Below are 72089 nucleotides of genomic sequence, written 5' to 3' on the forward strand. Positions count from 1 at the left end.
TATGTTTCCATTAGGATGGTTGTTTCTCTTTATTGCTCAAGTTTCATTCTTTAAATATTGAAGGTATGCAATATATTGTCCCTGAAAGATATTCAGAAAGGTTGATGTACTTGGGCATACGTAACTACCCCTTTAAAAAAATGCCAAGATAAACATATGCTCACATAAACCAAGAGCTGACAACACACATCTCAAATTGCTATGACAAAAAGACATTCTGCCATAAATCTGAGCATTGACACAATATGAATGCAGAGGGTATATTAAGTCCATGAAACAGGCAGTTGGACACAGTCCAGCAGAAGAGCCCTTGTAGCAAAATGTTTTCCTACTTCTTCCCCGTCTGTCTCGTCCAGAGCCGAAAGAATGAGGCTGGAGTGTGTGTGCAAGTAAATCTCGTTTTATTAGAGTAATGGATACATCAAAAGCATTGCGCTTCATAGGAAACCTTATGCTAACTCACTAAAGTCCCTAACTATACTCTAGACATGCTCTGCAGCGTGTGAAGAAAGTTGACTCAATGACCCCCCCCCCTGGGAGCGGCAGGGTTATATAGGAAATGTTTTTGAACGTAATCTCTGACTCCTTCGCAATTCCTGTCTTTGCCCTGTCCGTTTCTCGCGGCGACGGGAACGAGGAGACAGGGGACGCGCATCCAACAGCTCATCTGAAGACACCTGCTCCCAAGCAACAGGCTCGAGGTCAGAGGGCAGTGCCACACTGGAATCCTCTTGGGAACTGCTTGGAAAAGGAGGAGCTGGCACGAACTCTGAAGCTTCCCCCCACAAGTCCTCTGCATCAACTGGGGGCAGTGCGCTCGGCTCCTTGGAAAGGGCGTTACTCATGGGAACTGGCTGGAGAGCAGGCTGCCCCCCTCCTGCACGACCATGCTCAGACACAACAATCCCCAACTCTGCTTCTTCTGGCTGCGGAGGCGCCTGAAACTCATGCCTCCCCCCTTCCTGTCCCTTCTGAGTTGGCTGCAGTGCAACATCATCCCCCCTTCCATCCTTTAACCCTTCCCACCCCTGAGGTCTAGGTTTCTCTGGATAAGCCTCATGGAATTCTCTCACCAAAGTCGGAGCGTGCACATTCCTCTTGGGAACTGCTTGGAAAAGGAGGAGCTGGCACTAACTCTGAAGCTTCCCCCCACAAGTCCTCTGCATCGACTGGGGGCGGTGCGCTCGGCTCCTCGGAAAGGGCATTACTCGTGGGAACGACCCTGCTCAGACACAACAATCCCCAACTCTGCTTCTTCTGGCTGCGGAGGTGCCTGAAACTCATGCCTCCCCCCTTCCTGTCCCTTCTGAGTTGGCTGCAGCGCAACACCGTCTCTAAAGACAATGGACCTAACTGCTAATGCCCAAGCTAAGTGAAGGACAGAAGGATTATACCAGTTGCTGGGATCCACAGGAGGCAAGAGTGCTGCTGCGCTCCGATCCTTCTTGCAGGCTTCCCATATGCATCTGGCTTGCCACTGTGAGATCAGGACACTGGACTGGGTGGGACATTGGACTGATCCATCAGACTATTCTTATGATTTTAACTGAAATCTGAATGCAAATAACTGAACAACTTTGACAAGCTGCCTATTATGACCTTGACTAGGCATGTAGAAGTTCAATTTAGTTGGCATTTAAAGGCAAACCTAATGAACACTTCCTGAAATATGAAGAAAATGGAAGCACAGTCAACCTATGAAATTCTCACTTCTCTCAGTTTTGCAGTGTAGTTCTCCATCCAAGTAATGTGTACAAAAATGCATATATTTGGATAAAGTGTGAATAAAAATGCATGCATTATATTAGGGGAAATTGCTTGCAAAAACATACATATTAGTCAAAATTGCCTTCAAGACTGTTCATATTAGAAGAAATTCATACTAAAATATTAATGAATTTTCATGAGAACTTAAAAACATTTGCAAACTGATATAGTAATGTGGACAACTAAACTTAAGATTGGAAAAAATGAGAAACTAAAATTGACACATGCACCCATTCCTAACCTTCACTGTCCCTTCTGTAAAGCCCCACAAGAGTCACTGTTGGCTATGGCCAATGGGAGATGTCCCTGCATGCACAAATCACAAGCCTATTCATAAAAGTATTTAAGATTATGCATAACTTGCATTTGAGCAATTAATTATATCAGTATTTATTATTTAAATTTCACATCACTCTAGTGGTTCAGAGGAATCATGCCACTGAGAGCTGAATCAGAGTATTACTATCTGTTGTTGACACATTGTGTAAGTGGAAGTAGGTGCCTAAATTCTTTATATTCTGTCACAGATCAATACATGCTGTCTGTTACAGTATTTCCTTACTTTGGCATAGTGCGTAGGGACCCTTACCTGCAAAATATTAGCTAAGTCCTGCCATTTATTTTGAATGAGAAATGCATGAGATAGTAGTTCACTCATGTGTAGGACATATGTAGAGGCTAGAGCGGGGCTGCATTTTTATTTATTTAAGCTGCTTATATACCACTTAATCACCAAAGTTTCTAAGCAGCGTATAACAAGACTACAAAAAGTGTACAGTGAATAAAATAAATTAAAATGAATAATAAAAATAGAAAGCTTTCTTGAAATGCATGCTGTAAGAGAAAGGTGTCAAGCACATGAAATTCAACAGGGAGTTGTTATGTGCCTTCAAGTCTATTATGACTTATAATGACCCTATGAATCAGCGACCTCCAAGAGCATCTGTCGTGAACCACCCTGTTCAGATCTTGTAAGTTCAGGTCTGTAGCTTCCTTTATGGAATCAATCCTTCTCTTGTTTGTCCTTCCTCTTTTTCTACTCCCTTCTGTTTTCCCAGAGCTTGGAAGTAACTAGTTACAAGTAACGAATTACTTGTAATTCATTACTTTTTTGAGTAATGACTAGGTAATTCCTTTACATTTTGATTGTAATAGAACTAGGAGTAATTTTACTACTTTTGTGGAGTAATTGTAACGTTTCCAGAATTACTTTTGGGCATTACTTGGGGAGGGGAGCAGGGGAAGTCTTCTGCTCCTCTGATTTGTGGATGAAAATCATGTGCCTCAAACTGGGCTTCTGTTGCTCTTTCCTCATGCTCTGTGGATGGGTAGGAGTCGACGAGGGAGGAGGCGGAGAGTGAGACGGGGTGTAGTGGAGAAAACAATTATTTTAAAAAATGGATAGTGGTGGTGAAGAATGGAGTGGAGGGAAAAAGGATCCAGAAGTCAAAACATGGATAATGGAGGAGAAGGAGGCAGCAGGAATGGAGATAAAGAACTGTGGAGGTGAAAGATGACGTGTGTGTGTGTGATAGAGAGAGAGAGAGAGAATACTGTGTTTGCACTTGGCACACAAAGTGGCCTCCACCACCCTGTCTGCCTACTGTGCTGCATTTGCAGTATTTTAACCTTTTTGCATCTCAGGGGAAAATGTTTGCTTGAGTGAGTGTCCCTTAGCTGGTGGCAGGGCAGGGTCTGGGAGGTGGTTAAGTGAGAGAGATTATGATGGCTGGCTCAGTGGAGGGGGGGTTGCACTTGGTTTGGCGTGCAAAGATCTGAGTACTGGCCTCTGCCTCCCTCTCTACCTCCCTTACCAGCGGAGAGACCACCATTGCTACCTTATGAATAAAAATAATTATTCTGCTACTTCTGTATGTGTTTGTTTATTTTTAATGTTGTTTTAGGCTACTGAGATGTGCAGCAGCCAAGGCCAGCACCTCGTAGGTTTTTTTAAAAAAAGTAACTGAAATGTAATTGTAGTGATTACTTTGGAGGAAAAGTAATCAGTTACTTTCAGAGCAATTGTAATTGTAACAGTAATTACTACTTTTTGGGGCCATGTAACTGTAACTGTAATTTATTACTTTTTAAAAGTAATCTTCCAAGCTCTGTGTTTTCCCAGCATTATTGTCTGTTCTAGTGAATCATGTCTTCTCATGATGTGTCCAAAGTAGGATAACTTCCGTTTCATCATTTTAGCTTCTAGTGATAGTTCTGGTTTGATTCGTTCTAACACCCAATTATTTGTCTTTTTCGTGGTCCATGGTATGCGCAAGGCTCTCCTCGAACACCACATTTCAAATGAGTTTATTTTTCTCTTATACGCTTTGCCTAGTCTCATCTGAGGAGTTCCCCAGAATTGGGCCCACTATACTGAATACATGGCATCTGGAGGATTTGAGCTGTGTATCTGAGCCATGGAGGAATCACACTCAGGCAGAAGCCCCATTCCAGGCTTATCTTCCTGCAACAACCACATGCTTCATATTCAAGTGTACAAGGACCTAGTCACCTGTAAAGGCATTGTTTGCTTAAGATGTATGCACAAATGGATGCCCTGATCCTGCAAAGCATCTATATGTGAGTAAGTGCTATCATGCTCTAGTTTCTCTGCAGACAACCACACATAACCATAACGGTTACTGCAGGAAGAAGACCTGATAACAGAGCCAGGACTAAAGGTATAGTTCAATTCTGCCATTAACACATGTTCTACACATTCAAGTAAAGATGTGAAGGCAATGTTAAATTGAAACTTGTAATCCTGAACTCAGAAATGCTTGCTTAACAACTCTCTAAGTTATCCTGGTGATACACACAACAGTCAGAGAGAATCGAGAGTTCAAAGTTTAAAACAAGAGAGAGAAAATCCAGACCCCTGTTGGACTTTTTTCTGTCTGGGGTCTCATAATTTGTTGAAATTAATTAAATTAATTAATTAATTAAAAAATCAGCCATGTTCACAGAGTGCCTGTAATCCTGTTACTGACCTTGCCCCATACTCTAACCTCATACTCTAACCTTTACCTTCTCAGAGGCACGTTACCAAATTCTTCCAAGCTACACAGGAAGTGGATTGGACCATGAAAAACCAATCCAAATTGTGTTTGCATTTTTACAAATTTGTAGGGCAATACAATATCTCAGAGAGGAGGTCAGTTCTCATGCTCCCCTTGTGCATTCACTGTAGCTGCCCAATTTCCCTGCTTTTTAAAGTTTGATAGAAATATCTGTTGGCTGTAGGTACATTCTTAAACCGTAAGGTTTTTTTGCCTATTAGTGAATATATATATATGTATATGTATGTATGTATGTATATATATGTGTGTGTGTGTGTGTGTGAGTATGTGTGTATGTATGTGTGTGTGTACATATATCAGAGCCAGGACTAAAGGTATAGTTCAATTCTGCCATTAACACATGTTCTATACATTCAAGTAAAGATGTGAAGGCAATGTTAAATTGAAACTTGTAATCCTGAACTCAGAAATGCTTGCTTAACAACTCTCTAAGTTATCCTGGTGATACACACAACAGTCAGAGAGAATCGAGAGTTCAAAGTTTAAAACAAGAGAGAGAAAATCCAGACCCCTGTTGGACTTTTTTCTGTCTGGGGTCTCATAATTTGTTGAAATTAATTAAATTAATTAATTAATTAAAAAATCAGCCATGTTCACAGAGTGCCTGTAATCCTGTTACTGACCTTGCCCCATACTCTAACCTCATACTCTAACCTTTACCTTCTCAGAGGCACGTTACCAAATTCTTCCAAGCTACACAGGAAGTGGATTGGACCATGAAAAACCAATCCAAATTGTGTTTGCATTTTTACAAATTTGTAGGGCAATACAATATCTCAGAGAGGAGGTCAGTTCTCATGCTCCCCTTGTGCATTCACTATAGCTGCCCAATTTCCCTGCTTTTTAAAGTTTGATAGAAATATCTGTTGGCTGTAGGTACATTCTTAAACCGTAAGGTTTTTTTGCCTATTAGTGAATATATATATATGTATATGTATGTATGTATGTATATATATGTGTGTGTGTGTGTGTGTGAGTATGTGTGTATGTATGTGTGTGTGTGTGTACATATATCAGAGCCAGGACTAAAGGTATAGTTCAATTCTGCCATTAACACATGTTCTATACATTCAAGTAAAGATGTGAAGGCAATGTTAAATTGAAACTTGTAATCCTGAACTCAGAAATGCTTGCTTAACAACTCTCTAAGTTATCGTGCCTCATGTTAGTGGCAAAAGTGGATAGAGCAACAGATACAACTCTTAGCCTTTGTACAGTAAGCTACATTCCTGGTGCACAGAAGTCAGAGGTTTCCACGCACACCATCCAGGCAAGCAAAGAGTGTATAGCTTAGCTCTGAGAATCAAACTTATTTGCAACACTGAAGATAAATACCAGAGAAGGATCAGTGAACTTAAAGAACACCTTCTTCGAAGAAGATATTCTCCACATATTATGAATTGCAACATCCACCGAGCCTCCATTCTGTCCAGAGAAAACCTCCTCCATCATACTGAGGTGTCAAAGAGCAGAGAGCAACAGATTCCATTTGTGGTAGATTTCCATCCAGCATCTCCTAACTATCACCGAGCAATCAAGGAGAGCTACCCATTGCTGGCAAACTCTGAACATCTTACCAGAGCCATCAGCAGGCCTCCTATTATAGCATTTCGCCAACCTCCTAATTTGCGCAGACTGTTGGTGAGAGCTGTGCTTACGGTACCGATCACCAATCCAGGGTCTCATCCTTGTCACTCCAAATGCTGTATCACCTGTGTGTACCTCAGGGAGACAGCCACTTTTACAAGCACTAGGACAGGCAGGACATGTTATATCAAACAGAACATCACCTGCAGGTCCTGCAATATAGCTTACATCATCGAGTGCAAAAGACCAGGATGTCATATCCAATACGTAGGAAAGACCACAATTGACCTACGCACACGCTTCAGGAACCACAAGTCGGCAATTTTGACAAAAAAAGTGGAGCAACCAGTTGCAAAGCATTTTAACATCGAGGGTCACAGCCTGTTGGACTTTTCCATGACAGCGAGAGAGATGCCAGCAGATCCAGCAGCATTGACCAAAAGGGAGAACTTTTGGATTTACTCTCTGGACACATTGGCACCACATGGCCTGAACCTGGAGGACAGTACCACCACTACTTAGCTTCTGCAACTGAAGCCCCTCTGAGCATTCCATCCTCAAAGCTCTATAACTGCCACCTTGGTAACAGCATTTGTATGTTGGCAGCTGATGAAGGCGGAAGCTGAAACGTTTTGTTAATACAATAAAAACCTCTGTCTGGTTAATCACAATTATGTGTATATATATGTGTGTGTGTGTGTGTGTGTGTGTGTGTGTGTTTCTTTTTCCCCTTTTTATTTATTTTTTTAAAAAAAACAGAAAAGGTTTAGGATTTTTTTAAAAAAAACCCGTTTCCCCATTTTTTTCTGGTTTTAGGGCTAAATTAATTTCGGTATTAGTCACAGACAGCTTTCAGTATTACAGTGACCTCTGCCTCTCTTTGAATTGTTTATAGGGATGTATTTCCTAAATGTGTGCCCATCATGCCACTTTGAGGAAGAAAAGGAAAGTAGAATGGGAGAGATGGTAGACATGACAGCTGAATATTGATACAATATAAGAGCTCTTCTATCAGGGCTTGGGAAACTTTTTCATCCTGAGGGCCATAGTGCCTAATGTACAATTTTCCAGGGGCCTCATGTTAGTGGCAAAAGTGGATAGAGCAACAGATACAACTCTTAGCCTTTGTACAGTAAGCTACATTCCTGGTGCACAGAAGTCAGAGGTTTCCACACACATCATCCAGGCAAGCAAAGAGTGACCAGAGTTGAGGAAATATCCCAGTCATGCAAAAGCACTCAAGGAAGGCACAGAGAAGAGCCAGGGAGAGGTGGGGCCTAGGAAGAATGTGTGTGTCCTGTGATGAGTCCTGAGGGTCAGATAGAAAAGCCTGAAGGGCCACATTCAGCCACTAGGCCTGAGGTTCCCCACCCCATCTTACACAGGTCACACAAATGGACTATGGTCTCCATTCATTGCCAGCAAACAACTGCTTGAGGAATTTTATCTTGGCAATTTCTTTTTTTTTTTCAATTAATTTTTATTCTAATTTTCAAAACCAAAATAATACAAAAAGAAAACAACACAAATCAATAACTAATACAATACAAAAAAAATACATATATCTAAAAATATTGACTTCCGATTTGTCATAGTTCAGCTATAAATCTATAATATATAACAAACCTATCTCTTAATAGATTATAAAATCACCTTCCTCCAGCGGTTATCTTAGTTGGTTTCAAATCTCATTAACATCATATCATTTTAATATTCCACAAAAAGTCAAAGAGAAGTTTCCAATCCTTGAGATATATATCAATCAATTTTTTTTCTAAATAAACATGCCAATTAATCCAGCTCATCAAATCTACTAAATCCAGTAATTTCAAAACACTATAATTCAACTATAAATCTATAATATGTAACAGACCTATCTCTTAATAGATTATAAAATTGCCTTCCTCCAACAGTTATCTTAGTTGGTTTCAAATCTCATTAACATCATATCATTTTAATCTTCCACAAAAAGTCAAAGAGAAGTTTCCAATCCTTGAGATATATGTCAATCGATTTTTTTTTCTAAATAAACATGCCAATTAATCCAACTCATCAAATCTACTAAGTCCAGTGATTTTAAATCGCTCTTCTGTCATTATCCATATTGGGTCCATCTTCCATCTTTACGCACCCAAAAATCTTGCTGTCATAGTCATATAATAAAAGTCTGATAGGAATTTCCTCCATCACAGATATTTTCTTACCATCAAATCCAAACGTATCACTGAAGTATTGTTGCAAAGCCGCATCTCTGTTCCTCTTTTCCACGTGATACACTAGTACATCTCTTGAAGGTTTTTCCATTGACACAAAACAGGGATTAATTCTGTTAACTTTCTCCATTTCAAGTTCCATCAGATCCTTCCAGTCCAAGAATTTTTTTGAACCGATAATATCTTTATCTCCAATCTCTTCAATTCCTTCAGGGACAGCGCTGAATTCCAAACTGTAATATTTGTCTCCAGGATCCATCACAGCCAGGAAATCCAAATCTTTTTTCATGTCCATAATTAAGCCAATCTCCATAGTTTGAACCTTGCCTTTAATTTCTCTTTCATCTTTTTTTTGTTTTCCAGATCTATCTTTATTCTCCTTTCTCATAGAATCCTGAGTTTCTTTCAGCTCCTGTCTCATTTCGTAAAATTCAATTCTCCACGCTTGTCTATTATTTCTCAGTTCTTGTTTTATTGAGTTAATCCCATTCATTATTTTCTGAAACATGTCTAGAGATAAAGTCCCTTCTTGTACATCCATGGTCTTCTTAATTGTCATTCTTAAAGCCAAAGGAACAAAACTCCTTCAATTTTCAATGTCCCAAACAAAGAGCAGCTTATTTCTTTAACCAGTTACAAAGGAGTTAATTTTTCCAACAAACTAACGTCACACGCTAGACAGCCCTTATCTCTTATCTGCCTGAAAGTGTAAGAACAGCTTTAGTTCACAGCGTCGAAATAGCTAGTAGCAGAGAGAATGAGCAGATTCGTCAAAAAAAAAAAGTAGATCAAAAAGTAGTCCCAGCCATAGATCAAAAAGATTTCTTATCTCCTCCAATCAGAAATCTCTCGCCCGTTGTAATCTTTAGAATGCCATTTTCCATGTCAGCTTTTTGCAATAAAAAAAAAAGATAAGCTATTTATATTTTCTTCCCCCCTAGCTCCGCGAACAAAAAAAGGAAAGTCTTACCTCACCTAGGTTATCTCAATTGCTGTTACTTTGACAAATCTCTTTAGCTGTATAGATAAGAAAATGATGAATGTAGACAGGAGGATGTTTGCCTGTTAATCCGTATAAAAAAAACGGGTCACTTATCCAGCTGAGCTAGCATAAAAATCCTCGCTCTGTTTGAGCTGCTGGAAGACAGACAATTCTGACGAATTCCAGACTCCAACAATCAAAACAAAGCTATGTGGGGAATCTCACGTTTCTTCTTTAACCGGAAGAAATTATTCCCAGTCAGAAAAGAGCCTTCTGACTGAATTTAAACTGGATGAGTTTCATCCAAGACGGGAGCCCGTCTCAGAGGCTGCACAGGCGTAGGGATCCTCCTGGGAAGTCTATCTTGGCAATTTCTAATGCAAACTCATATGACCTGCAGCTCCCAGGCTAACGCTTTTGTTGTTATGTGCCTTCAAGTCAATTTCAACTTATGGCAACCCTATGAATCAGCGATCTCCAGTAGCATCTGTCATGAACCACCCTGTTCAGATCTTGTAAGTTCAGGTCTCTGGTTTCCTTTATGGAATCAATAAAATTACTTATACCTATCCATTAGTTTTTTCATATTTCTTGCATGTTCAAAAACAGCTCAAAAATGTATCAAAATACATCTTAAAATGTGTATTTGGAGAAAAATACATTAAAATATATAGTTTGAGTGAGCATATGTTTAACAATAGGTATTTAAAATACATACATGAGCACATTTAAAAAAAAATAAACTGGAGACTGATGTGGATGTAGGATAGAACCAGCTTCTATGAGTGAAGCAACCAAAAGTGAGACACATGAGAAATAGATTGATTTGCCTATCTTTTATTGGTAATATAGCATGGAAGGGGCAGGGGAAAAGAAATGTGAATAAACTAAAGTAACTGAAAGCTGCAAACTCTATATGTGCAAAGCTCTTTACGAAACTCAGAAAGTAACAACAAGCAGAACAATTGTGAATTCTTCATAAGAACATAAGAACCATCCTTCTGGATTTAAGCCAAAGGTCCATATAGTCCAGCATTCTGTTCTCACAGTGGCCAGCTAGATGCCCGTGGGAAGCCTGGAAGCAGAACTTGAGTGAAAGAGCCCACTTCCTAGCAGCTGGTATGTACAGGCATACTGCTTCTGAATGCAACAGTTCTGCTTCAGAGGGAAAAAATAAGAGCAGATAATGCAGAATTCTAGAATAAATTCAGATAAGGAGTATTTTGGAAGTTCTCCTGTATACACCCTTCTTGGCATAATCCTTTAAATACAACCTCATTTAGGCTGACACCACTGAAACATTCATTGGTTGCTTTTCATAAGTTGATCAAATATTATGTTCCAAATTCTGTAGCATTTCTCAGCTCTTTACAGTTATATTATTTCCTTCACGTTCACAACTTTTCATTGTTCCCAAGAAAGCACTTCTTTTTCAGATTATGATGCCACATGCTTCATGGCCAAGCAGAGATTTGTATATCTCTTTCCATTGCACCATTTTTCTTGAATATCAACCCTACAATGGAAAGAAAGAAACAGTGCCAATTCATGTTGTGACAGAAGTGGCTTGCCAGGTGGGATGGGTTGTCATTGCTTGTCAGGAGACAGAGAGGGAGGGGAGAGGGAGTAGGTGGTTGGTACAGTGCAAATGCACCAGCTGAGCCAATCTGGCACCACCCAGACCTCCCCACCGCCGCACCCTTTCCCTTCTCCCTCCTGGTAAGCAACAACAACCCCCTCTACTTGGAACCTAGTGTAGCTGCTCCACTCCACTTGGCAAGCCAGTTCTGTGTTGTGACCTAAATGAAGCCCACGTTTTGTGTATTTTAGTTACACAGTAAAGCCCCAAAGTAGCTTTTATAATTGTTAACAAAAACATAAATTACTATGTGTTCAAAGGATTATTTTTTGCTTTTTCCTCAGTGTAATATTAACCTTATGGTCAAAATGCTCTATTAATTAAGAAATGGTTTCCAATAATAAAGTGCACAGAACATCCTAAACATATCATCTTCTCTCCAAAGCTCCTATTTTTATTTTAATTAATCTATGTTCTTTTTAATTGCTATTTTTCAAGTTCCATCATATTTATGTATTTCCACATGGCTGAGAAATATTTTCTCCATTAGTAATCTGTTCATTTCATCAAGTGATATTCTACTCTCTTATCTAAAGAGGTTACTTATTTCATCCTTATCATTTGACCACATCCCTTTCCCAGTGTTAGCCAATATGCAAAAAACATCAGAGTGATGTAAAGGAGAAGCAATAAAAGAAGTCTACCAGATTCCCTGTACTAGGTGGCATTTTTTTCCTGCCCAACAATTCACCTGATTACACAGACAATTTTAACTTTTAAAACGCACAAACAAAAAAAATCCTCATGTATTATGCAACATGGAGATTGATGCAGCTAGTTTGCAAAGGTGCAAACATTATCATTCATAGTCCCTCACTTCATGCGATTTAAAATTCACTGCATGGGACACATCATGTAGTCGGTCCTAGGGAAGGGGTGGGGAACCTTTGGCCTTTCAGATGTTGCTGAACTACAACTGCCATCATCCCTGGTCATTGCCCATGCTTGCTGGGGCTGATGGGAGTTGTACTTCAGGAACATCTGGAGGGCCAAAGGCTCCACACTCCTATTCAGTGGCAGCTGGTGGCTCCATGTTAGTGGGGCAGTGGAATCTGCTCCGGATTTTAATCTGAACTTTCAAGAAGCTGTCCAAACAGCTCCTTGAAAGTTCAGAGTATAACCTGGAGCAGGTTCCACTGCCCCAATGATATGGAGCCACCACCCTCCACTGCCCTTTATCTTAATGCCAAGTTACTGGAATACAATATGTTAATATACTCTTTATTTTCCATTGTTTGAGGTTCATTTCTTGGATTCCTTTACCTCCTTTTCTTTTTGTATGAATAAGGACATTGCTTTAGTCAGAGAAACCTGTTCCCATATTTTCATTTTCGTCTTTGATAGACTAGTCGTATGATATTTCAGTCTTCTTCATCCTGGTGCCCTCCAGGTGTTGTTGGACTCCAGCTCCCATTAGCCCCAGCCAACCTGGCCAATGGCGAGCAATGGTGAGAGCTGTCAATCCAAACATCTGCAGAACATCCAGTTGGAGAAGGCTGCCCTAACCTATTCCCTAAAGAGGGCAAGAAAGGGCTCCCTTCCAGGAGGGAAAAAGAGAATGCAAAAGTGAATAGCACTACCTTTTTCTGAATTTTGTTAACAACAGTTTAAGGCTGCAATCATAAAGTGGGGTGGGAGCAAAATATAAAGATGGCTCAGCTGTCTTATCCTACACCAGGAGTGGGGGAAAATTGGCCCTCCAGGTGTTGCTGAACTACAACTCCCATTAGTCCCAGAAAGCATGGCCAATAGCCAGGGATGATCACAGTTGTAGTTCAGCAACATCTGGAGGGCCAAAGATTCCTCACCCCTGCTTGGCGCTCTGGAGGGCTCAAGCTGACAGGGCAGAAGTGAAAGCAGAGGAATGATCTTGTGTTCCTCTATCATCCTTGCTTTAATTTTTAATGTGTTCACTCCCATTGCAACATTACTCTTCTCTTCCTATTCCTTTTTTCCCTTTTCTATCACATCTATTAAGCTTGCAAACTTGAAGGCACAGAATCATAGAATAGTAGAGTTGGAAGGGGAATCCAGTTTAAAGCATACTTGACAAATGGCTGTCCAGCTGCCTCTTGAATATCCCACTGCACTGTCCCACTGCAGGGACAGTGTCATTATTATTTTTTCTGCACAATACTTAAAAAAATGTTAGGTGGCATATAAGGGTTAGGTATTGATGACCTGTTTTTAAATATTCTGGGAAGGTCCTAGGACCCTCTGAACATGCCAAATGTGTTCCAGTCCTGAACTCGGAAATGCTTGCTTAACAACCTCTAATTTTTTCATGGTGATACACGAAACAGTCAGAGAGAATAAAGAGTTCAAAGTGTAAAAAGAGAGGGGGGAAAACCAGACCCCTTTTGGATTTTTTTCTGTCAGAGTTCTCATAATCTATTGAAACTAATTAAAAATCAGCCATGTTCACAGAGTACCTGTAATCCTATTACTGACCTTGCCCATACTCTGACCTTCATCTTCTGCAGTTTAAAAGTTTAAAAAATGCCTGGCTGATTTTTAATTAATTTAAGAAATTTTGGCTTGAACTCAATGATAATGTTGGGCATGCTCAGTAAGAATCAACTGTCTGTGTTCTAAAAGCCAGACTCACAGCTGCTGGGCTTACCTAATCAGGGGGCCACACCCACACCAGACCTTGATTTCACATGAGACAGTCATGACTTCCCCCAGATAATCCTGGGAAGTGTAGTTTGTGAAGGGTGCTGAGAGGAGACTCCTATTCCCCTGACAGAGCTCCAATGGCCAGAATCGTTTAACAGTCAGCCACTCTGATTGAAGGTCTGTGAGGGGAACAGGGCATCTCCTAGCAACTTTCAGCAGCCTTCACTAACTATATTTTCCAGGATTCTTTGGGAGAAGCCAAGACTGCCTAAGCTGAAATAAAGGTCTGGTGTGGATGTGGCTAGGGATAGGGATAGCATGTGCCTGCTGTAGAATAAAAAGGTAGGGGAAACCCTGAAAGAATGATACTGTTCACAATGCTTTCCTTTGGACAGGAAAGGGGCTTCCCCTCTGCCCATTGTCCACCCACCCAATATCTGTTGGCTACAGGTTCATTCTTAAACCTCAAGGTTTTTTGCCTATTAGTGAATAACTATCTATGTCATAATTTACTTCACAGGAAATGTCCCTCACATCATTCTTATAATCAAACATTTATCTGGAAAAGCTTACTTTTGTGCCTATCATGAGAATAAATCTAAGAAGTGTTCAGAAATTGGGGGACTGAATTCAAGGACTCTCGAGCAACAGCCCTGATCCTTTCCCTATCATATAGCCATAAATTCTGAAAGACCAATTGCATGTACTGAGCATAGAGGTATGCAATGTATACACAATAGAGGCTCTTTCAGAAGTGATGCTGTTTGTTCATAAAACCAGTAGGTGTGATGCTGATTCCCCCTCAAGGCCACATGCCAGGGGTGGACAGGGCCAGAGGCAAAAGCTAGCAAAGCAACAAATGCAAATGTTATCTTTTTACAGTAAATGTTATCTTCGTACACTCACATACTCTTCTGTGTCTTCCTTCCAGGAAACGGAGAAACATTATCAACATTCAAGGACACATTACAGCCAGGCAAAAACACTCAAGAAGGGTAAGAAGTACAACTGGTGAGGGGTGTGGCCTGAGGAGAAGGGATGTGGCCTGGAAGAATCCTGAAGGCCAAATAGGCTGAATGCTGCTGGGCCCAAGGTTTCCCATTCCTACTGTATCATGATTGGTGACATAGGATAAGGCCTTTTTGGTAGTGGTACCCTGACCCCCCCTCTAGGATGCACACCTTAACGTGGTGAGGGGGCTTGAGAGTGTTGAAGAAGCTGAGAGCAATGCCGTCAGGAGCCTAGACCAAGAGGCTAGGCTCCTAGCAGAGGCATCCATGGTGGAATGGTCAAAGCTGAGACACCAGACTAAGATGCATACAAACTCAGAGGAAGGCAATGGTAAACCACCTCTGAATATCTCTTACCACAAAAACCCCATGAACAGAGTATCCAAAATGCAACACGAGATAGTGCTGGAAGATGAGACCCCCAGGTCAGAAGGCACTCACCAAGCTACTGGGGAAGAACAAAGGACAAGTACGAGTAGCGCTGTGACTAATGACGCAGCTGTGTCAAAGCCGAAAGGAAGCTCAGTGGCTGATGCACACAGATGCAAAAGGAGAGTCCAGAGTTGTACAACGCACACAATAGGAACATGGAATGTGAGAAGCATGAACCAGGGAAAGTTAGAAATTGTCAAGCAAGAAATGGAACATATCAACATAACAATACGTGGCGCAAGTGAATTCAAATGGAGGAATGGGACATTTTCAATCAGGCAACTACAAAATATTTTATGCGGGAAATGAGAAATTAAGAAGAAATGAGGTTGCTTTAATAGTGAGAAGTGATATAGCAAAATTAATTAGGAGCTACAACACAAGGTCTGAGCGAGTGATATCAATGAGATTAAACAGGAAATTATTAACATAACCATCATCCAAGTCTATGCTTGAACAGCAAATGCAGAAGAAGAGGATTTGGAGAGATTTTAAGCACAAGTACCCGAAGAAATTGATCAAACACCAAAACAAGATGTGCTGATAATCATGGGAGACTGGAACGCAAAAGTAGAGAACAGAGAAGAACTAGGAATTGTGGGGAAATGGGGCTTAGGAGACAGAAATGAAGCAGGAGAAAGACTTACTGAATTCTGTGAAGCCAATGATTTGTTTCTTGCAAACACATTTTTTGAGCAACCGAAAAGATGACTGTACACATGGACATCACCAAATGGTCAATATAGGAATCAAATTGATTATATAATTGGTAGCAGAAGATGGAGAAGTTCCATACTTTCTGCAAAAACAGGACCAGGAGCAGACTGTGGTACAGATCATGAACTGGTTGTATCGAAAATCAGAATAAAGCTAAAGAAGACCAACAAAGCAATCATAATGCCAAAATACAATGTAAATAACATCCCAGAAGAATATAAAGATTAAATAAGGAACATGTTTGAGGCGTTAAACTTAGTTGACAGAGAACCAGAAGAACTATGGAATGAAGTCAGAGACGTTATCAAGGAAGAATGCAAAAAGACAATACCTCTAGTTAAAAAGAGAGAAAGATCTCAATGGATGACTGAAGAAACTCTTAAAATGATTAAAGAGAGAAGGAAAGCAAAAACAAGAGGAGATAGAAACATAGTCAGAACCTAAATGCAGCAATATAACGACTAGTATGTAGGGTCAAAGAGAACTATTGCAATAGATATTGTATAGAAATAGAAGAGGACAACAAAAAGGGAAGAACAAGAGACCTATTCCAAAAGATTAGAGAAATTAAAGGGAAATTTAAACCAAGAGTAGGGATGCTGAATAATCAACAGGGGAATACATTGATTGACCAAGATGAAATAAAAGGAAGATGGAAGCAATACACTGAAGAACTCTATAAAGGAGATGCCAGGATGACAGATTCATTCATTGAGGAACAGTATGATGAAGAACCAGACATTTTAGAATGTGAGGTGAAAGCTGCTCTTAAAATACTTGGAAGAAACAAATCACCAGGAACAGATGGCATACCAATAGAGCTGCTACAAGCTACTGAGACTGAATCTGTCCAAATTTTGACAAAAATCTGTAAAGAAATATGGAAAACTAAACAATGGCCCACAGACTGGAAGCATTCAATATCCCAATTCCAAAGAAAGGGGATCCCAGGGAATGCAGTAATTATCGAACTATTGCCTTAATATCCCATGCAAATAAAGTAATGTTCAAGATTCTACAACAAAGTCTCTTACCATATATGGAGCGAGAAATGCCAGACGTCCAAGCTGGATTTCAAAAGGGAAGAGGCACCAGAGATCATATTGCAAACATACATTGGATAATGGAACGGACCAAGAAATTTCAGAAGAAAATCACCCTGTGCTTTACAGATCACAGCAAAGCCTTTGACTGTGTAGACCATGAAATCTATGGAATGCTTTAAAAGAAATGGGGGTGCCACAACATCTGATTGTCCTGATGTGCAACCTATACTCTGCACAAGAGGCTACTGTAAGGACAGAATATGGAGAAACCGACTGGTTCTCAATTGGAAAGGGTGTGAGACGGGTTGTATTTTATCACCTTATTTGTTTAATCTGTACGCAGAAGATATCATACGGAAAGCAGGATTGGACCAAGAAGGTGTGAAAACTGGAGGAAGAAACATCAATAATTTAAGATATGCAGACGATACCATACTACTAGCAGAAACCAGTAATGATTTGAAACAAATGCTGATGAAAGTTAAAGAGGAAAGCACAAAAGCAGGACTATTGCTGAATGTCAAAAAGAGTAAAGTAATGACAACAGAAGATTTATGTAAAGTTGAGAATGAGGACATTGAACTTGTCAAGGATTATCAATACTTTGGCACAGTCATTAACCAAAATGGAGAAGAAGGCTAGGACTGGGGAGGGCAGCTATGAGAGAACTAGAAAAACAGAAGGGAGTAGAAAAAGAGAAAGGCCAAACAAGAGATGGATTGATTCCACAAAGGAAACCACAGACCTGAACTTACAAGATCTGAACAAGGTGGTTCATGACAGATGCTTTTGGAGGTCACTGATTCATAGGGTCACCATAAGTTGCAATCGACTTGAAGGCACATAACAACAACAACAACAACAACAACCCTGACTATGGAATCTCATGTCCCGACAGATGTGGTTAGGCTCTACATTTATGGGCTTCCATCAGGTCTGTAGCAGGGGGGGGAGAATGGAGGTGTTACCCCCCGAGCTGTGATTTGCATGCCTCCCAGGATTTGGGGGGGGCGAGTTATCTTCTTTTTAATTTGTGATATAACAGACAATAACAACCTTCATTTAAAAATGGTAGCTTGTTTTCAGGACAGGAGCAATGTAAGAATAGGGCCCTCTGAAAAATTTAGTGAGTAAGGTAGGGTGATTGCACTACAAAAACCTCATTTGAAAGAGCCCCCAAAAGTCTGCTTACTCAAGACATTCCCTGACTGTGGGTGGATTTTTCATTGTCATAATCACCCTATAATTTCTTAAGTGACCCTGAAAAAATAGCCTGTATAGTATCATGACTCTTGAAGAGTTAAATATTAGAACTTTGCATTATGGACTAGAGTTAGACTCCATCCCTTGAACTCTCCTTTGCTCTGCTTTTCAGTTTTAATTTGAGTTATGCTGTCTACCCAGACACCAATAAAGAAGCATGTTTGCCTGCAGTAAGAAGTAGGAGTTTATTCTGCAGTTATTATAATGAGTAGAGCAGGATCAAGCGTTTATTGCTAAAGGGTGAAAAAAAGAGAACTTAAAAGTGGTATACAAAATGGCTACCCTTTACTCTTTTAAAGCATTCACTATACCTTTACCAATATGTGCAGCTTAACATGAGGCCTTTTCAGGGTTTCTGGACAGGAAAATCAACCCAGCAACACAGAAAAAAAATCCCAATTGCTTTCCACAATTACTTTGCAATTGCTTAGTTAGTCCTTTATGTAGCAGCCAGATAAAACGTTTTCCCTTGATTGTCCAAAAGGAAGGAAAATCTAAAGGCTAGGGAAAAGATTAGAAGGAGGGATTGGAAGGATAAGTTAACAAACATGCCCTATAGTATTTTTTCCCCCTTTCTAAACATGTAGTATGGGCAGGTTTGTTTTTCAGGTGGGATCTAAAACTGAGATACCTAACGCAGCATCAAAGGTAAGCTCAGGAGCTCACTGTCTTTACCAAAGTAGTTCAGTTCATGAAGTATCAGACACAGGGACAAACCACAGGTGAAAAGGGACTGTAGTTGTGAATAGGCAAAGTCAAGCTTTTGAGTCCAGTATTCCTGGGGATCTCTCAAAAAAAGGTGAGACAATTCAACAGATTAAACTTCATTCATGTAAGTTAGCACACTCTCTGGATGTAGGAGGAATGACAGGGAAGGTCACTGCCTTTTCCTTCTCCTAGACTGGCCCTCAAATCTTCTGCAACATTGCGGGGGGGACAGATTGGCTGGCACTATGTACTTCTTCTTCCGCTCAACGCCCCACCTAGAAATGTGACTGTTGCACCTAACAAGGAAGGCTGGCTACAGGTCTAGATTCCATACTGATTAAACTCGCCAAGTCTTGGGAATTTGAAGAGTGTTATGTGTGCTGCTGAATGTTTTAATCTTTATTTCCTTCTACTTTTTTACAATAATGTTTTAAATTATTGTATTTAAATTATCTGTATTTTACTGATTTGTCTGGAAACTACCCTGGAATTTGTTTGAATGAAGGGCAGTTTAGAAGTAAAACAAAGAAATAAAAGCACACTAAATAAATAAATAGCTGCATCTTGCAGTTCTGTGAACGAATTTGTAATGTCAGCACTGACCTTTTGAGTAAAATAAAAATAAAAAGAGAGGAACTATTTAAGCAAGCAACAGCTTTGAAGCAGCTGGCTTAGCAATGTAAAAGAAACATATAAAGGACAATAGTGGAATATTAGCAGAATTGTTTCTAATTCAAATAAACTTCAGAGATTTCTGTGGAGCAACGGAATGGCTCTTTAGCAACTCTGGATGGTCTCTCTCCCAGAAAGGAAAACATAGTAAAGCAGCTTTAAGATCCCCTCCAAGACAGCGACATGGGTTGCTTGTACCCTGCCGAACTAAAGGGTGAAGATTTGAAGAATTTTGGGTTCAAAGGTTTATAGGAAGAACATTCCTTGTCACAGTTAACTACAGCAATTTACAGTACTTTAATTAGCTTTATATTTGAGCTTTGCCGCTCTGTTTTCACCCAGTGCCTGACCCAAAGAAAATCCATTTTTAATATTCTTGGTGGCCTCCTTACTGTTTCTGCCGATGTAGGACTTCTTTCCATCAATGGTAGATTGTGTCCAGCAGTGAAGGCAGAATATAGCAGTCATGACTAGTTGCCATCAATAGCCTTATCCTCCATGAATTTGTCTAATCCTCTTTATCTAGTCCTCCTCTTAGCCCATTGCTTCCTTTATTTATCCTCCTAAACCAGCCTTTCCCAACTGGTGTGCCTGCAGATGTTGTTGGATCACAACTCCCATCAGCCTCAGCCATTGGCAATGCTGGTTGAGGCTGATGGGAGTTGTGGTCCAACAACATCTGGAGGCACACTGGTTGGAAAGGCTGCCCTAAATTAACAATTGGGGAATGGTTGTAGCTCAGTGGTAGAGCATCTGCTTTGCATTGAATGGTCCCATGATCAGTCCCTGGCATCTCCAGTCAGTGTGGACAGTGCTAAGCTAGATGGACCAGTATTCTGACTCAGTATGTAATGATGTTTCATTTTATAGTAACCAAGTTGAAATGTCTCAAAAGAGAATGGGTGTTATCCAGTGCTATTCCTCATCAGAGTAGACCCACTGAAGTTAGCAGACATGACTAAATTAGGTCAATTAATTTCCGTGAGTCTACTCTGCATAAAAAAATCAGAAAATTTGGTTATATTCAATTAATATAACCAAATTTTCTGATTTTTCTTTTTCTCCCTTTCTATATTTCCCCAAAGTCTCCCATTTTGCCAACCACTAACTGGATAGAAAATTCTGAGAGGCCATTTTCACTCAGCCTGTGCTTAGGCCATTTATTCAGACTGGTCCTTCCCCTCTGCTGCATGTATATAGGCTATTATGAAATTTGGGAGACTTTCGCAGTGAATTTCAGAAAAGCAGAACAAGAAACAGGAAGAGCTACAGAAGGTCAAATCATGTCTTCTGTGAACTGTTGCTGTTAATGCTTAGGAGACTGGATCAAGAGACTCAGTCCTTGGCCATGGCTAGAACAGTGTTTTTCTTTGCTATAACTTTCTGACATTGAGGATCTTCTTTCTCCTTTTCCATGAAAACCAGTAAAGAAATATTGTCAGGAGCACAATATGGCTAAGAAGAGGAAAACTATTTAATAGTTAGCTAGTACCTTGCAAAAGCAAGTCACATTGGCTTGATTCATCACATGCCACATGCACCAGGTTGGAACAGGTTGCCCTGGCCTATTCTAAGGCTGGCTTAGAGGCTACATTCTGAGCAACAGGGCAAAAGGATACCTGATGTGTTTTGCTTTGAACAATAGCCTCACCAGTGCAGAGGCTTCAGAGTTAACCAGAACAGCACCATACAACACTCAGGTTGCAAACCCTATAAAAACAAAACTCAGATGTTTTACCAGCAGCAGTCATCCTCAGACTGAGCCTTAAATAGGAGCTGCAGCTGTATCACAGTTGCTGGCTCCACCTCAAGTGAGGGGAAACTTTCCATTTAAAGGGCCCCATCCGGCTTATTTATTTATTTATTTATTACATTTATACCCCACCTTTCTCTTCATGAAAGAAACCCAAGGCAGCTTACATATGGTCCCCAGGCCGTCTCCCATCCAGGCACTGACCAGAGCTGATCCTGCTTAGCTTCAGCAGGGAGCAGGCCTTATGCGCCTTCAGACCATAGCCTGCTTAGCAGCTGTTGCTTCTGATTGAGCATGGGAGACCGGGCTTCTACTAGGACTCCTGAGCTACAGTTCTCAAAGTCAGACAAGATTAACATGACATTTTCTGGCACCTCTTGCACAAGCATTTTTGGTCACTTTTGTGAGCAATTCCATCATATCTTCTGAGGAAGAGAAATCTGTCTCCAGGATTATTGCAAGGAGAAAGGTTTCCTTAGACAGAAGATGTGTCACCCCCTCTTTCTAATACTATGGAAGAAGTTCAGAAAGAAAAGGTTAATCTCACTCATTCCCCTCCCCCAATTTTAGAACATTCCCAATTGCCCTTCCTTGGGGCTTGTATACAATATATTGCTATCCAGAGTGAGATGCTCACCTCTAATTCAGCCAGAGCTTGGAAAAGTTACTTTTTTTGAACTACAACTCCCATCAGCCCAATCCAGTGGCCATGCTGGCTGGGGCTGATGGGAGTCATAGTTTAAAAAACTAACTTTTCCAAGCTCTGAATTCAGCAAACTTTCATCATTGTTGCACCACAAGTAAAACTCCCTTCACCCCCAGAGGTGGAACAGGTCTCTTACTTGGCTCAAGTTGCTGTGAAAGGGACAAGAGTAAGCAAGGCTGTGTGTATGTGTATTTTAATTTGGAATATATACACCTTACTCTTTCAGTGTATTTGCATTACTCCGGGCAGTTTCCATTAATTAAAAACAAAAATAATCCCATTAAAGAAATGAGGCAATATCAGAAACATGGACACAGGCTCAGTAGATAAAAACACATTGTAAAACGAGCATGTACACTACAATATAAATGCTTGCTGGAACAAGGAGGGGAAAAGCATAAGAAGAACACAGGAAGGCTCCTAGTTTGCCCATTGTAAAAATGTAAAAATGTAAAAATATAAGAGCCCTCCTGGATCAAACCAGAGGCCCATCAAGTCCAGCATCCAGTGGCCAAACAGTTTTTTTATTGAGAAAAAATACAAAGGAAAATGAAGAAAGAAATTTCTTTATGTTGTTTGTTATTATATTTATATCCCATATTTCCTCCAATGTGATTAAAATGGCGTATAAACATGGTTCTCCCCATCCCAATTTTATCCTCACAACAACCCTGTGAGGTAGGTTAGGCTAAGTGAGCTTCATGGCTGAGCAGGGATTTGAGCCCTGGTCTTTCAGGTCCCAGTCCAACTGTTACACCACACTGGGTCTCCATGATGCCCAGCGTTCTTCCTATTTGTGATTCCCAGCAGCACGGATACAGACACACACTACCTCCAACAGTGGAGGGGCAGAGTCTAAAAAGACTTTGTGGGTAAGATATTCCAATGGGTGTGGTTCACCTCGAAGACTTTCATTCTTTCAGCAATCCATTGTTCCTCAGCCACAGACAGATCTTGGAGAACAGCATCTCTAGTGGGAAAGCTGGTACAGGATGATATTTTTTCCTAGACACCTTGCAACCCTAACAGAAACTAGTGTATCAGAAGGAAGGGTTCATCTTAGCCTTCCCTCAATATGATGATTTTCTCTGTCAAAGAAAAGGGGCATGTGTGTGCTTTGGAGGGGAGGGTTGAAATCCAAACACACAACTCCCCCAATTGGAATGTGATTGCTTAGTTTGGCCCTTAGTTACTGCTGATAGTCCTTAATAAAGAAGTGAGGGCCAAACTCTGTTCCCTCCCACTTACCTCCTCTTGATTTGTAATTGTGCTTGACAGGTTTCTTAAAAAAAAATATAGAAAATAGCTTGTTAATTTCTGAGTCTATTTCCAATATTTAGAACCTGATGCACTCCTTATGACATCACTGGGAGCATGATGGGATCTGAATGACAGTCGTGGCAGCTGGTGGCTCCATGTCACTAGGGCAGTGGAATCTGCTCTGGGTTTTAGTCTGAAGTTCAGCACCTTGGACAGCTCCTTGAAAGTTTGGACTAGAACCCAGAGCTGCCCCACTGACATCCAGCCACCAGCCACCACTGCCTGGTGCCCTCATGAGCTGACCAATCCTCCCATCACTCCTTCCCTTTCCATTAGGGTAGCTAGAGGCAAAAGAGGACAGGGCTGAATAGCTGCATAGAGAAAGGGATTTCAGCAGCACAACTATTAAAGGTGCAGGAGTCCTGTCTTCTTTTGCATCTGGCCATCCTTCTTTCTACTTACCTGGGAGCAGTGGGTCATTGATACAAGAGGCCTCTCTGTGAGAATCCTTCTCTCCCTGGCATCCTAAATACTGCAACAGCAGCATCCTAGCCACCAGAGACCCTGCAAAATGTAGCTTTCAGGGCACCAAATGTCCATAGGAAAGAATTAAGGACACTGGGGAAATGATATTTCACAGGTTTCCTGGCTTCTGGGAAGTTGTCTTTGCAGAGTTCAAGTGATGGTGCCATCAAGGTAAGACTTTGGAACAGACATGCAAGGGCCCACTCACCAGAAAGAGCACGCAAGTGCAGTGATACATGTTGCTGACGAGTGGATCTTCCATAAACTGAGATCTAGAATTACTTTACTGCATCACTGAGTTCAAGGCACCAGAGATGAAAACATATTGGCTTGGATTAGGATCTGAGCCAGAGGAGGGGAAATAGCGGTCACTGGCAGTCAATTGATAGTTTTACAAAGCTATAAAGTTTGGATTATGAGCCTGGTAATCATCTGCCATAACATGGCAACTACCATCCCAGTCTTCTTCAGGCTGTTCCAGATGTACCATTTGTATAGCTGCAGGATTATTATTATTCTGCATGCTTACACATGGCATTATTATCATTCCATTGCTATTCCAGAATATTATAGTCATCAAACCACTTTTTCTACTATCACAAAAAATCCAACATTTGTTAAAGATCCAGAATCATTTTGCAATATTTTCATTGTATGGAAGATGTTTTGTGCAATTTTCTGCATTTTGTGTGGTGTTTGGGGAATGTGGTTTGAGCAACTTCTGTTTTGTGCTCCCCCGCCCACATCAGCCCCCTTTTTTGACAGGAGGTAATCCATAGCTCAGACCAAAAAGTGTGATTTTAAGTAGTCACTGCTATCTAATCCCGTAATCTCTCTCACAAACAGAATGTGTTTGTTAAATTCAAAACAAAACAAAAAAATGCAAAATGGCTATAAATACCCAATGTGCATGCTCATACCTCAGATGTTTCCTGGTTAGCGGAACAAAGGAACAGAAGGAGTGCGCCTACAGCCATAGAACTTTTTTCAGTCCAAGTGCATCCAGTTATCGACATGGATGGGGGGGGAAAAGAAATCCCTCTCCAAAAAACAGCAATGTGTGACTGGTGGAATATACAGTCCACTATAATTTCACTCCGAAAAACATCAAAACAAACAGCAGCTATAACATAATACATAATGCATCTTGAAGGATTCTTCATCACTTAACGGTAGCTTAACATAACACAATATGGGAGCAACTCTTTTGTATAATCTGTTCTGTCTTCACTTTTGTCTCACCCATTTTACTTAATTAGGACTTGTACTGTAAGTATACTTACTCCTACTCCTATTCCAGGAGTAGCCAAAGTGGTGTCCTTCAGATGGTACTGGACTCCAGCTCCCATCAGACCCAGCCAGCATGGACAATGGTCAGGGATGATGGGAGTTGCAGTCCAACAACCTTTGGAGGGCACCAAATTGGCTACCACTGTTTCAATTTCTTTTTTCAAGCCCACCTAAATAGTCATATCATGAAAGCAAGTAGTACCTTTTGAGAAACAAGTGTAAAATAATTTTATCCAAAACACACACTAGAGTTTCCTGACTAATTTTCATTTATTTTTTAAAGAAGTTCATTTCATATGGCAATGACTATAAAACGGTGTCGACACAAGATTACATTTCTTCAAGGCTTATATTTTACCTTGAGGGGGGGGGAAATCAACAATTTGATGAATGATATTGATTCCAAACCACGTTTCTTTTCCAACAGATTTTAAGAATTGAGGCTATACAAGCATCTGAAATTAATTAGCATAATAGAATGATTTTCTATTATTATTATTATTATTCCAAGACTTTTGGAGAACCAGGGGTGGGGGGTATGGAAAAGCAGTTCATATCAAAAGGCATGCAGAGCAAATCATTTAAGCCCAATATTTTTTGTGACCAATGCAGCTTTTCTGTGTTCATAGAGTAATCGGCAGATGGTTTCAGCCAGTGGCTCCAGTCCACAGAACCTTGTGCTCAGACGTGAGCTGCATGTACTGCCCAAATAAATATTCAGCAGTTGAACAATGATGATCATGTGTTTAGAATGGGTAGAGAGGTAGAAGCGATGTTCCCTCCAGGCCTTCCAAAGAGATGATTGGCGCAGTTAAGTCTAGCCATGCCAACAACCATATGTGAGGATGGGTACATGGGCTCAATCTAGGATGGATCACCATGCACATAGGTCTTAAGAACAAAAGAACATAAGAACATAAGAAGAGCCTGCTGGATCAGGCCAGTGGCCCATCTAGTCCAGCATCCTGTTCTCACAGTGGCCAACCAGGTGCCTGGGGGAAGCCCGCAAGCAGGACCCGAGTGCAAGAACACTCTCCCCTCCTGAGGCTTCCGGCAACTGGTTTTCAGAAGCATGCTGCCTCTGACTAGGGTGGCAGAGCACAGCCATCATGGCTAGTAGCCATTGATAGCCCTGTCCTCCATGAATTTGTCTAATCTTCTTTTAAAGGGATCCAAGCTGGTGGCCATTACTGCATCTTGTGGGAGCAAATTCCATAGTTTAACTATGCGCTGAGTAAAGAAATACTTCCTTTTGTCTGTCCTGAATCTTCCAACATTCAGCTTCTTTGAATGTCCACGAGTTCTAGTATTATGAGAGAGGGAGAAGAACTTTTCTCTATCCACTTTCTCAATGCCATGCATAATTTTATACACTTCTATCATGTCTCCTCTGACCCGCCTTTTCTCTAAACTAACAACCCTGAACAATTTAGTGTCATCAGCAAACTTGGCCACTTCACTGCTCACTCCTAATTCTAGGTCATTAATGAACAAGTTGAAAAGTACAGGTCCCAATACCGATCCTTGAGGGACTCCACTTTCTACAGCCCTCCATTGGGAGAACTGTCCGTTTATTCCTACTCTCTGCTTTCTGCTTCTTAACCAATTCCTTATCCACAAGAGGACCTCTCCTCTTATTCCATGACTGCTAAGCTTCCTCAGAAGCCTTTGGTGAGGTACCTTGTCAAACGCTTTTTGAAAGTCTAAGTACGCTATGTCCACTGGATCACCTCTATCTATATGCTTGTTGACACTCTCAAAGAATTCTAATAGGTTACTGAGACAGGACTTTCCCTTGCAGAAGCCATGCTGGCTCTGCTTCAGCAAGGCTTGTTCTTCTATGTGCTTAGTTAATCTAGCTTTAATAATACTTTCTACCAGTTTTCCAGGGACAGAAGTTAAGCTAACTGGCCTGTAATTTCCGGGATCCCCTCTGGATCCCTTTTTGAAGATTGGTGTTACATTTGCCACTTTCCAGTCCTCAGGCACGGAGGAGGACCCAAGGGACAAGTTACATATTTTAGTTAGCAGATCAGCAATTTCACCTTTGAGTTCTTTGAGAACTCTCGGGTGGATGCCATCCGGGCCCGGTGATTTGTCAGTTTTTATGTTGTCCATTAAGCTTAGAACTTCCTCTCTCGTTACCACTATTTGTCTCAGTTCCTCAGAATCCCTTCCTGCAAATGTTAGTTCAGGTTCAGGGATCTGCCCTATATCTTCCACTGTGAAGACAGATGCAAAGAATTCATTTAGCTTCTCTGCAATCTCCTTATCGTTCTTTAGTACACCTTTGACTCCCTTATCATCCAAGGGTCCAATTGTCTCCCTAGATGGTCTCCTGCTTTGAATGTATTTATAGAATTTTTTGTTGTTGGTTTTTATGTTCTTAGCAATGTGCTCCTCAAATTCTTTTTTAGCATCCCTTATTGTCTTCTTGCATTTCTTTTGCCAGAGTTTGTGTTCTTTTTTATTTTCTTCATTCGGACAAGACTTCCATTTTTTGAAGGAAGACTTTTTGCCTCTTAGAGCTTCCTTGACTTTGCTCGTTAACCATGCTGGCATCTTCTTGGCCCTGGCGGTACCTTTTCTGATCTGCGGTATGCACTCCAGTTGAGCTTCTAATATAGTGTTTTTAAACAACTTCCAAGCATTTTCGAGTGATGTGACCCTCTGGACTTTGTTTTTCAGCTTTCTTTTTACCAATCCCCTCATTTTTGTGAAGTTTCCTCTTTTGAAGTCAAATGTGACCGTGTTGGATTTTCTTGGCAATTGGCCAGTTACATGTATGTTTAATTTAATAGCACTGTGGTCACTGCTCCCAATCGGTTCAACAACACTTACATCTCGCACCAGGTCCCGGTCCCCACTGAGGATTAAGTCCAGGGTTGCCATCCCTCTGGTCGGTTCCATGACCAACTGGTCTAGGGAGTAGTCATTTAGAATATCTAGAAACTTTGCTTCTTTGTCATGACTGGAACACATATGCGGCCAGTCTATTTCCGGGTAGTTGAAGTCACCCATTACTACCACATTTCCTAGTTTGGATGCTTCCTCAATTTCATATCTCATCTCAAGGTCTCCCTGAGCACTTTGATCAGGGGGGTGATAGATCGTTCCCAGTATTAAGTCCCTCCTGGTCTTGTTGCTAGGTGTGGGAGTACTGTATGATGAGAATCTGAATCAGCAAGACAAACGAATGTGGGGGAGGAAAGTGATGTCTCTTCCTCATATGTTGGGCTGGGGTAGCGGTGGTATACTTTTTTAAGGCTAGTCCATCCTTCTCCCAGTATCTCTGCAACTTGTTGGAGTTACCTGTGATCACCTTCCTTTTGCAGGTATCTGTTGGTCATTCTTTATGTGGGTGGCTCAGTAGGATTGTATTGTTGGGTCCAACTTGGCTAGTGGAACCACTTTTTTCACCTGGAAAATGGAAATGGATGGCCTTGAAGTCGATTCAGACTTATGGTGACCCCACGAAGAGGGTTTTAATGTTAAGTGGTAAGAACATAACATAACATAAGAGCCTGCTGGATCAGGCCAGTGGCCCATCTAGTCCAGCATCCTGTTCTCACAGTGGCCAACCAGGTGCCTGGGGGAAGCCCGCAAGCAGGACCCGAGTGCAAGAACACTCTCCCCTCCTGAGGCTTCCGGCAACTGGTTTTCAGAAGCATGCTGCCTCTGACTAGGGTGGCAGAGCACAGCCATCATGGCTAGTAGCCATTGATAGCCCTGTCCTCCATGAATTTGTCTAATCTTCTTTTAAAGGGATCCAAGCTGGTGGCCATTACTGCATCTTGTGGGAGCAAATTCCATAGTTTAACTATGCGCTGAGTAAAGAAATACTTCCTTTTGTCTGTCCTGAATCTTCCAACATTCAGCTTCTTTGAATGTCCACGAGTTCTAGTATTATGAGAGAGGGAGAAGAACTTTTCTCTATCCACTTTCTCAATGCCATGCATAATTTTATACACTTCTATCATGTCTCCTCTGACCCGCCTTTTCTCTAAACTAACAACCCTGAACAATTTAGTGTCATCAGCAAACTTGGCCACTTCACTGCTCACTCCTAATTCTAGGTCATTAATGAACAAGTTGAAAAGTACAGGTCCCAATACCGATCCTTGAGGGACTCCACTTTCTACAGCCCTCCATTGGGAGAACTGTCCGTTTATTCCTACTCTCTGCTTTCTGCTTCTTAACCAATTCCTTATCCACAAGAGGACCTCTCCTCTTATTCCATGACTGCTAAGCTTCCTCAGAAGCCTTTGGTGAGGTACCTTGTCAAACGCTTTTTAAAAGTCTAAGTACGCTATGTCCACTGGATCACCTCTATCTATATGCTTGTTGACACTCTCAAAGAATTCTAATAGGTTACTGAGACAGGACTTTCCCTTGCAGAAGCCATGCTGGCTCTGCTTCAGCAAGGCTTGTTCTTCTATGTGCTTAGTTAATCTAGCTTTAATAATACTTTCTACCAGTTTTCCAGGGACAGAAGTTAAGCTAACTGGCCTGTAATTTCCGGGATCCCCTCTGGATCCCTTTTTGAAGATTGGCGTTACATTTGCCACTTTCCAGTCCTCAGGCACGGAGGAGGACCCAAGGGACAAGTTACATATTTTAGTTAGCAGATCAGCAATTTCACCTTTGAGTTCTTTGAGAACTCTCGGGTGGATGCCATCCGGGCCTGGTGATTTGTCAGTTTTTATGTTGTCCATTAAGCTTAGAACTTCCTCTCTCGTTACCACTATTTGTCTCAGTTCCTCAGAATCCCTTCCTGCAAATGTTAGTTCAGGTTCAGGGATCTGCCCTATATCTTCCACTGTGAAGACAGATGCAAAGAATTCATTTAGCTTCTCTGCAATCTCCTTATCGTTCTTTAGTACACCTTTGACTCCCTTATCATCCAAGGGTCCAATTGTCTCCCTAGATGGTCTCCTGCTTTGAATGTATTTATAGAATTTTTTGTTGTTGGTTTTTATGTTCTTAGCAATGTGCTCCTCAAATTCTTTTTTAGCATCCCTTATTGTCTTCTTGCATTTCTTTTGCCAGAGTTTGTGTTCTTTTTTATTTTCTTCATTTGGACAAGACTTCCATTTTTTGAAGGAAGACTTTTTGCCTCTAAGAGCTTCCTTGACTTTGCTCGTTAACCATGCTGGCATCTTCTTGGCCCTGGCGGTACCTTTTCTGATCTGCGGTATGCACTCCAGTTGAGCTTCTAATATAGTGTTTTTAAACAACTTCCAAGCATTTTCGAGTGATGTGACCCTCTGGACTTTGTTTTTCAGCTTTCTTTTTACCAATCCCCTCATTTTTGTGAAGTTTCCTCTTTTGAAGTCAAATGTGACTGTGTTGGATTTTCTTGGCAATTGGCCATTTACATGTATGTTTAATTTAATAGCACTGTGGTCACTGCTCCCAATCGGTTCAACAACACTTACATCTCGCACCAGGTCCCGGTCCCCACTGAGGATTAAGTCCAGGGTTGCCGTCCCTCTGGTCGGTTCCATGACCAACTGGTCTAGGGAATAGTCATTTAGAATATCTAGAAACTTTGCTTCTTTGTCATGAGTGGAACACATATGCGGCCAGTCTATTTCCGGGTAGTTGAAGTCACCCATTACTACCACATTTCCTAGTTTGGATGCTTCCTCAATTTCATATCTCATCTCTAGGTCTCCCTGAGCATTTTGAGCAGGGGGACGATAGTGGTATTCAGATGTGGTTTACCATTGCCTTCCCCGGAGGCTGAGAGGCAGTGACTGGCCCAAGGTCACCCAGTGAGCTTCATGGCTGTGTGGGGATTGAAACCCTGGTCTCCCAGGTCCTAGTCCAACACTCTAATCGCTACACCACACTGGCTCTCCCTATTCCATACTTTTGTGACTAAGGAGGTTATTCTGATGTGGTAGTTTAGCTTGCAGTTTGTAAGTGATATATATTTGCTGAGCTCCCTGAGGTTGAAAGGACACTAGCTCATCCTCTCTCTCTCCTTGCTGGCTGGCTTGAAAGGACATGGGAAGAATGCACCTCTTGGCCAATGCACACTTCAGCTCATTGAATACTAGTCACCAAGAATGGATCAACTCTTGGTCCCTCAGCCTGAATTTATGGAAGCAGGTTGTTGTTAGTTGCTCTTCTCACTGAAGTGACCCAAAGTGATTTACATCAAAAACAGTTAAAAACAAACGGAATCAATCAAAAACCCCTAAAAACACATAAGTACACAATAAAGGACAGGGCTACAGGTCCTGCCCCACTGAAAGAGGCCACCATTAGCTAAGGCTCCATACATCAAGGGCCAAAAGCCTCAGTAAAGAGGGTAGTCTTTGCCTGCTGCTTAAAGATAGATAAAGATGGTGCCAGGCATGCCTCTCTGGGGAGAGAATTCCACAAGCAGGGGCCACCACTGAAAAGGCCCATTCTCATGTTGCCACTCTCTATACATCCTGTGAAGGAGGGCATATGAAGAACAGCCTCAAATGATGATTTCAGGGTCTGTGTTGGTTCATATTGCTATGAAAAACACGTATCTGCTTGGTTGGACCCATGTTTTGATCCAGGGTGGTTTCACCCAGATGAAAATGAGAAGGGCACTGTCTCAAAAATCTTGAGACGTTGGAGTGTCCACACTTACTGTTGGTTATTATTTCTGTGTTGTATGGTTAATAAACTGACCCTTTACTCAAGGTATACCTCATGGCATTATTTCAGCGGGAGAGGGGGCAATTAGGCAATGAGTAACTTAGAGAGCTAGTGGATCCTTTGGTATAATGCACAGCTTTTTAGGAAGCCAAACAAGGGTGACATCTTAACATAAAAATGTTGATCCTAATGTCAACTGGATGAATGCATAGTTGGGAGAGACAGCCAGGTAGATCAGTATCTGTTAAACAATGTTAAATGAAAACAGACCCAAAATATAAATAGGCAAGCTGCCAATAAAGAAATGATAGGCTCGAAAGGGAATGCCACTGCAGAGAGAGGCAACAATTTCCAAGACATCATGCCTTGAGAAGAGAGGGAATTTCTGTGTTCAGAACTTTTGAGAAAGTAATCTAAAGTGAAAAGGGTCATTTTTCTTTGTGTGTGGAAAAATATTACAGGAAGATCCGTCTGGTGTAATCCATCTGATCGTTCGTATCTTGCGCAGCATCTGAAGCATGGCTCCACCTACCTGAGCATGAATCACTCAAAGCCATATCCTTTAAATCACATCTGGCAATCATTTCAAGGCAAAGAACATTCTGCAAGTAGCAGGTCTCCTTTATCACTTTATATGGCAGATATTTTCCCCCCTTTGTACATTCCCCGGACTCAGGTGCCTGTAGTGTTCCCTGATAGCTAAAAGCTGGATGATCAGAACAATCCAAACGAAAGGAAACCAGCAGAATTTATGCTTTGGTAAATTATTCCAGTGTAATGTACCCCTGTTTCAGACTCTGTTCATGAGTGGGGCTACTGTCAGTTGAGCCAGCCTGAGCCTGGCAGAAGGATAACAAGCTTTTAAAATAGAGTTTGACTTGCATCACCCCCCTTTTTTTTGCCAGTGTAACTTCTGCTGGGTTGCTAGCTCATGGAACTGAGCTGAACACAGTTTGGAATAGGTATAAGGCTCCTGCTCCACTCCTGTCACTCCCTCAGAATGCCCCCTTTTGGGGACTTACCCCAGCTTCGGTTCAGCCAGCGTGGTAGACTTATGTAATCATATTTTCAGCTTAGCCAGGATGACAGACCTCAGCTAGAGAACCACCTATTCCAACCTCCATTAATCCCAGTGGATCTTGGGTTCGGAATCCTCCGTAACTGGTTTTTGTAGTCTCTGTCCTTCATTAAGGCCAACCAGACTTCGAGGTTCCCCATGCCCCTTATTGTTGCAATGTGGCCAATGGTAGCATGTGTGTGTGTGTGGAGGGTTTTCTTTGTCTTTCAAGTAAAACATTTCTCCAGAACTCTTCCAAGCATTTTCGAGTGATGTGACCCTCTGGACTTTGTTTTTCAGCTTTCTTTTTACCAATCCCCTCATTTTTGTGAAGTTTCCTCTTTTGAAGTCAAATGTGACCGTGTTGGATTTTCTTGGCAATTGGCCATTTACATGTATGTTTAATTTAATAGCACTATGGTCACTGCTCCCAATCGGTTCAACAACACTTACATCTCGCACCAGGTCCCGATCCCCACTGAGGATTAAGTCCAGGGTTGCCGTCCCTCTGGTCGGTTCCATGACCAACTGGTCTAGGGCATAGTCATTTAGAATATCTAGAAACTTTGCTTCTTTGTCATGACTGGAACACATATGCGGCCAGTCTGTGTCTGGGTAGTTGAAGTCACCCATTACTACCACATTTCCTAGTTTGGATGCTTCCTCAATTTCATATCTCATCTCAAGGTCTCCCTGAGTATTTTGATCAGGGGGACGATAGAGCGTTCCCAGTATTAAATCCCTCCTGGGGCATGGTATCACCACCTACAACGATTCTATGGAGGAGTCCGCCTCTTTGGGGGTTTCGAGCTTGCTGGATTCAATGCCTTCTTTCACGTATAGAGTGACTCCGTCACCAATACATCCTTCCCTGTGCTTCCGATATAGTTTATATCCAGGGATAACCGTATCCCACTGGTTTTCTCCATTCCACCAGGTCTCCGTTATGCTCACTATATCAATGCTCTTCTCTAAGACCAAGCACTCCAGTTCTCCCATCTTGGTTCGGAGGCTCCTAGCATTAGCGTACAGGCACTTGTAAGCAGTGTCTCTCTTCAAGTGTCTTTGGCACTTGTGGGTTGGCCTGTGGTAATTTTGCTCTTCTGAATTTATATCCTGTGCCCCTGCTCTCACAATGCCTACTTCTAGGCCTACCCCTTTTAAAATTTCATCATTCCTTTGGTCTTTATCCCAGGGGGGAGGTTTATTCTGAAGTGGACCTTCCTCGGTTCCTGTCGGGTTTCCCCCCTCAGTCAGATTAAAAGCTGCTCTGCCACCTTTTTAATTTTAAGTGCCAGCAGTCTGGTTCCATTCTGGTTCAAGTGGAGCCCATCCCTTTTGTACAGTCCTGGCTTGTCCCAAAATGTTCCCCAGTGCCTAACAGATCCAAACCCTTCCACCCAACACCATCGTCTCATCCACGCATTGAGACTGCAAAGCTGTGCCTGTCTGGCTGGTCCTGCATGTGGAACCGGAAGCATTTCAGAGAAAGCCACCTTGGAGGTCCTGGCTTTCAGCATCCTACCTAGCAACCTAAATTTTGCTTCCAGGACCTCACGGCTGCATTTCCCCATGTCGTTGGTGCCAACGTGCACCACGACCACTGACTCCTCCCCAGCACTGTCTACCAAACTATCTAAATGACGGGAGATATCCGCAACCTTTGCACCAGGCAGGCAAAACACCTTGCGGTCTACACGCCCACCACATACCCCACTGTCTATGTTCCTAATGATCGAATCACCCACTACAAGGATCCCTCCACCCCCTGGAGATATATCCTCAGCATGAGAGGATAGCTGCTCATCCCCCAAGGAATGGGTCCCTTCTAAGGGATCATTTCCCTCTTCCTCAGCTGGATGCTCTTCTTCCCTGAGACCATCGTTCTCCATGATAGCAGAAGAGCTATCATCCTTGGAGTGGGACACAGCTATAACGTCCCTGAAGGCCTCCTCCTCACACCTCTCTGCCTCTCTCAGCTTTTCCAGGTCAGCCACCTTGGCCTGAAGGAAATGAAATCATTCCCGGAGAGCCAGGAGCTCATTGCACCGAGAGCACACCCACGACTTCTGTCCAACAGGCAGATAGTCGTACATGCTGCAGGCAGTGCAAAACACTGGAAAGCCCCCACACCCCTGCTGGCTTCTTATCTGCATAGTTTTGTTTAAGATTTATTACGTCAATGGGTTGGAAACTGCAGTTTGGTTGAGGTCAGGGAAAAGACGGGCAGAGTGGGGGGCCCTGGCCTCCTCGCCCTGCTGCCGAACTCGCTCTGCTGTTTAACTCGCCTTGACGCTTCGTCAGCTGGGGCTCCCTCTAGCTCGTGGAGCAGGCTCCCTTGCTAGGGTGCTCTGAATTTATATGTGTGGCTGGTCCCTCCCAGCTACTGCTGCCAGCCAATGATGCGTTAATTGAGGCTGATGGCTCAACTATCAGCTGGGGCTTAACTCTTTAGGATTAGCTCAGGGTTCCTTCCTTTGAAGGCAGGAAGGCAGGCTTCCTTCCTTAGTGAGGGGTGGGGCTGTTTAAGGACTTTGACTAGCGGTACTAAGAAAGGTTAACTAGCTTTTACTTTATTTTTATTTTATTTGGTGACAACAACCACTTTTATAAGTACAAGTTCCCCTGTAGTTTTAAGTGGTGCCTTGCACTCTGGCCTAGACAAACTAGACTAGCTTTTGGCTGCTTTTAATCTAAGCAAGGGGCTGTGACTTCCAGGCGAGTCTTTTTTGTTTGTTGTTTTCCCACCTAGAACAGCCTGACCTTTCTTTAACCTAGGGAAACAGAGCTTGTGCTTGTGTTTAAGGAAGGATAAAGCTGCCCTTTTTAGCAAGGACTGAGCTGACTCTCTCCCTGTATGTATTGGTGGAGTTTCCTTTTTCCCCTTCTCTCCGACTGGAATTTAGCCTTGTTTACAGTGTCTCCTGAAGCTTTCCTGCTAGGGTGGTGTTGACAACTAGCTTTCTATAGGGTTCCTTCTCCTAGGATCTGTCTCCTAAGATATAGGTTCTTTCAGGATTTGGTTCCTAGGTCAGGGTGACTTTAGGCTGCCCTTATTACTTATTGCTCTGAGCTGTTTTAATTCAATTAAATAATGAAATAAATGGGAGCTACTTACCCTCTTTTCGCTCTGCTGCTTAACTCGCCTTGACGCTTTGATGTACTTAGACTTTCAAAAAGCATTTGACAAGGTACCTCACCAAAGACTTCTGAGGAAGCTTAGCAGTCATGGAATAAGAGGAGAGGTCCTCTTGTGGATAAGGAATTTGTTAAGAAGCAGAAAGCAGAGAGTAGGAATAAACGGACAGTTCTCCCAATGGAGGGCTGTAGAAAGTGGAGTCCCTCAAGGATCGGTATTGGGACCTGTACTTTTCAACTTGTTCATTAATGACCCAGAATTAGGAGTGAGCAGTGAAGTGGCCAAGTTTGCTGACGACACTAAATTGTTCAGGGTTGTTAAAACAAAAAGGGATTGTGAAGAGCTCCAAAAAGATCTCTCCAAACTGAGTGAATGGGCGGAAAAATGGCAAATGCAATTCAATATAAACAAGTGTAAAATTATGCATATTGGAGCAAAAAATCTGAATTTCACATATACGCTCATGGGGTCTGAACTGGCGGTGACCGACCAGGAGAGAGACCTCGGGGTTGTAGTGGACAGCACGATGAAAATGTCGACCCAGTGTGCGGCAGCTGTGAAAAAGGCAAATTCCATGCTAGCGATAATTAGGAAAGGTATTGAAAATAAAACAGCCGATATCATAATGCCGTTGTATAAATCTATGGTGCGGCCGCATTTGGAATACTGTGTACAGTTCTGGTCGCCTCATCTCAGAAAGGATATTATAGAGTTGGAAAAGGTTCAGAAGAGGGCAACCAGAATGATCAAGGGGATGGAGCGACTCCCTTACAAGGAAAGGTTGCAGCATTTGGGGCTTTTTAGCTTAGAGAAAAGGCGGGTCAGAGGAGACATGATAGAAGTGTATAAAATTATGCATGGCATTGAGAAAGTGGATAGAGAAAAGTTCTTCTCCCTCTCTCATAATACTAGAACTCATGGACATTCAAAGAAGCTGAATGTTGGAAGATTCAGGACAGACAAAAGGAAGTACTTCTTTACTCAGCGCATAGTTAAACTATGGAATTTGCTCCCACAAGATGCAGTAATGGCCACCAGCTTGGATGGCTTTAAAAGAAGATTAGACAAATTCATGGAGGACAGGGCTATCAATGGCTACTAGCCATGATGGCTGTGCTCTGCCACCCTAGTTAGAGGCATCATGCTTCTGAAAACCAGTTGCCGGAAGCCTCAGGAGGGGAGAGTGTTCTTGCACTCGGGTCCTGCTTGCGGGCTTCCCCCGGGCACCTGGTGGCCACTGTGAGAACAGGATGCTGGACTAGATGGGTCACAGGCCTGATCCAGCAGGCTCTTCTTATGTTCTTCCTGGCTGCCTGTACTTCTATCAGAAAAAGCCCCATGGGAGGAATTACCTCATTATATCTTCCCCTAATGATAAGTCATTATCAGAGTTCAGTGATGCAGACCACTGGTGAAATGACTTGTAGAATGAATGAAAGGACACTAAAACACTCCTGGGCACCTCAAAAGTAATATAAGTGCAACAAAATCCCCACATGTCATCCATCAGAATTTGACCAAAATTGCTTTCCTCTTTGATAATTTTCACATGAAATTGTTTTTCCTATTAATTGATAGATAATGGTTAAACAAAATGAAGGAGAATTCTCAGCACAGCTCTATCGACAGTGGAGTGCAAAGGGAGTCTATGAAATGACAGATTTGGCAGATGATTGCTGAAGGCTCTAAAAGATCTCTGAGCAGCAGACACTTCATCGCTAGAATTGCCTTGGTAATAAACTTTAATGAGTTGGAGAGCCTGAAGGAAACAGGGACTTTTTGAGAGACACTTGATTGGCACTTCCTTGAGTGTAATTCATTTAACTGATTCCTATAAAACACATACTTGTGGCCTCTTCAATTACCTTATATGTGCAGTTTCATGATTATTGACAAGTTTGTGGAATCCCTAACTGACATCACTTCCAGATGTGATTTGCGAGGAAGGAAGTATCTACCTGAATGACAACAAACTCAGCTAAATAGAAGCCAGCTCTTCCCTGGGCCATTTTTTCCTGCTTTGTTATACTAATCTTGCAGTATTCTAGAACAGCTCACATTTTAGTGTGAACCTACCTAATTCACACTTCAAAATATTATGTGAGCTGAAACACAGCTATCCTTCAAAATCCATACCATAAATTTTGTAATACAGTTTTCCAACTAAAGGACATGTATAAAATGTGTATATTAGGAGAAATGGTGCATTAAAATACAACTATTAATGAAAAAATGCACAAATTTATTATATTTGGGGAAATTGCTAGCAAGTATTTATATTATTTAAATTTACATGCCACTTTTCAATATAAATATGCTCAAAGCAGCTCACAACAGAATAAAAATACAAGTCAGCAAAAATCAAATATTAAATCATTCCAAAACATAATCCAAAAAATAACTCAATTTGATTACATGGCCATTTTAACATTTAAAGTAACCATAAAACACACTATCAATAAATGACAATGTATCAATTATTAATGACAAATAATAAACTTTCCAATAAAAAAAACACTAGAAAACAGTGTCACCCCAGCTCAGCTATTACAGCCTCGCTGTTGCTTCTTAGAAAGGGTTTACAGTGGTTATCTCCTTTCACCCCTGATACCACTCAGCATACTCCCAAAGAAGGGCCCAAAGCTGGCTCAGGTGTTGCTGGTCTGGAAATCAAAGGTTAGTGTCATGTCCCTTCACCTGCACTCTTGAGCTGCTAGAAATGTTCCCATTGAACTTAAAGTGCCACTAGTCCTCAGCAAGGTAGATATTCCAGAAGTACGTCAGGCTGTTACCATAGCTCAGATATTAGGCAAACTTTACATAAAAAAAATGTATACTAAAACTCTGGAAAAATTTCATAAGGCCTTAATTAAAAACTGATGTAGAAATGGTGAATGGAACTGAAAGAAACCAAAATTGATAGATTCATCAATCCCTACTCTATATTGCCAGTGCTGCCCCAAGATATCTTGGGTGCTTGAAGCAGACCCCAAATTGTGCCCTTCCCCTTTTCTTGGGTCAAAACTTTTAAAAGTCTTATTGCACTATTCAGACTCCAATTCCTGCCTTCATCTATTTCCCTGATCCCATGGTGCTGCCTGAAATAAGTCACTTCACTCTGCTGCATGGCAGTGCCAGCTCTGTTTCCTACTAGATTCCCACAATATGGCCCTGTACATACATTACATTCAATGAGTGTACAGTCTGTGTACCTGGGTACAAAAGTAGTTGAGCTTATACTCGTACAGTTATTTACATGTAACATTAAACAAATGTACAATCTCCATTATATTCACATTTGTTGCCAGGAAAAGAAAATGACTTCAATGACACTTATTAAATGCACCATTGAAGCAATTCCCTTTTACTGGCAACAAGCCACAGCATGCTGGGTCTGTTGTACTTCCCGAAACTTCTTCCTGTTAAGCCTTACATTCAATAGAAAGAGTTTTGGCAGAAAAGGGAATGTAGTTTTACTATTTTCATTTTTTTCCTGCAGATTCTTAAGCTTTAAAATTAAAACACCAACTTTTAAAAAGAAAATACCAAGTTCTGTAACTATCATAATTATAGCTATTACAATATTGATTTTTTCATTGCCTGTTATTCTTAAAAACTAGGCTAAAATTATTTAATTCCAAGTGTATATATTTTGTGGCTTGCTCTGGTTGGTGGATCTTGGGTTTTTGTAGTAGTAGTAATAATAATAATTACCCAAAAGCTGAAGTATAACCATCCTGATCACAAACAAGGCAGGTTTGTGTTACCATAAAACCATGTGATGCAGTTGCTTCTAGTAGCAGTTTCTAACGGAGGCAGCCATTATCATGTGTTTGATCATCAGGTGTGTCTAATTTTGATGCATAACACTTGATGCAGAAGGTGAGAGCTGCACAGATGAGCAAATCCACAATTGTTTTCTTCTCAGTTTCTGGGTACACAGTAGAAAAGTGACACTGCTTTGTTGTGAATGCCTTCTTTGGCAATGTTTTGAAGTCTTACCTCTGCCACTGGAGTTTCATTCTTGTAAGCACTCCTTTAAACCATGCTACAACAACCCTGTAAGGTAGGCCCGTGTCCATACAAATGATTTAGTGCAGGGGTGGCCAGAAGGCAGAGCTTGGAAAAGTTACTTTTTTGAACTACAACTCCCATCAGCCCCAGCCAGCGCCATGCTGGCTGGGGCTGTTGGGAGTTGTAGTTCAAAAAGTAACTTTTCCAAGCTCTGCCAGAAGGTAGACTGTAATCTATTGGTAGATCCCTGGGATATTTGTAGTGAATTGGCAAGAGCTTCTGGCTTCCAGTTGTCTAACAATAGCAACAAAAGGACACACCCCTCTCTGGAAACTTGACAACCGAAATTAAGAGTGCTTCAGGAAACTAGGAATAGATTTATGTGTGGAAAGACTGTGAGCTCATCTCAATTCTGATAACCCTGTTCTCAGCAACGTCTCAGAGATACCATGTTCTTTCATACTAGATGTATGTCTTGTAGCTTGCTGTAGTTGGTGGCTCTTGGGGTTCTAGTAAAACACAGGGTAGATCCCAGACTCTGCAACAGCAGTGCTCTCCCAGAGATGGCAGTACTGCCACTCACTGAATGGGGATGGGGCAAGGTGCCTGCAAGTTCAAGGTTGGTGGGCCTGCCATCCTGCAGCATGTGGCACACACCTACAGGCTATTGCTGCCACCTTTCATCAAAGTACCCCCAACTCTGCCATCTCAGTACCACTGCCATTCTGCCCCCCATGTGTCACTGCTGACCTATGCCATCAAATTATTGGAAGAGTACTGGCAATATTTCTTTCTTGACTTTTAGGAGGAAATGTAAAGCACACAGCAGAATTCACATTATTATTGATTTCAATAGGTTTTAAAAGAGCAAGGAAGAAAAGTATAAGGCTGGGCTGGGCAACCAAGAGGTCTTCTGTATCTTTAAAAGTTGTGCAGGGGGAAGGGAGAATTTCACCTTGTGGTTTTTCCCATTATAGTGTTGCAAGAAAACCTGCACTTGGCTGAATTTTCTCTTCTCTTAAAGATACAGAATCAGTCTCTGGCCCTGAGCCTGGCAACCCTAGTGTGAGTCCTCAGAAGCTGTTCCCACCTCCCTTATCTCTCCTCCCTAGGTTTCTCCTTCCCTGCCTCCTTTTACCTTCTCTCAGAACCAGGGCCGGTTCTAAAGGGTGGCCAGGTGGGGCCTGAGGGCCCCTGAAGCTACAGAGGCCCCTCCACTCGCCTGCCATCCCCCCGGTTCACCTACCTTTCTCTCTGCTGTTTTTTGCGGTTTGCCATCAATCAAGATGGCGGCCGAGGTTTCCCTAAGGGGCTGAAGCCTCTGCTGCCGTCTTGGTTGATGGCACACAAGAGTGCTACATGCACGCATTGCTGCCATCAACCAAGATCGCGGTAGAGCTTCAGCCCCTTAGGGAAACCTTGGCCGCCATCTTGATTGATGGCAAACCTGCACGCGCAGTGCACGCAGGCGCCATAAACAGCAGAGAGAAAGGTAGGGAATGGCGGGCGGCTTGGAAGCTCCTGTCTGGCAAGCCACGGCTGTTTCCGTGGATCGCAGAAGAGGAGCGGAGGGGCCCAGGGCAGGCTGGTGTCCAAGGGCCCTGGCATGCCTAGGGCCGGCCCTGCTCAGAACAGCAATTTTCCTTTGTCTGAGACCACAAGAGGCTTGAACTCCATTTAAGTTTCTAAGGCAAACTTAATATTTTAGATTTAACAATTTAGACAGTCCATCCCTAGCCCTAGCTTCCCTGATAGAGTCTCTCATGTTTTTAGGCACTCCTAATTCCACTTACCTGGGAGTAAGCCCCACTGAACTCAATGGGACTTACTTCTGACTTTATTAAAAATTGCAGTGTGAGTCCTCCAAAGCTCCCCTCCATTTTTTGCCTCCTTCCTCCCCCCGCCCCGCTCATTCATTGGCAGCACACAGAAACTCTGACTCGGGCTGGTCTCCTTTTCCTCTTTTGCCCTTGCCTCCATTTTTAGCCTTATGTTTCTTTCTGGCTCCATGACTCCAGCAATTGATGTTTCCTTGAGCTCATTTCTGATTGGCAGCAGCTGCTGCTGCTAGAACAAAGCCTCAGGCTCTCCCTGGGGAGGAAAACTAATTGCTCATGATCAACTCCACACGGAGAGCATGCAGGGAGAGTCTAAACGTGAAGAAAATCTCTCTTCAGGGGAGTGGTACACGTGGTGATTTGAGAAATCACGTGTAGACTCTTTCTCAAGAGCAGCTGAACCCAGGCTTGTACCCAGGTTCAGAGTAACATGTGAATACACCCTGTGGCAGACACCAGTGCAGGTCTTTGACCAATTTAGCTAAGAGCTGCAAAATACATGCTGATGTACTGCAACACCGGCACAGTAGGACAGGTGCATAGTATTCCTACCTTTTGTCATTTCCCTTGCAAAATCTGTGTCAGGGAGAAGTTGTACATCCTCAAAGTAGTCCCTGTTGCATCAAGATCACAGGGAACTAAAGATGCTGTAATGTGGGAGCTAGTCACCCCATAACAATCCTAGTTTCTCCTCCTATGTTACTTTCTCTGATATAGGAAGCTGCCTTATACTGAGCCAGAACATTGGTCCATCTAGCTCAGCATTGTCTACACGGACTGGCAGAGGGTCCCCAGGATTTCAGACAGCTTTTTCTCTGAACCCTACCTAGAGGTGCTGGTGATTGAACCTGAGGCTTTCTTCATGCAAAACAGATGCTCTTCTGCTGAGCTACAGCCATGGAGAACAATCTATATGGCTATATTCCCCTCCTGTCCCACCTGGAATGCATGCATTAGGAAGCAGTCATAGGCATCAGGTTCTCAATATTTATACCTGGATAACATCAGGCTTGCTTATATATTACCAAAAATAATATGTTACATAGCCCATGTCAAAGTCTATTACATCTCCCTGGAGCAACTAATATTTACCAAGCTCCAATAGCATCTATTGAAAGATAAAAATGTGCAGCTTGAGGTCACCAAATGTTCTTGTATTCTTTGGCAACAATGCCTCCAGAGATGAGATGATAAAGGAAGTCATGAGTTTGAGTCCTACTGTTGTTGATGGTTTCCATTTGAGTACTTCATTCTATTTGTATTTGGCCATGATCATGTTCCAAGTTCCACAATGGAATACAATCCAAGTTTATTTAAAGAGTTGCATGCAAAAAAATAACTCTTTTACTTGGGTGAATAAGAAAGAAACTGGAAATTCAAATGACCTATCCTGACTGGAGGACACAACAACTTTCTGGTATAATTGTCCATATTGTTTGGATACCTCAGCCAAATATTGAGGTGATGAAGTGGTCATCTGAGTATTACTCCATGAGGCTAGATATCAATTTAATGTTCCAGTGGAAACATCTCAAAATGTTGCTCCTGGTTGTATAGAACAGGTGACCTCAGTGGGTAGGAGTGCCTTTTACCAGCTTCGGCTGGTAAGACAGCTGCAGCCTTTTCTGGACTGGGATAGCCTGACCACTGTTGTTCACGCACTGGTAACCTCCAGGCTGGATTACTGTAATGAGCTCTATGTGGGGCTGCTTTTGAGGTTGGTCAGGAAGCTGCAGCTGGTGCAAAATGTGGTGGCGAAACTACTCACTGGGGCAGGGTATCACCAACATGTCACCCTGCTGCTGAAAGAATTGTACTGGCTGCCCATTTGCTACCAGGCCAAATTCTAGGTTCCAGTCTTGATGTAGAAAGCCCTATACAGCTTGGGACCAGGATACCTGAAATACCGTCTTATCCCTTGTATAACCTTATCCCAGTCTGTGTCTGTGTTGGAATTACTTATTAATATCTTTTTAAATCTTTTTTTTAAAATGATATGTTTTTAACCTTTTTTTTAAAGATGTCTTCAAAGCTTTATTTAAAAAAATGTTTTTAAAGTTGTTTTGTTTTAATGTATTTTAAAGTCTGTTTTTATCATGTTTTAAAGTGTTTGCCACCCTGGGCTCCTGCTGGGAGGAAGAGCAGGATTATAAATCAATCAATCGATTGATACGAACAAACAAACAAACAAACAGTGGTTCTCAAACATTTTTCCCAATGGAGCACTGAAAATTTCTGAGAGGATTTTTGAATTAAAAATTAATATGAGTATTTAATCCAGACATGCCCTGGACTACCTGAATGAAGCTTGTGGACTACAGTTTGGGAACCACTGGTACAGAACATTAAGATTTGGGCATGTATCCAGTTGATACAAAAAAATCACCAAAGAGAAGAAGTTCCAAATATGGTGATATGACTAGGCCAGACATTGTATGCAAGTAGTATAGGTTGATCACTTCCTATGAAACTGCTAAGCCCTGCCTCTTTTGAGTTTGATTGATGACATTACCAGATATCCCACCCCAGAAATCCCACCCTGGAATCCCACCCTGGAGGTTCTGGTCCCTCCAATGACATCACTGGATATCCTGCCTCCCAGAAGCCCCACCCTGGATTTCCCACCCTGGAAACAAAAGCCATGAGACCCCCCCCGAGCATGTAACCCCTCAGTGGACCAGTGGGCACAGTTTTAGTCAAAATGGGGTCCTGGATTGGTCCTATAGAGACATGTGACCTCTCTACGATCACGTGGTCCCCAGAAGACCAATAAGAAACAGTATAAGCCCCTAAGTCAAAATAGGGTGCCAGAAATGGACTCCAAAGGGGTCCATTTCTGGCACCACTCCTCCAGATTGGCCCAATAGGGACATGTGACCCCTATACAGCTACATCACCCCATCAGAGACCAATAGGGTAGGGTTTTGAAGCCCTAACCAATCAGGAAAGGGGCTATGAACAAAATTTCACCACAGAGGTGTTTATAGTGGATCAGGTCATCATCAGAAGAAGGAGACATGTCTTCCTGTTAAAATATTATGTGGGAGAGCCTGTAGTTGACTGTAGTTGTCTCTTTCTATTCTGACGAATTGCAGAAGTTTAATGCCAAACAGGATAAGGTGTACAGGATTGAAAAAATTCTAGCAAGAAAAAGGGGTAGGAGAAAATATCTATAATGAGTTTCCACCGGGCCGTGAAGACCTGGCTCTTCAGGCAGGCTTTTGGGGTGGGCTAGATTTTATCATCATTGTTTTCAGATTTTAATGTTTATTTATTTGTATGCCTATTTTGTATGTCGCCCAGAGTGGCTGGATAGCCAGCCAGATGGGTGACTAAGAAATTCAATGAATAAATAAATAGTGAAGTGGTTAGGCTGGCCCAGTAAGTTCAACAGTTGGGTACTTGCTTCTGAGCTTTGTGAACCTGCATACAAGAATGGGAGATAGTAGTTTTTACATTACCCTGCCTAGCAATGCCTGTATAACTGTTTTTCCACAGAACGCTAGCTGAGCCTTTACTATTTTCCTAGCAAGACCCCTGGATCTACTGGGGCATGGGAAGTAGGGCTAGTTGAGATACAGCACCCACTCAGCTAGAACAGTCTAACGTCTGATGTGTGATTTGAAATTGCTAATGGAGAAAAAATACTGTTGACATTTTCCAGCAGTTCAGGGATGTTTGAGTAATAGTCACATCACAGATGGTAAGACCATGTTTTTTCTGAGCGCAGTTTTGTCATATTATGCATGTACCTTTCTTTTTTTGGCAACATACAACTTTTCCTTAAGAGTCAGAACATTTAAAGCAAGGGTGGGGCATAAGATTGCCAGCTCAGAAGTATCCCAAACCCTGAGATTTCAGGGGCAGGCCCTAGTGAAGTCATAGGGGTGTGTGCTCTAGTGGTGTCATAGGGGCGTGCCCTACTGATGTCATTAAGTATGATATATTAAGCATCAACCTCAGTTGTTTGGAGCATACTACCCAAACAAAAAAATTCTCTGATAGGAAATTAAGATAGAAATCTTAGCTAAATGAGGGTGTTTCCAGGTCCAGCTGAAGTGATAGGATCATTCCTTCTCACCTGCTTAGCGAGCCTGGGTAAGGAACACTTAATCTAGCCTTCTTGCTTCTGGAAAGAAGGATTTCAGTGCCTTCAGGCCAGGCCAGTCACCCGAAGGCCATTGTAGGAAGAAAACCTAGTGTTGTGGAGATGTTAGATGGGAGCACTCGGCAGTAAAGATGAATGGCCCTGAAGGCTGCAATTCCAAACATACTTACTAAGGGACTAAGCTCCATAGAACTCAACAAGACATACTTCTGAGTACATATTGTTAGGATTGTGCTGTTGGTAAGGCTTGACTAGGGATCTTCTGCAAAAATATCCATGTCAAAGCAGGGTTGGCAACCCCTTGCCTGCAATGCCCTGTCTGTCTTTTAACATGGCTGCTCCAAACTTCTTTACAGACTTGACCCTTCACTGCAAAGAGATGTTTGAAAAATGAGTAAGAGTTAAGAGGATTATCTGCTCTTTCCTGCCTACTCTGTGGGCTGCTATAAACTCACTTTAACAGCCAACCCAATTCCAGTGAGTAATAACTGACAGAGACAAAACACATATGGTTTGGTCTACCTTCACAGGCAGTAGATTGGGAACCACAATTGAAGCTGCAAATTCTCTGTTTAAAAAAGTATCTTTCAAAATTGTTCTTTTCAATTCACTAATGAATGCACAGCATACTAAGGCAGATCCATACCATGCATTTAAAGGACATTCAACATACATTTGAAACACATGAATCCCACCACAGAATCCTGGGAACTGTAGTTTAAGGGTGGTGGGAACTATAACTGTGGGGGGAAACTACACTTCCCAGGATTCTTTGTGGGAAGTCATGCACTTTAAATGCAAGTTGGGTGTGCTTTAAATGCATTATGTGGATCTGCATTATTATTATTGTTATTGTTATTATTATTAATGATAATAATTAATAATAATAATAATTTACAACCATAGTGTGAAATCAGATACATATCAAGACAAAGTATGAAGAAATATTTAAATAACCATGAGTGTCAAAGATGTTTATTATTTACACAACCTGTAAAGATATTTATAGTGCAATCCTATGCATGTTTACTCAGAAGTAAGTCCCAATGGGGCTTACTCAGACAGGGAAGCATGCACAGATCTGCAACCTCAAGTGATAAGGAGCTTCACTCACCGAACCCAAAGTTCAGAATCATGACGCATTAAGCTGTTTTGCAACTGTTTTATACTTGTTTTATGGTTATTAGATTTTAATTGGCTTTATTTTTTGTTGTGAGCTGCCTTGGTTTCCAATCCTACCTCACAGGGTTGTTGGAAATATTCCATATTTACACACACTGGAGATGTAAAAATACATATAATATAATAAGTTTAATGTCAAAACCAGTTGCCATTGCAGAACATTTTTTTAAAAAAATAAGTATTATTTTCCTGCCAAATAAAAGCAGTGACACCTAAGTAAACCCTGCCTAACTGCTTAAAAAAAAAAAAGGATTGGAGGGAGAAAGATTTACAACACAATCCTTTTCTATGGTCACTCAAAAGTCCCACTGATTTTCAGCACAATCCTTACCATGTATACGCAAAAGTAAGTCCTACTGAATTCAATGGGGTTAACTCGGAGGCATGTGGAGTTAGCATTGCAGTTTTACTCCCAGGAAATCTTTGTATTGGGAAGGTTTTCCAAACAGGCTATAGATAAGACAAACTGCCCTACAGTCCAGTAAAATTTAAACTTGTTTGACTCCTTAATGAGAAAAGTATAATACTGCAGCATGTACACTTTTTAAAACTTCTGTTCAAAAATTATTTGGAAGATAAAATGTATAATATGTCAATTTTTGCAAGTAGTTAAAAAAATTCTGTAAGTACACTTTTATGCCTACCAAGATCTTGCTGTGATCTTCTGTTGTAGTAAAATTCTATGCATCTTTACTCAGAAGTAAGTCCCAATCCTGTTCAGAGAAAGTACTCTTTATGCTGTTGAAAGCTATACATTTACTGAATTTCTGATGTGAGACAAGCAGGAAAAGGAAACTGTTCACAGAACTTGAAATGGGGTTTAGGTATTGCCAGAGGTCAACATATCTTGTCAATCACAACCCTGACTTCACTTATTGGCTAAAAACCTGAAAGGGCAGGGATTAGAGCAGCCAGTACTAAAATAAGTTGTGGGAGGGGGCTGACATTTTGGGTTATATATTTTGAACCAGGCCTCTTAGAAACTTAATATTTTTTTTAAGTGAAAGCTAAGAGTCCAGGGATTAAAGTGATTCACACGGAGACTCAAAGAGGACCCAAAAAAACTGGAGTCTCTCGGCGAAAACCAAAGAGCTGGCAGCCCTCATAGGGAACCATTTTTCACCTTGAGGGCCACATTCCCTTTGTGTGCAACCTTCTGGGGGCCACATACCACTGCTGAATGGGGCCAGAGGAAAAAATGGGCAGAGCAATGGATGTGATTCTTACCTTTCCACAATAGGCCACATTTCAGACATGCAAAGGTCAGTGGTTTCTACATACAAGCACACATATCTTTTCATCTAAGCAAACAAGAGCCATTATCAGAGTTGAATGGCACATTCCAGCCAAGCAAAAATACTCAACAAGGGCATGGAGCAGGGCCAGTGAGGGATGCATCTTCCAGAATGGATTATTGCAATCTGCCCTCGAAGATGGCATGGAAACTTCAACTAGTTTAGAATGCAGCAGCCAAATGACTGGTTAGGGTGCCACTGAACATTCCAATAAGCCTCATTTCAAAACAGCAGCATTGGTTTTCAGTTTATTTCTGGGCACATTTCAAGATGCTCAAATTAGTGTTTAAAGCACTAAACTTTAAAGTACTAAACTAAAGCCTAAATGATTTAGGCTGTAAATATATGAAAGACCACTTCCTTTCCGAGATTCACAGAGGAATATTTTGTATCTATTAAAGGTTCTGAGTCATCTGTAAAGACAAACCCATGTAAAGAGTAATGCAATTTCAAAACAACCAAAGCATGAAAAGTAGTAGGTGAAGTTGATATGCAATGTAACCTTTAAAATAAAATTAAAAAAACACTACAGGCCACAATAGCTTTTTTGACTTCCATGAGCATATTTGGTCCAGAAGAACTCCCAAACTATGAACCTGGTGCTTAAAATTAGAGTGTAATTCTATTTATATCATGCACAATCCCATCTAGGGATATGCACCGACCAAAAGATTCTGTTTAGATCACAATTCATCACTTCAGAAAACATCCCTATTCAGTCTGAAGCAGTCGATTCACAAAAATGAATATCCATATATCCCCCCCTTCCCTATTGTGGGGACATTTTTTTAAAAAAGAAAAAGTCATATTGTTTTTCCCTTTTAACAGAAATAGATTAAAATTTCAGGTATAGTGTCCCCTCCCTAGTGGAAACAATATGTGAGGTTACAGAAAACTAGGACTACTAGCAGGACTAGCAAAGAGGCTAGAACAGACAAGAGCAAAGTGATACTTTACTTCAGTACCCCTTTCCCGAAGCCCTGTGATTGGAGAGCCCTGACAAAATAATCAGAGCTTGGAAAAGTTACTTTTTTGAACTACAACTCCCATCAGACCAATCCAGTTGCCATGTTTGCTGGGGCTGATGGGAGTTGTAGTTCAAAAAAGTAACTTTTCCAAGCTCTGAAAATAATTCCCTCTGATTGGAAGCTAGATCTGTCAGTCCTTGTCTACCTCTCCCCACCTTGGCATTTTCTTTATATGGCAAGCTTGAGGGGAAATGTTTCTGTTTTTACAGATACACTATCTGTATTTTTTAAAAATGGAAATGGACTGCCTTCAAGTCGATCCCGACTTATGGCGACCCTATGAATAGGGTTTTCAAGGTAAGCGGTATTCAGAGGTAGTTTACCATTGCCTTCCTCTGAGGCTGAGAGGCAGTAGCTGGCCCAAGGTCACCCAGTGAGCTTAATGGCTATGTGGGGATTGGAATCTTGGTCTCCCAGGTCATAGTCCAACACTCTAACCACTATGCCACACTGGCTCTAAAACACCCAAATCTCTAAATTGCCCCCAAATTGCTTTGCAGGTCCCAGCTTCAGTTCAGGGTACTTCAGAGAAGATACCTCTGAATCTATCTGAAGTGATCTGCTTCAGATTTTTTATTTAGCATTTGCCCGAGTCTGATGCACACCCCAAATCCCATCATCTGGAAAACAAAACCACACACAAGCATCATCATCATCTCAATTTTGTTCCAATTGAGCTTCAATCATCACTGATTTCAAGCACTTGTTCAGGGAGGGAATACTTACTCTTCCATGTTATATTGATTTAACTAAAGTACTTGGATGCATATTCAATTCTGATACGGATTTACATTTGGATGTGGTTCTGAGTGTGCACAATATTGCAAGCAATTCAGTGTTGTCAGGCTGGAGGCCTTTAAGCAGAGGCCTGACAGCTGGTGAATCAGGCCGGTGGGCCATCTAGTCCATCATCCTATTCTGACAGTGGCCAATGAGATAACAATGAAAAGCCCGCAAGCAGTACCTGAGTGCAACAGCTCTCCCATCCCTTCCTGCAGTTTCTATAACTGGCATTCAGAAGCATATTGCCTCTAGTAGTGGAGGCAAAAAAGCATCAAAATGCTCTATCTCTCCCTACCACCTGATTGCAGGGAGGGAGTGTGTGATGTTCCTATATTAATGTATATATGGTGTTGTTGTTTTAGAAGATACATGGTAAGTGGAGTGAAAGAGGAGGGGGAGTGAATGGGCAGTAGAATGCGAGATGATTGGCTGAGTGTTTAAAATGGCTGAATGTATAAAAGGAAGAGTGAGAGTGGAATCGGGGGGGAGAAGAGAACTGAGTGGGTTGGTTGGTGGGGTTTAGAGAGTTGTTTGCCAGGAGGGAGGTGGAGTTCAGATTAGTATTGAGTAAAACCATATGCTTATGTGCCTTAAGAAGAAATCTTGTTAATCTTGTTAGCTTTGTTATCTGTAATAAATACTTAATTTGGTTTACCAAAGGCCTGATCTGGGGTTTCACAGACCAGAAGGGAGGGTAAGGTAATGACCAAGGCTGAAGGGGAACTGTAACAAATGGTGGCAGCGGTGAAGAGACTAACAATACCAGTATTCAGAGTCTCTGGGAATACTAGTATTGGGACGTTACTGGTGGTTGCCTAGCAGGGGGATCTGTTGAGATCTGTGCTAGAGCGGGGATAGGTAAACCATAAGAGAGTGCGGTCCGGACTGGTGGAGTCCCTGGTGGTGCCTAGAGACAGGCAGTAACCACGAGCAGGTAGGAACCTGACAGGGAGAGCCAGGGAAGGACGCATCACACGTGGTGTCAGTAGCGGTGGGATATGAACAACAGAGAATCCAGATACAGTGGTGTGGCAAACAGAAATAACAAAACAAGATTTCTTGTGAGAGTGACTGGCAAAGAGTGTGTGGCAAAGAGTGAGTGAACTCAAACACCATGGCTGAATATATAAAAATGAAAAGAGAGGAGCTGGTGGAGAAGTGCATAACATTCAATTTACCTCACGAGGGTAAAGGCGTAGATGAATTGAGGGTAGCACTTATAGGATTTGCAACTGCCCAGCAAAAACAACCTGTCAGAGAAGAGACCCCAGAAGGATATTTAAGCAATCCCGCTTATATAGAGTACTTGAGAGAGAAGTGAAGATGGGAGGCTGAGGAAAAAGACAAGCAGAGGGAGTTGGAAGCTGAGAGATTGAGGAGGGAGGCTGATGAGAAAGAAAAGCAGCGGGTCTTTGAGGCTGAGGAAAAAGATAAACAGCAAGAGTTGGAAGCTCAGAGATTAAGGATGAAAGCTGAGAAGTTGAAGATGGAAACTGAGAGAATGAGAATGGGGTTTGAGGAGAGGGAGAAGCAACGAGCAGTGGATGCCGAACTACAAGTAGAAAAGTTAAAATTTGAAAGAGAGAAGTTTAATTCTGATGAAACAAGAAAGGACAGAGATGGAGCAGAAATAAAAATTACTCCAAAGGACTTTGCTGTCTATGAGCCTGGTCAAGATCCTCAAATTTACCTCAGCACCTTTGAAAAAGCAGCTCAGTTGTGGGGGCTACCTGAAGATAAATACATGCAGTATTTATCAAATCTGATTAAAGGGGAATTGGCTGAGGTATACCAATATTTCCCCTCAGACAGGCCCGTCACCTATGCTGAATTCAAAGAAGCAGTGTTTAAAAGATTCAGACTGGGGCCTGATTATTTTAGAAAGCTTTTCAGAAATTGCCAGATACAGACAGGGAGGTCTTTTGTGGAACTGGGAGCAAAGTTGATGGATATATTTGGAAAGTGGATGAGTAGTGCCAAAGCTCAGTCAGTGGAAGAGGTGAAAAGCCTCATGATACTGGATCAATTATACCATCAGTTACCACCAGAAATAAGGCTCCTGATCAAAGACCGTTCCCCTACATCTGTGCAGGAGGCCGCAGAGATGGCGGATCACTTCGCCTCCAATAGAACTGGCTGGGTGGGGAAAACATCAAGAGAGTTTAAAACCAGACCATATAGTGCTGGCAGAAGGGATGTGGTACCACAGCGAGTGAGTCCTCCAGTAAAATCTGAAGGGCACAGGACACCCCAGAGTGGATCTGTGTACCCTAAAAGTGAGGAGAAATTATGCTACAAATGTGGTAGACCGGGGCACCTACGTTTTCAATGTGAGGTTGCCAACCCCATTAGTAATCCTGCTCAGACAAGGACAGTGAAAACAGAGCCCAAGGCTTTAGAAGCAGCGAAAAAGGTTCAGTTCTGCCAGATAAACTGGACAGAAGTAACAGACCTTCATTCAAGTCTGAGAGAGGAAGTGAGTGTACAAGGGGCAAATTATTGGGCATTGCTTGATACTGGTGCCGCTCATACATTACTGAGGCCAGATTTAATAAAATCTGAGGTAATATTACCTCAGGAAACTGACTATCCAAGGAGTGAGAGGTCAACCAGAAAGTTTGCCTGTGGCCCTGGTGGATATGACTTGGAGAGGCCGAGAGGGCCGATATAAAGTAGGCATTAATGCCCAGCAACAAGAACCAGTAATACTGGGAAGGGATGTAATGGGCGCCCAAGGAAAGATCTATGTAGTGACCAGACAGCAACTTGGCAGAGAAAAAGAAGCCATATTAAGGGGGGCTGAAACAAACAGGGTGGAATCTGTTAACCAGCCTCAGGTCACCATAGCAACCACTAGCAGGCCTGCTGAAGGAGACAAAATGTATCAAGTGGTCTCTGGGAAAGAAGCAGAGCAATTCAGGGAAGAGCTGCATAAAGATAAAAGTTTGAAGCAGATAAAGGAACAAGACCTGACTCAACAGATTCCTTTCACTGACAAACTGAGGAATCAAGTTGTGTGTGAGAATGGGATTTTATATAGACTGTGGATGCCTGCTGAGAGAAAGGATGAATGTGAACCAGTGAAGCAATTGATAGCACCTAGCAAATACAGAACCAGATTGCTAGAGGTAGCCTACGATGTCCCATGTGCAGGACATCTGGGAATAAAAAAGACCAAGAGGAGATTGGCTGCACATTATTATTGGCCAAATATCTCCAAGGATGTAAAACAACATTGTCTATCTTGTGGAATATGCCAAAAGGTGGGAAAGAGTGGAGTAAAGGCCAAGGCACCCTTAAAGACCCTTCCTATAATTGGACAACCCTTTTATAGAGTGGGAATAGATTTGGTGGGCCCTTTTTCCAAACCCACAAGGCATGGCAAGAAATATCTAGTGGTGGTGGTGGATTTTGCCACCAGGTACCCAGACGCAGAAGCACTGAGATCTGTAGAAGCTCCTGTAGTGGCAGAGGCTTTATTAAAAATCTTTATGAGGCTGGGTTTCCCTCATGAAGTGCTGACGGATCAAGGCAGTGTATTCATGGGAGAAGTGATGCAATGTATGTGGAAATGTTGTGGTCTAAAACATCTAAAGACCACTACTTACCATCCCGCCACTAATGGGCTAACTGAGAGATTCAATGGAGTTTTGAAGGGCATGATCAGAAGCTATGTTCAAGATCACCCACAAGACTGGGATGAACGTTTGGGATGCTTCTTATTTGCATACCGAGAAGTCCCTCAGGAGTCAACAGGCTTCTCACCCTTTGAACTAATGTTTACTAGAAAAGTGAGGGGACCTTTGGAACTGCTAAAAAATTCATGGGAAGGAACTCTGGGAGAGTACAAAACTTCTGTAGTAGATTTTGTATTGGAATTCCGCAATAAATTAACATCAATGATGGAAGTAGTGAAAGAGAATTTGAGTCATGCACAGGAGAAGCAAAGTTACTGGTATGACAGAACAGCCAGAGAACGTGTGTATGATGTGGGAGATATGGTTATGGCGTTCATACCCAGGAAACATGACAAATTACAGGCTAACTGGGAAGGACCATATACCATCAGGCTTGACACAGTGACGTATGTAATCACCACAGACCAATTAAACAAAAGCGAAGTGGTTCATGTAAATATGTTAAAGCCTTACCATACCAGGGATGCAAAGGTGTTGCAAGTTACCTTATTCCCTGAGGGAAGTGGGCCTGAACTTCCAGATTTGGTACAGGAAAGCAAAGTCAAAGGAGGGGTAGATCAAGTGGAATGGTCAGAGGAGGTAGAGGAGGAAGTAAAAGAAGAGATTCTGAGAGTTTTGAAAACCTATAGGAATCTCTTTAGCAACAAACCTGGCTGAACCAGTATAGTTATACATTCCATTGATACTGGAGATCATGCCCCAATCAGATCTGTTCCGTACTGTGTGAATGGGAAAGTTTTGAATGAGATCAAAAAGGAGGTGGAAGATATGCTGGAATTAGGAGTGATCAGGGAATCCATCAGTCCCTGGGCCTCAAGTATTGTCCTGGTTCCGAAAAAAGATGGAACGACCAGGTTTTGCATTGATTATCGGCTAATCAATAAAATTACTGTCCCAGATGCGTATCCTATGCCTAGGGTAGACGCAATGTTAGAGTTATTGGGGGCAGCAACCATTATCTCTACACTAGATCTCTGTAAAGGATTTTGGCAAATGGAACTAGACGAGCAATCCAGAGCCAAAACTGCCTTCAGTACACCAGATGGGTTATATGAGTTTGTGACCTTACCCATGGGACTAAGGAACTCACCAAGGTCATTTCAGAGGCTAATCAATACTGTGTTGCGAGGCATGTCAGATTTTGCAGTGGCCTATATCGATGACGTGGCCATTTTTAGCAAGTTGGTGCCTGAGCATGTCCAACACCTGACAACAGTATTGGAGGCCTTAAGAAAAGCAGGCCTCACAATAAAAGCTAAGAAATGCCAGTTTGGACTAAAGGAAGTAATCTATTTAGGACATAAGGTGGGGAGTGGGAAAATCACCCCCTTATGGAGCAAGGTGGAGGCAATACAAGCGTGGCCGATCCCCTTAACCAAAAAACAAGTAAGGGCATTGCTGGGTGTGGCTGGATTTTATAGGAAGTTTGTGAGAAATTTTGGGGAAATAGCAACCCCCTTGCATGAATTAACAAAGAAGAAGTGTTCTGAGCGTGTGGTATGGACGGATGAATGTCAGAAGGCTTTTGATCTACTGAAGCAAGCCTTGTGCCAAGGACCCATATTAATAGCACCAGACTATGAGGAACCATTCATCGTGGCTACAGATGCGTCGGACCTGGCGCTGGGAGTCGTCTTGCTACAGGAGAGAGAAGGCACCAGACATCCAGTGGCGTACCTGAGTCGCAAGCTGACGCCGAGGGAGAAAAACTATTTGTCGGTCCAGAAGGAGTGCCTAGCGGTCGTGTGGGGACTGAACAAGTTGCGCCCATACGTGTGGGGACGAAGATTCACAGTGACTACGGATCATCGGGCCTTGTTATGGTTACAGACTATGAAAAACCATAACACTATACTGCAGAGGTGGTCCTGGGCCAGTTTCTATAACTGGTATTCAGAAGCATATTGCCTCTAGTAGTTGAGGCAAAAAAGCATCAAAATGCTCTATCTCTCCCTACCACCTGATTGCAGGGAGGGAGTGCTCATCCTAAACCAGTGCCTGGAGGCTGTGAAGGGCTGGATGTGGGCTAAAAAACTGAAACTTAATCCAGACAAGACAGAATTACTGCTGGTCAAGGGAAAAACTGCACCAGGGATGGATTTGCAACCTGTTAAGAACATAAGAAGAGCCTGTTGGATCAGGCCAGTGGCCCATCTAGTCCAGCATCCTGTTCTCACAGTGGCCAACCAGGTGCCTGGGGGAAGCCTGCAAGCAAGACCTGAGTGCAAGAACACTCTCCTGTTCTTGATGTGGTTGCACTCCCCTTGAAGGAGCAGGTCCACAGTTTGGGAGTCCTCCTGGATCCTGCCCTGCTGCTTGAATACCAGGTGGCTGTGGTAGCCAGGAGTGCTTTTGGCCAACTCAAACTGGTCTACCAGCTGCGTCCATTCCTGGAGGCAGTTGACTTGGCCACAGTGACACATGCATTGGTGAGATCGAGGCTTGATTACTGTAACACACTCTATGTGGGCTGCCTTTGAAAATAGTTCGGAAATTACATTTGGTTCAAAATGCAGCAGCCAGAATGTTAATTGGAGCACGGCACAGGGAGCATATCACCCTGTGCTTTATCAACTCCACTGGCTCCCAATTTGCTTCTGGGCCCAATTCAAAGTGCTGGTTCTGACCTTTAAAGCCCTAAACGGCCTTGGACCAACATACCTGAGGGACCACTTATGCCCATATGTACCTGCCCGGGATTTAAGATCATCTGCCTCTGGTCTCCTCTGGAGTGAAAGACGTTAGACTGACAGGCACATGGGAGAGAGCTTTTTCAGCTGTGGCCCCCAAGCTTTGGAACACCCTACCCCAAGAAGTCCGCTCTGCTCCCTCCCTGATGGTTTTCCGGAGACTTCTGAAAATGATCTTGTTCCGGAGAGCCTTTGGGAGGGACTGAAGGTAGAGCCTGACACTGATTTTATGCCTTCTATGTTAAATTTTACCCTTTTTTTATTATTATTATTAAAAAAAATTTATACCCTGCCTTTTAGCTAAAGGCCCTCAAGGCGTCTTACAAAGATAAATAAACACAGGTATAAAAATACAATAAAAGCAATACAATTTACAAAAATTAAATTAAATAACAAATAACATTATAATAACAAATAGAATTAAATAACAAATAACATTATCATTATCAGCGCCGCCCAGAAAGAGGAGGTGGTGTTAGCGGGGACGGCAGCTCCCGAGAGGCAGAAGGGTGACAGGCATTTGTTACAGCTGAGCTGTTTGCTGTTTCAATGTTGTCTTCCTCTCCATGTCCTCGGGCTCGCTCAGCTGATGCTCCCTGGGCTTCTGCTGCTGGTGATGGTTTATGTCAGGGGGTGGCTGCGGGAGCTCGGGCTCAGTGACCTGGGCCTTGCCTAATCCTAACACCGCATCTGATTTGGGGATGGTGCTGTGCTCCAAAAATTCTTTTATCTTCTTTGGACGCTTTGAAAATGGTAATTCCTCATAGCCCAGCATTCGTGCATCCGCAATAGACTTGTCATCTGCTTCCACAGCCTCTCAGCTGCTCCAGGAACTTATCTCAGCTCAGCTCACCCTGGAGAGCATAGTGAATTGCCAAGGCCTGCAGTATAGCTCCATTATAACCCATGGAATTGGAGTGTGTCAACTCAGCACTCAGTTTAGCGAACTTCTTTACGTCTTGAACATTAGAGTAAGCTAATGAAATGTCTGCCACTCTCATGGCACCACCATTCCCATAGGAGCCTTTCCCATTAAATTGCTGTCTTGCTGGCTCAAACACATCTCTGCATTTGGAACGAAGGCGTTTCTTGAATACAGTAATCACACCAGCTCCATAGGTGCGGTCAGGGTCCTTCTTATATTCCTCAGCAAACCACTTTGCCATATCCACTTCATCAAAGTCCCGCTTGGCTAGTAGTGACCTCACTATTGAGTGGGTCATTGCTGTATCATCGCTGTAGAAGAGGATTTTCCTGCCACCCTCCTCTGCCGCCTCTGACTGGAGCGAGCGCACGAAGCTCAGCAGCTCCGTCAAGTTGACCGATTTGAAAGCTTCAAAGCTGCCACCCAAGCAGCTGCCCAGCAGTGCCCCAAGCAAGCAGCCCCGGACCCGGCTCCGGCTAAGGGCCAAGGCCATAGCAACCCCGCTTCCCACCATCCCAGCCGCCGCCATCTTGGCTCCTCTTGTAGTCCCCTTTAGTACCACTCCCTATATAGATATGTATATATGTGTGTGTGTGTGTGTGTGTAGTATTATATGTATTTTAAATGTATTTTAATGTTTTGTGATTTTATTGTTTACCATTTTGTTATGTACGTCTTTGATTTTATTTTTGTAAGCCGCCCCGAGTGCCCTATTACAGGGTAGAATGGCGGGATAGAAATATTTTAAATAAATAAATAAATAAATAATGTGTGCATGTGGATGCAAGGAAGGTTTTCCCCATGACCTTTTTCCCCTGGCCAAACTAACAAACCTGACGTTGCCATTGACTATCTTCTATCATTTTTTTCATGCATGTACCTAAGTACAGCCCTCAATTCAAGATGGGGAAATGTGATAAATATTATACAGAGCTTGGAAAAGTTACTTTTTTGAACTACAACTCCCATCAGCCCCAGCCAGCATGGCCACTGGATTGGGCTGATGGGAGTTGTAGTTCAAAAAAGTAACTTTTCCAAGCTCTGATTATGAACGTACAAACCTCAGGGGCCCGTCCCATATGCAGAGTCTGCCTCCAGCTTCAACCCTTCCCCTCCTTTCGCACCCAGCTAGAGATGGAAAGTTCTGTCAGTTTTGGTTCTTTCAGTTTCTCATTTTTTCCCATTTTAAATTCAGTTCTCTGCATTTCTGCAGCAATTTGTGATTCTTTTTTTTAAAAAAAAATCATCATGAAAATTCTCCAGCATTTTAGTGTGAAATTATCCTAATAAACACATTCTTGTAGTCAATTTTGGCTAACATACACATTATTGCAAGTAATTTCTCGTCATGTTTTTGTATGTTATTTTCACTCATATATTCATTTTTATGCACACCTCCCCCCAACATAAGCATTTTGTAAACATTGTTTGTTTTGCAAACTGCATTGCAAAATTCAAATAGGTGCAAATGTCAAAGGTTGACTGTGGGCTCATCCAGACGACTGTAAAATGTGTGACATGATCGCTTTGTGTTTTCATTGTTTTTTGGTCGTCCATATGATGCTGTGCGCTTTTGCACATTTTTGTGTGGTTAAATCCACTCCTGCAATACCGCAAATCATGTGATTTGCTTTTTTAAGCCAGGAATCATCCGCTGTACCTTCAGGCGCTCGGATGCAATACTGAGGACTTTACAGCTGGGGGCGTTTGATGGGCGGTTCTTGGGCGGTTCCCCATATCCCCTCATTCTCAGCCAATCAGGTATTTCCACTGTTGCGCATGTGTGCAAATGTCCAGGGAAAGCCCGGGAAAAAGGAACCTATCAGAGCAATGGTGTGGTGTTGGGGGACCCGCTGCAACTTCTACTGTGCAGATGCAAAAAAGCGCATTTGCGCAGAAGCAGCAACAGCAGTTAATTTTTATCCAGCCTGCAAACTGGGCAGCCACTCAGGGTGAGATCTGCAATTGTGGTTGTTCGTAAACTTTTAAGGGAGAAAATATTTATCTTTGCCTAACCTCCACCTCCCACCCCCACCCCCGCATCAAATGCCCTTCTTGAATGTATTGGTCTTTGTTTCCAGGCATCCAGAGTCAAGGGAGAGGGGGGGAGAAGAGAAATAGAGGCTTTCCTCTTGGATTACAGACACTCACACACCCTTAGTCAATTTCACTTTCCTGCCTGCAAGGCTACTCTCTTTGAGTCTTGTCAATTTCAACCATAGCCTGCAGGTTCTCTGCAGCCCAGCTGAGCTGAAAAGCATACAGTCGCTTTTGTGAAATATCGCAAATACAAGCAAAAAACCCACAGGAATTATTGGCATATAAGTGGTTTGCTAGAGCGTCTCAGCCACCCACAACCATAGAGACTGGTGGTCTACCTTCCTAGACATGACACATCGTTACTTGCTGTTCTGGAGAAATAAGTGGAATTGCAATCATGTGTATCTCCAGAAACGTTAAAGGTGAAAAGCATACCATCAGTTTTGCGAAATATTGCAAATACAAACAAACAAAAATACAGGAATTATAGGCATATAAGTGGTTTGCATGTTTCTTTTATCAGAGGGAACATCGCAAAGACTGTGCTGGTCACTTCAGCGCAGATTGACACAGCAGCACGCAGGGCTGTTTGCCCACATTCCCTGCCTGAGCCAAGAGCGGCCACCCATGGGGGGGGCTGTTTGCTTCCCTCAGGGGAAGCATTCCTGCTGCCGAGCCGCATAAGGGTCTGGGGCTGAACCCTGCAGTGAATGAGCCCAAGGGTCATGGGGGGATTCGCCCGGCGATTACAAGCGCTGATCCCTTGCACTGCCCACAATCCCCCTGGATGGTCAGGAGCACCTGGAGACACACAACCCGGCCAGCGCTGCTCCAGAGTGATGAGCGACAAGGAACTCCATTACAGCCACTACTACCAAACCATCAGGAAATTCAAACTTTCGCGCTGGTACGTTCAAGCGCATGCGCCTTGTTGTGCTTTGTTGCAAAGGGGGAGAGGAGTATACGTCATATTTTTGTGGACCAATTGGCTGATAGGGGGGAGTGTTATGGGCGGAGCTGGGGAAAAGCAAGAAGAAGTACGGGTCTTCTTGCTGCGTGTGTGGGCGCAAAAAAAGTGGGTTTTTTTATTGGGAAAGAGCAAACAAACAGGCAAAGTGAGGACTGTCAGATGACGAACCGGATATGGAAAACGTGGATTATCCCGCTCCGTTTGGATGAGCCCTGTGTTTCAGTTCTCATATTGTTTCAGAAAGTGCAAATTTGATAAATTCCCCTTCAAATGCAAATTGATTTCAAATTTCCCTATCAGCACATCCACCCATTTTACAGAGGCCAGTGATGTTTGGAGGCAAGGTGTTATTTTCCTCCCCAATGTGTCATTTCATGAATATGTGGATGCTGCGCCACAGCAAAGAATAGCCAAGCCAGGAGGAGAAGCAAAGAAATGGGAGGTAATGAGGTGAGAGAGACAAGGTTGATGCAAATAATCTGCTACTTTATCTTGCAGGACTGGCAATTAGAAACTAATGTGTGCTCTGTCAGGACACAAATTTGAAGGGGGGGAAGAGAGGGAGAAAATAGGATTAATGCTGCAATGTATTATAAAGAAGGATGTTTTACTCTTTGTTGCATAGGCCACATCCGCAGTATAAATTTAAAGTACTAGAATACCACTTCTGTTGCATTGATGACATACGTCTATTCACTAATAGGCAAAAAACCTTGCAGTTTAAGAATGTACCTATAGCCAACAAATATTTCTATCAAACTTTAAAAAGCAGGGAAATTGGGTAGCTATAGCAAATGTACTAGGGGAGCAGGAGACCTGACCTCATCTCTGAGATACTGTATTGCCCTACAAATTTGTCAAAATGCAAACACAATTTGGGTTGGTCTTTCACAGTCCAATCCACTTCCTGTGTAGCTTGGAAGAATTTGGTAACATTCCAGTGAACAGACAAATCTGGGAGATCCACCAGTCTGCTACTGACAATCCTCCAGTTCCAAGGTAGTGGTGAACCTGGAGCCAACCACAGGATAGGGTACCATGCCATATCTATAGTGCCTAAATAGCACACCTGCTAAGGGTGTGGCCCTTGACAGCTGTAATTTTCTTAGATTTTGGAGCTTGAGTGAATGTAGAAAGCCCTTAAGGCAACAAGTTAAACTGAAAGGTTTTTTGTTAATTGAATGTATAATTGGGTGAAGTGTTTCTTCTCATTTAAACTGTGTATTGTATTTTGCATTTTTAATGGCCTATAAACTGCCCAGGGAACTCAGTTATATGGTTGGTATACAAATACAATAATTAATTAATTAATATTCTATGTACATTCAGTTGAATGTGCTTAGAATCCTCCCTGTAATTGAGAATACTGTCTCATCACTTTGATCCTTATTCTAAGTGCATTCACCTGAACATGTTTAGAATCCTCCTCCAGAGCTCCCTCCTCAATACGGAGATACATGGAACAGTGGGGCAGGGTCTTGTTTGCATGCCCCACATCCTCCCCACATTAAGTCCACATGTATTCACTCAGAATTCCCAAAGAAGGCTGCAGAGGCAGCAAAATCTGGAAATGCACTCTGGAAATTTAATAAATAATAAATAAATAAATAATGCACATAGAGGGTTCTGCGTATGTGCAATGACAGTTAAAGTATAAGATAAGGCACAGGAAACAAGCCTTACATAGGTGACAAGAGGTCACTCTATCAATCAATATGGTCAGTAGTAAGGTATGTTTTTGTTTTGGCAGTAAGTTCAGGATCTGAGAGCTGAGCTTCTTCAATATGTTAAGATCAGCAGAGGGATGGCCTTGGTAGTTCCACCGTCCTCAGAAGTTCGGGTGGCCAGGAAGACAGCATGCTCTGTGGTAGTTTCTAAGTTGTGGAATTACCTCCCCACAGAGTCACATCTGGCACCTTCATTATATACTTTCCATCACATGCTGAAGACGCACCTCTTTATCCTAGCCTTTGACACTTCAGATACGTGTTTTCAGGACCCACCCTATTCCTGTGACTGTAATTTGTTTTAAACTGTTTTTAATAATGAATTTTACATTGTTGTAACCTATCCTGGACCTTATGGTGAAAGTCAGGTAAGTAATCTAAATAATAACAACAATAATAATAATAGAGAGGTGTGTGAAGCTGAACCTCTGCTGTTGTTGTAGCTGTGAGCTCTGGATGTCAGATCTGAGAAGTGAGGTGCTCATTTCAGTTCATCACCAAGCCCATGTACACGGCAGATGGCCCTGTAGCTCTTCATGAGGACAGACTAGTCTGCTGCCTGCATTCAGAAGAACTTGTGAGGGCATGAAGGATCTCCTCTTAATTATCCCAGAGTGCATGACATGGAATAATGGGCTCAAATTACAGGAAGGCAGATTTCAGCTGAACACCAGGAAAAACTTCCTAGCTGTTAGAGCAGTACGTCAATGGAACCAATTACCTAGGGAGGTGGTGGGTTCTCCAACACTGGAGGCATTCAAGAGGCAGCTGGACAGCCATCTATCGGGAATGCTTTGATTTGGATTCCTTCATTGAGCAGGGGGTTGCACTTGAGGGCCTTATAGGCCCTTTCACCTCTACTATTCTATAATTCTATGTAGGAGGAAGATGCACAGACTGTCATGCCCAAATGACCCTGCATGCTAGGTGAGGCCACTCCAACCTTAACCTTCCCATGCTGCTTGGGAAGGCCTGAAGGGGCTTCAGCTGAATGCACTTAGAAGCCTTCCTGCAAGACTCTCCATGTGCCCCTCAATTAGGGTTATCATCATTTTGTCATTTCAAAAAGAGTACATTTGGCTTCGATAAGTGAAAAGTAAGAGTATGCTGTTGTACCATCTCAAAAAGAGTACATGTACTCTTAAAAGAGTACAGTTGGTAACTCTATGGCGTCAATCTGAAGCTCAGAGAGTGGTCAACGAAAGAACAGGCCTTTTCTGTGGTAGCTCACCATTTATGGAATGCTCTGCCTAGGGAACTTTACCTGGAAGGTACATTGTTGACTGTTCAGTACCAGATAGTATTTTATTGTGCAGTTTTCGTATTTGGCTTTTATGTTTGTTATTTCTTAAGCTTAGTGCGGCCTTTATTGTCCTATGGGTGTATATTTATGATTTTATTCTTTTAAAAATCTTTGTATTGACACCTAGAGAATTTGTTTTATGAGGCGTCGCACAAATGAAATAAATATGTTTCCATTACTTTTTATTTTGCATAAAGTAATCATAACACAGGAAAATAACAATAAAATGGCAAACTATTTTTTTTAACTAAGGGTGCAATCCGACTGCTATTTACACTGGGCTGAAAGGAGTTGGATATGGCAGACCCCCAGCTGAGCTCCCTCATCCCAGCTCAGGTGCGGTGAAGCTGGGACTCAGCCAGCTGTGCTGGGGATCTGCCGGGTAAGTCCAGCCTGGCATAAGGGTGCTGGCTGAAGCCGGTGGAAGGCCGGAAAAAGTGATGTTCTGGGGGGGTGTCAGAGGAGGGGCTGAGGGGGTACTACCCAATATTCAGTTCTCATTCAGTTCCCTCCCACAACCTTTCATCGCTGCAGCAGGCATGCCGGGGAAAGGGGAGGCAGCAGGAAACATGTATTTTCTTTCCTTTTGCTATGTCCTCCCAGCACAGCCAGTGTCCTCCCCTCCAAGAGGTCTCCAAGCAGCCGATGGATGTGGCAGCCTCTGATGAGTTGGATTGCGCTGTAAAAGGTCTGAATTCTCATATAATATCACAACAGAGCAAAAAGGAAAAATTAAATAAAGTGATAGAATATTATATTGAAAATTATTTGTAAGATATGATAATTCTTTGTAAAATATGCTAGCTTTATTCATAAAGCTATTTTCCACTTCCTTTAAAACTAATTATCTGTGGAGGCTCCATTGATGTCCAGTTAGGTACAATACAGATTTAGCTACTTAATTTAATACTAGTTGTATATCTACTGAATTTACTCCATCTTTTTAAGAAACTGAGGAGGCATGTCTTCTCAGCTCCATTAGGTTCAATGGGACTTACTCCCAGGTAAGGGTGTACTGGATTGTAGGCACAGTCTCTCAGTCTAACCTACCTCACAAGGTTGTTGTGAGGATAAAATGGAGAGGAAGAAGAACCATGTACACCACCTTGAGCTCCTTGAAGGAAAGGCAGGATATAAATGTAACAAACTACTATAGTATCCTTGTGCAGCTCACATTTGCTCCAATAGGGAGTGCGTAAGAGAACTGCCTAGTAGATTGTGCTGAGAAGATGCAGCCCAAGTTGATGTGTGCGTGGAATGCAGTGCAGGGAGCAATTCCAACAGAGGCCATTCCAATCGGGTTTCAGGACTGGACATGGAACTGAAACAGCCTTGGTCGCCCTGGTGGATGATATGAGGAGGGCGTTGGATAGGGGAGAATTCACCTTCCTCGTCCTCCTGGATCTCTCAGAGGCTTTCGATACCGTTGACCACGGTATCCTTTTAGATTGCCTGGAGGGATTAGGAATAGGGGGCACTGTTTTATGGTGGCTCCGTTCCTATCTCTCAGACAGGCACCAACGGGTGGCATTGGGGGATGAGGTTACAGACCCTTGGCCTCTCAATTGTGGAGTGCCACAGGGCTCTATCCTCTCCCCCATGCTATTCAACATCTATGTAAAGCCGCTGGGGGCCATCATCAGGAGATTTGGGCTGCGGTGCCACCAATATGCGGATGACTCTCAGCTCTATCTCTCGTTTAAGTCCTCACCAGAGTTGGCAGTGGACACCATTTCCAAGTGCCTGGAATCCATAAGTGAATGGATGGGAAGGAATAGGCTGAAACTAAATCCCAACAAGATCGAGGTGTTGCTCGTGGGAGACAGGGGCAGGTTGGGGGATATAGACCTGGTGTTCAATGGGGTAAAATTGCCCCTAAAAGACCAGGTCCTCAGCCTCGGGGTCATTCTTGACTCCCAGCTGTCCATGAAGGCTCAGGTCTCGGCAGTGAGCCGGGCAGCTTGGTATCAATTACATCTGATAAGGAAACTGCAACCCTACCTTCCTGCCCATCTGCTCCCACGGGTGATACATGCCCTGGTCTTCTCCCGCTTAGACTACTGTAATGCGCTCTACGTGGGGTTACCCCTGAAAACGGTCCGGAAATTGCAACTGATACAGAATGCGGCGGCACATTTGATTAAGAACAGCCGTCGCCGTGATCATATCACTCCGGTGTTAGTAGATCTACACTGGCTACCAGTTGTTTACTGGGCCCAATTCAAGGTGTTGGTGTTGACCTTCAAAACCCTATACAGTTTCGGCCCAGTTTATCTGAAGGAGCGCCTCCAGCATCACCAATTATGCCGCCTGACGAGACCAGCCACACAAGACCTTCTCTCGGTCCCACCAGTTAAGATGGCGAGGCTGGTGCGGACCAGAGAGAGGGCATTTTCGATTGTGGCCCCCACCCTCTGGAATTCCCTTCCTTTTGATCTTCGCCATGCCCCTTCCCTGATAGGTTTCTGCCAGGCCTTGAAGACCTGGCTGTTCAGGCAGGCCTATGGGATTTCTGGGGTAGGTTGCTTTTAATACTGGTACATTAATTACTGTTTTGGTTTTCATTGGTTTTTATTGTATTTTACTGTGTAAATGTACGTCGCCTAGAGTGGCCGTTAATTCGGCCAGATTGGTGAGTCATAAATAAAATTTTATTATTATTTTATTATTATTATTATTATTATTACCCTTGCTGTGCTACCTTGGTAATTCACTGCCTTTGCTGTCCATGCACACTCTGTTGTTGTACAAATGTTGACCGCGAAGAGAGCTTCTTTCATGCTCCTACTATGAAACGCACACACAGAGAGCAGCAGTGGCTAGGTGCCACAGCTGTATCATGGGGCGGGGGGGCTCTATTGACCTCTAACAGCATTTCTTTGCCCTCCTTTCTATATGCAACATCAGAAGGATTATGCCCATAGTGCATGTAAATGGTTCCGCCTAAGTATTTATAGTAGATTAAAAGGCACTGGCCCTATCCCCCCTCCCCTCCTGATTGGTAGTGCATATTGTAATAGCCTGCTATACAGGATTTTGATAGTTCCCATGGGTGTTATTTCATCTCTGGTTCATTTAACATAATGTCATGGATATTACAACTAATTCCCTAATATTTGTGCCAGAGTAGATCGTATTTCAGCATGAATTAGAGTTTTCACTTCGGACAGAACTGCTTATTTATTTCCTAATCCAAATTTCTGTGAGAGCTGAAATTTATTTGTAGAGCTGAAGCAAGTATTTAAAACAAGCTTTGAAATGAACTGAATGAATGCACCTATTTTAAGATTGTGTGTTTGTGTTCATGTGTGCGTGCATGTGTTTTAAAGTCAGCAACTTTTGCAAAATTGAAGTTTGCATTTTGGTTCAGGGTATAAAACTCAAAAAGTGTTCTAAAAACTCATTTTGAAATTATGGACTTTTGAAACACTGCGTTCCTGGGAAGGCAGTATGCACACACAGGAAAAAGTTTGTGCACATGTTCAAGTACCAGAACTGGATCTCTGCATCCAGTTCTTAGACCTGTGCACATGGTGCCTAATACTGGATTGGGAACTATGTATGCAGCACAGAACTGATGGTAAATGTAAATGTTATTGACTCAAAAGAAGAAAAAATATTCCACAAGTGGTTGTTATTAGGGGAAGCAGTTCCAGGAAACACTAAGTGATGCACAGAAACCCAGAACAGTAGCCATTCTGCTGTCATGCTTGCAGGAGCAAATGTGATACATGATTGGTGTTTTCAGATGTGACAGAGGATAATGTTTTTTGGTGGGGTTATGAGACAGAATACTGCATCACTACCAAGCCCACCAAGCCCCATAGGTCTGTATTCAGGTTTATTTTATTTATTTAACCATGTATACCCTGCTTATTGAGGAAATCCCTCTATAATGTGGCCTACATTTCCCAATGAAAACCAATTCCACCTGACCCCAAAAAAAAAGGACAACATGCAGCAGCCAGTGTGGTGTAGCGGTTAAGCTATTGGACTATGACCTGGGAGACCAGGGTTCAAATCCCCACATAGCCATGAAGCTCACTGGGTGACCTTGGGCCAGTCACTGCCTCTCAGCCTCATGAAAACGACTTGAAGGCAGTACATTTTTTTTTTTTTTACCAAACAGCAGAAACCCCGAGACTGGATTACTGAAATGCACTCCACAGGCTTAACCTGGAAGCTGCAGCTGGTGCAGAATACACCAGCTAGGTTGTAGACTGAGGGTATCCTATCAACATCATATACCACCTCTGCTGAGGGAGTTATCCCTGCCTCCTCTGCATTCGTCAGATGGGGCACTGCTAAAAGTATTGGATGCCCCAGAGATGTGTGGAATGGCCATAGCTCAGTGGTAGAGCATCTACTTTGCATGCAGACAGTCCCAGGGTCAATCCCCAGCATCTCCAGGTAGGGCTGGGAGAGAACCCTGCCTGAAACCCTGGAGAGCCACTGCCAGTCAGTGTGGACAATGCTGAGCTAGATGGACCAATGGTCTGATTCAGTCCAAGGCAGCTTCCTGTGTTCCTATGTGTGCTTAGTTCATAGTAGAAACCAGGCTTTTAATGTTGCACTTCCGACCCTCTGGAATCTATTGCTGGCCAAAATTAGACAGGCACCCAGAATCATGATGTTTAGGTGTCTCCTGTAGAAATGGGTTCAATTGTTTTTTAGAATGTGTATTATTGCTGTTTTATCTTATTTGTATCTTGTTGTGCACTGCTTGATGGCCTCAGGCAATAAAGTGGTTTATACATTTATAAAAAATAAAATAAAATAATCACAGCACAGACCCAGCAAACTGTGTAGAAGCCAAAATTAAAACGTAGGTTGTAAGAAGCTGTTTGGAACTGACTTCCAATTGGGATAAGGCTGACTCCATCCACAGTGTGGGGGCTACTGCCAAAAAGGCCCAGTTTCCTGTGCCTGCCAGTCTGATAGTTTTCACTGGCAGGCGGTGCAGCAGGCCTCCCAACATTGATCTTAAGGTATTGGCAGGATTAAATGGGTGCAGATGGTTCTTATGGTTTCCTTCAGCCTCTCCCAGATGATGATAATTTATTAGCTGAAGACCTGTCAAGCAGGAAAATAGGAATCTGTCAATTTCTGTTTCTTTCAGCTTCTCATTTTTCCAATCTTACATTCAGTTTTGCACATGTTATGCATGTATTTATTTATTTTAAAAGCCCTCATGAAAATTCATCAGCATTTTAGTGCAATTTTTTTCTAATGCAGTTTTGTATGACATTTTGCCTAATATACATTTTTGCAAAGGACAATTCCCCTAATATTTATATTTTCCCTAATATAATGCACTTTTCATACTATTTCCATGAATATATGCATTTTTGTACCCATCACATGGCTGAAGAACTGCACTGAAAAATTCAGAGAAGTGCAAATTTCAAGGGATGACTATGTTTCAGTTGGCATAGTGGTTCAGAAAGGATGATTCAGGTAAATACACCTTTAAGAAGAGATGACGAGATTAGGAGTCCCTCTGTGAACTCCATTCCTCTTCAAACTGTTCCTGCCAGCACTGAGATTATTGCCTCAGGCAGAAAATAAGGTTGGGGGACACACCTAATTTTGCTAATCCATACCTGACCGCTGTTCTCTCAAAGCAGAAACAGCCTCCAGGAGGAGGTGCTTTATATTTTTGGATTTAATACATTTATACTCCACTTTCAAGAGCAAGAAACTCTCCCAAGGCAGCTTGCAACAATTTAAAGGACACAAACAATAGTTTAAATAGAATTAAAACCAATCAAAATAATCAGATTAAAAACAGTAGCAGCAGCTAACGATCAGCAAGTGTGACAAATCAGTAAAACACTGAGCTAAATAGGAATGTTTTAAATGTCTGCTTAAAATCAGGTGCAGATGAGGCAGTGTTTCCTAGTCTAGGGAGAGAATTCCCCACCTGTATAGCTGCCTTGTACTGAATCAGACCAATGGAAGCTGCCTTGTACCAAGTCAAACCAATGGTCTATCTAGGTCAGCATTGCCCACCCTGACTAGCTCTCTGAGGTTTTGTATAGGAATTTTTTCTCAGCCATACCTGGATTGAACCAGGGATTGAACCAGGGACCTTTTGCATTCAAGGCAGATACTCCACCACTGAGCTACAGCCCTTGAGGAATACTTGCTGCGCCTATGTCACTTGCAGTGGATTTTGCTAGCCTTTACCACAGCAGCCAAAAATGGTCTGTTTGGTTATCCTGGAGATTTACAATTTTCAAAACATTAGCAGAAAATTAGGGAATAGCTATGCCCATCTGCACCTGGATGTAAGTTTTAATTTAGTTGCCAAAACCAGCTATTTTCTTAGGAAATAGCTATTTCTGAAATATTTCAGATTCACTGGGAGAGATTCACAGTGTGGTTTAACAATCAATCCTTCCTAGGGAACTCTGAGCATTCTTGTTCTGTGAGGGGACAAGGGGTCTTTGAACAACTCTGAGCACCCTTTAGAAACTATAGTTCCCAGAATTCTTTTGAGGAAGCCATGACTGTTTAAATAGTAAGATATTGCTTTAAGTGTATAGTGCAGATGAGCCAATAGGGAGAGATCTAATGAAGTTATATTTAGAGTAGACCCACTGAAATTAATGGACTGGCAGAGTAATCCTAACTCCCCACTGCTGTCACTGGGGCTTTGTGGAGTGGCAGAGCCACCACAATATCCTCAGCTTAGCTTCTTATGGTGGTAGAAGAATTTAGGGGAGGCAGATTAGGCTCAGTGCCAGCTGGCACTAGCTGTGAGACCGAATCAAGATTCAGCAGATTACACCCTCAGAATGGTCTGTCTTGGGGCTTTCTGCCAGACTCCACTGACAGTAGAGTTGCCAGGCCCAGCCTCCAAGAGGTCTTCTGTATCTTTAAAAGTTGGGAAGGGGGAAGGGAGAATCCCACCTTGTGGTTTTTCCCATTACAGTGTTGCAAGAACACCTGCACTTGGCTGACTTTCTCTTCTCCTAAATATACAAGATCAGTCTCAGGCCAAGAACTTGGCAACCCTATATGACAGATATCCCACCAGTCGGCCACCCACCCACCCACCCACCCACCCACCCACCCACCCACCATGCATTTGGTGGCCATCTGCTGAGCTGGGAGAAGTAAACAGAGGAATACCTTTGCTCAGCCCAGAGCCCCCACATCCTGGCATAAGGGGGGGGGGGCTGGCTGGGGTGGAATGTGTTGAGCTCTTGTGCCCCACCTCAGCAAGGCAGAATTAGCTTGCTGCACGGGACACAGAGGTTCACAGCCAAAACAGTGCAAGTAAGTCGGCGAACAGGAATGAAATGCTCCGACACAGTCCAGCTTCGTGCCAGTAGCGTAAACTTTATCAAAGTGCAGTCAATAAATACAATCACCAACATAACACGCTCCTACTACTCCCCCCCCCCCCAGCCTGGCTCTCTAGGCTTCTAATTTATAGCCAGTTCCTTTAGATCAGTTACAGCTGTGTGTCCTTCACTAATTGTTAACATTTAACCCATTCCCAACCTGTGGAATGACTCAGCTAAACATGAGCTAACAGCCCCCACCTCATTTCACATGTTGGGTGTTGCTGTTGCTCCGCTGTTCCTGTTTTTCATTTTTATGTTTTACATTTTACATAATCCATTTCATATTGTACATTTTACATATATGATACATTATATTTACAGTAGTCTTGTTACTCATAAGTAATACAGTTTGAATACATGCAGTCTTCATTTCATGTCACATTTACTTCATAGTTTTACAGTTTCCAATCATACTTAGTTTACTTATATACAGTCGATTATCAGGTCATCAAATTGTTCCATATCAGCCATGCTTCCGTCTAGCATTGCAAACCACATTTTATAATCTTGTTCTGTCCAGTCATCTTCCCCATCCTGATTTACTGCTGGTGTTTTGGGTTTCTGTTTTGCTTTAACAGTAGCAACTTTGAATCTATCTGGAGGTCGTCCTAGATTTGTTCTTTGTGATCTCCTTAGGATGGGTGCTGGTTCATCTATTGGTACTTCTAGACTCTCTGTCTGTGCTATGTTTTGATCTATCTCTTTAACATTCTGACATTCCTCTGTTCTATCCTCTGCCTCTTGTTTAACTTCAGTTTCTGCAGTTTCTACAATTCCCCCTCCCCTCTCTTCCTGGGGATCAGGTTTTAAGTTTATTTCCTGTTGCTAATTTTTTGTGCTATCTATATGTATTTCTACATGTTGTGTACTGTCTTCCCAGTCTTGCTCCTGCGTTTTAACACTTCTACACACAAGTAAACGTTTTTCTTTCATTAACCAGACTCTGTGATATGCCCCCTCAAATCCGAGATAGTAACCCTTTAATGCTCTCGGACCTTGTTTGCCTTTACGTTGAGGTTTGGGAAT

At 42.5% G+C, this 72089-nt stretch overlaps 1 pseudogene; it reads right to left on the bottom strand.

Annotated features, from left to right (window-relative positions):
• Nucleotides 1–45346: 45346 nt before the first annotated feature.
• LOC133378033 (ADP-ribosylhydrolase ARH3-like) lies at nt 45347–58197 on the bottom strand (annotated as a pseudogene).
• Between the last annotated feature and the right edge of the window lie 13892 nt (nt 58198–72089).

The sequence above is a fragment of the Rhineura floridana genome, chromosome 2, assembly GCF_030035675.1.
Source record: "Rhineura floridana isolate rRhiFlo1 chromosome 2, rRhiFlo1.hap2, whole genome shotgun sequence".
Lineage (NCBI taxonomy): Eukaryota > Metazoa > Chordata > Lepidosauria > Squamata > Rhineuridae > Rhineura > Rhineura floridana.